At 47.1% G+C, this 72089-nt stretch overlaps 3 protein-coding genes across 3 annotated transcripts in view; 2 read left to right on the top strand and 1 right to left on the bottom strand.

Moving 5' to 3' along the window:
• The first annotated feature begins 37512 nt into the window (after nt 1-37512).
• On the top strand, nt 37513-39428 carry LOC123090927 (uncharacterized). The gene is made up of 2 exons (XM_044512282.1): nt 37513-37874; nt 39112-39428. Exons 1-2 carry the CDS (start codon nt 37620-37622, stop codon nt 39202-39204), a joined length of 348 nt encoding a protein of 115 aa, XP_044368217.1. The 5' UTR covers nt 37513-37619; the 3' UTR covers nt 39205-39428.
• A 2291-nt stretch (nt 39429-41719) lies between these two features.
• Nucleotides 41720-45951, bottom strand: LOC123090926 (hydroquinone glucosyltransferase). Its single transcript, XM_044512281.1, has 2 exons — nt 44275-45951; nt 41720-42207 (listed from the first exon to the last, which is right to left on the bottom strand). Exon 1 carries the CDS (start codon nt 45760-45762, stop codon nt 44308-44310), a length of 1455 nt encoding a protein of 484 aa, XP_044368216.1. The 5' UTR covers nt 45763-45951; the 3' UTR covers nt 41720-42207; nt 44275-44307.
• Nucleotides 45952-70872: 24921 nt separating this feature from the next.
• Nucleotides 70873-72089, top strand: part of LOC123090925 (uncharacterized) — a 2808-nt gene continuing 1591 nt past the window's right edge. Inside the window, exon 1 of the mRNA XM_044512280.1 lies at nt 70873-71059. The gene's annotated coding sequence lies outside the window, so the exon portion shown is untranslated. The remainder of the gene's footprint in view (nt 71060-72089) is intronic.

Genomic DNA, 72089 nt, shown 5'->3' with positions numbered 1-72089 from the left:
TATCTCCTGGGCTCCAAGAGTATCTTCTGACGTGAACTCCAAGTCTCCAGGATGATAATCTTCCAAAAAATCACGTTGTCGAAGGTTTCATTCCGTTTGGACTCCGTTTGATATTCCTTTTCTTCAAAATACTGAAACAGGCAATAAAACAGCAATATGGACTCCGGTTAATAGGTTAGTCCCAAAAGTAATATAAAAGTGTATAATAAAGCCCATAATCATTCAAAACAAGTAATATAATAGCATGGAACAATTAAAAATTATAGATACGTTGGAGACGTATCAGTCTACTACGCAACCTTTCTTCTTGTAGACTCGTGTTGGGCCTCCAAGCGTAGAGTTTTGTAGGACAATATCAAATTTCCCTCAAGTGGATGACCTAAGGTTTATCAATCTGTGGGAGGCGTATGATGAAGATGGTCTCTCTCAAACAACCCTGCAACCAAATAACAAAGAGTCTCTTGTGTCCCCAGCACTACAAAAAAAGGACACATCCGTGACATTTTGGGCCGAACGAATTTTTTTTGTCATACATATGACACTTCTATGATGATAATTGTGACAAAACCCGGTATCATCATAGATGTGGTGGGCTCCTACTTCTATGACAAAAAATCATGACAGAAAATGGGCTTTTCGTCCTGGGCGGGCCGGAGACGCAGCTGCATGACATTCTTTGAGCCGTCCATGACGGAAAAAACCATGGTAGAAGCGAGGGGGAGGAAAATTTTGGAGAGTTGCCGGTTACGGTGGGAGGTCGGGGGCCGAGCGATGCGCGTTTCTCTCGTACACGTACGCGCGTGTGTGCGAGGCGTTGGCTCTAACTGAACTCGAGCGAGGCGTTGGGCTCTAACTGAACCCGAGCGATTGCACTGCAGGCTACGCGTCACTGAACCCGAGTGATCAATTGATGGCTGTTAACTGAACCCGATGGAGCGATTCCTTCGCTACTGCTGCTAACTGAATCCGATCGATTGGATGAATAGTGAGTGTTGCGGGGGGTTGGATGAACAGTGAGCGGTGGTGTTGCCTCTGGATGAACAGGACCCCGTGGTGTGGAGGGCTGGATGAACAGTAGACAGTGGAGGGGTGGCCATGGAGGGGTTGTTGAATAGGACCCCGTGGTGTGGAGGACTGGATGAACAGTAGACGGTGGAGGGTTGGATGAATAGTAGATGGTGGAGGGGTGATTGAACAGTAGCAGGTGGAGTAGCGCACGGTGGAGGCTGGATGAACAGGAGCCCGTGGAGGCCGGAGGAGGTCGACGGTGGAGATGAATAGTATCCCGTGGAGTCCCATTTTGTGGTATGCCACACCCCTCCCGATGAACAGGACCCCTGTTTCGACCGTAGCGCTCCAACACAAGTCCGTTTCGTCCGTTTTGCGGTACGCCACACCCCTCCCGATCAACAGGACCCCCGTTTCGACCGTAGGAGGTCCATTTCCTCCGTTTTGCGGTATGGCACACCCCTTCCGATCAACAGGACCCCATTCCGAACGTAGGAGGTCGGTTTCCTCCCTTGTGCGGTATGCCAGGCCTCGTTTCCATTGCCTGTTCCATCCAAGCCCTCCCGATGAACACGACCACGCATTCCGTTCTGACCCAGCCGGTTGGCTCCCCATGAACACGACGACAACGTTGTTTCTTCATTCCGACCCAGCCATGTACACGAGCCCTCGCCGTACGTATGTGCGAGTAGTCATTCGAGACCCCGCCCGTATGTACACATACGTGGCCGTATTTTCTTTCTTGCACCCTGGCCGTTGTACGTATGTGTACATGCTACGTGCGCACCTCTACTACGACACGTGCGCGCCTCTACAACAACCAGCATGTACGTACACGTTCGTGACCAGAATGACAATGCTACGTACGCTTCAACCAGGTGGGTCCCGAATGTCAGGCACTTCCTTGCGAGCGAAAATGTAGCTGGTGGGTCCCAGCAGTCAGAGGGGCGAATCATTTTTTTTGCCCGGACGCACTTCCTTGCGTGCAAAGATGTAGCTGGTGGGTCCTAGCAGTCAGGGGGCGGATCGTTTTTTTTTTGCCCGGACGCACTTCCTTGTGTGCGAAGATGTAGCTGGTGGGTCCCAACAGTCAGGGGGAAACGTTTTTTTCGTGAAATACGGTGGCTCGTCCGGTGGGTCCCCGATATCAGGTGCAGGAATAATTATTTTGCACGTAATAAGGAGGCACTTCCTTGCTGCGGCCATGGACCCAGCTGTCAGTCTCTCCACGTACAGTCCACGTCTAATGGAAGCCGTTCCTTGACCATGTTGACCACGCCGCGCTGAGAGCACTTGGGCGGTGGACAACGGCGAGGCCTCGGAATGGGACAACACGGAGCTGGGGAAGACGCGGCAGTGGATGCCCATGCGTAGAGGAGTACGAGGGTTCACTGGTTCGCTGTGGTGTGAGGCTGCCATCACCGCAGAATAACAAGGGGTGTGGGTGAGTAGAGGGATGGCCTGGCCAGCGGTGGGAGTAGTAGGGGGTGGTGACGCCTCCACTGCATCGCATACGGCCATGGGAGGCAGGAGCACGAGGCACAACCGACGCTGGTTTGGGCGGCTGGAGCAAGAAGACCAGAGGTTGAAGAAGCACTACGGCCGTTGGATGGACATCGTACGGTCACTGGAGCTAGAATCGTGCATATTGACTAAGTTGACAAAGCCCTCCGTCCCCGTCAACTTAGTAGGCCCAAAAGTCAGCTTGCCACTATACTGGGTCCCAGCTAACAGGCGGAGTATTCATTTTTTGTGCGTAATAAGGAGGCACTTCCTTGCCTGAGAAGATATAGCAGGTGGGTCCGAGCTGTCAGTGGCGGTAACGTTTTTTTCGCGAAATACAGAGGCCCTTTCGGTGGGTCCCCGATGTCAGGTGGAGGAATCATTATTTTGCACGTAATAAGGAGGCATTTCCTTGCGTGCGGCCGTGGACCCAGCTGTCAGCCTCTCCACGTACAGTCCACTTCAGATGCGTGTCGGTTGTTGACCACGTTGACCAGGCCGCGCTGAGAGCACTAGGGCGATGGACGACGGCGAGGCCTAGGAAGGGAACGACACGGAGGCAGGGAAGACTCGGCAGTTGTTTCCCACGCGGAGGGGAGTACGACTGTACGAGGGTTTACTGGTTCGTCTGCCGTCGCCGGAGAATAACAGCAGGTGTGGGTGAGTAGAGGGATGGCTAGGCCAGCGATGGGAGTACGGTGGGGCGGTGAGGGCTGCGCGGCAGCACAGCCGGCCGCGGGGAGGAGGGAGCAGGCACTCCCGCCGGCGCTTGTTTGAGCGGCTGGAGCAGGAAGAGCAGATATTGAAGAAGCACGACGGTCGTTGGATGGACATCGTACGGTCACTGGAGCTAGAATCATTCATATTGACTAAGTTGACAAAGCCCTCTGTCCCCGTCAACTTAGTATGCCCACAAGTCAGCCTCCCACCATGGTGGGTCCTAGCTAGTAGGGGGAGTATTCATTTTTCTGTGCGTAATAAGGAGGAACTTCCGGTGGGTCCGAGCTGACACCGGGGGGAACATTTTTTCGCGAAATACGGTGGTCCGTCTGGTGGGTCCCAACAGTCAAGGACAAATGTTTTTTTCGCAAAATACGGTGGCCCATCCGGTGGGTCCCAGTAGTCAGGGGGGAACGTTTTTTCCGCGAAATACTGGTGACCCGTCCGGTGGGTCCCTACTATCAGGTGGAGGAATAATTATTTTGCGCATAATAAGGAGGCACTTCCTTGCGGCTGCTGTGGACCCAGCTGTCAGCCTCTCCACGTACAGTACTTTTCTGATGGAAGTTGGTCGTTGACCACATTGACCACGCCGCGCCGAGAGCACCACGGCGGTGGACGACGGCGAGGCCTAGGAAGGGGACGACGCGGAGCCGTGGAAGACGCGGCAGTGGATGCCCATGCGGAGAGGAGCACGAGGGTTCACTGGTTCGTCTGTGGTGTGAGGCTGTCGTCGCCGCAGAATAATAGGGGGAGTGGGTGAGTGGAGGGATGTCCTGGCCATCGGTGGGAGTAGTATGGGGACGGTGAGGCCTCTGCGGCAGCACAGCCGGCCATGGGAGGCAGGAGCATGCGGCACGACCGGCGCTGCTTTGGGCTGCTGGGGCAAGAATACCAGAGGTTGTAGAAGCACTACGGCCGTTGGATGGACATCGTTGACCATGCCGCGCCAAGAGCACCAGGGTAGTGGACGACGGCGAGGCCTATGAAGGGAACGACACGGAGCCGGGGAAGACACGGCAGTGGCTGCCCACGCAGCAGAGAGTACGAGGGTTGACTGGTTCAGCTGCCGTCGCCGGAAAATAACAGGAGGTGTGGGTGAGTAGAGGGATAGACAGGCCAAGGATGCGATTATGATGGAGCCGTGAGGCCTGCTCGGCAGCACTGCCGGCCACGGGAGGCGAGAGCAGGCGGTTCCGACGGCGCTGGTTTGGGCGGCTGGGGCAGGAAGATCAGAGACTAAAGAAGTACGATTGCCATTAGATTGACATCTAACGGTCTGATGCTGGTAGAGTCGATTGTTGACTAAGTTTCTTTTTTGCGAAACCTTGTGTATGCATGAACTTGGTAGGCCCACAAGTCAGCCTCCAAATCTGTGGCAAACAACATAAAACCCATTTGCTATTTTTTATAATTTGCAGCCCATTTGCTAATTCTTAAGTAATTTATTACAACCCATTTTTTGCCCAGGACCATGGTCAAAAAGTTCAACCTTATTTTGCATATTTCAGTGGAGTCCGAACTGTTGTAATCCCGAAATGATAAACAATTTTTTAAGAACTTATCGATTTGCCAAAAAAATCGTTTTGTTTTTGTGAGCAAATAAGACGTGGGACAATTGAGTTGGTTTAAGGGAAAACCAGTGGTAAAAAAATCAACGCTGGGTGGGAAAAAACAACAAAAATAAGGATGTAAATATGAAAAGGGAATTTCATGTGTTTTCAATATAATGATACGTGTATATGAACTAGTAAAACTATAGGTAGAGATTAGAAAACGGATGTAGGACATGCGTTTCAAGAGGAAAATAGAACTGGGTTGTGTGTTTGATTCAGTAAAAAAAACTGCATGTGGATGTTGTAAGACAAAATATAACTAATGCTGGTGGGCCAGAGGCCAGTAGATACCTGCTGGATCTTTGTGCCCCGTTGACGTCATGGGCTGGGCCTGTTAAAAACAAAACCAACCCTGGGCAGTCTGCAGCCCAGTTAAAACTTGCTCGACCTGAAAAAACAATATACGTGCTCAATAAACGAGAGAATTCGGCAAGTACAGACGGATAACTGGGACGCAGCACGGATATTTTTTTTATCGTGATGATAAGTGCATGCACTTGTTTCGAAAAAATTGGAGAACTGGGAATTCGAACGGCGGGTGCTTATGCTACCCATCAAATAAAAATCAGGTGCCTGAAAATTCGTTTCGAAACAAATGATTCAGCTTTATATCCACGCCGACCCTCGGCATGATGGTTGGAAGTAAATGCAAGTTCATACCAAAAGATCATTAATAACAATACCAACTTGCGGACGACAAGGTAGTACAACTACCAATACCTAACTAACTTATAATCTTTTTACTCTTGGCCCTAGTGTTCGTCTGGTAGAACATCTTGCAGAGGACCAGTTCCCGCTCCTTCTCTTGCTCCAGGTCCCCGAGGTGGTACTGGTGCATCACCCAGTTGGTCCTCTGCTGGTCGAACTTCTTATTGGTGTGCAGCACCAGAACCTTTTTTGTTGCCCGTCTGCCGGCCGTTGACCATCATCGGCAAGGTATTGCCGGTCTTGTGCCACATCGCGTGCATGCCGCACTCCGACTGTATCTTGTGGTGCATCCACGTGCCCCTTTTGAACGCCCTGGAATTGCGCTGGAAGAATTGCTTCCTTAGGCCACTCAGTGTGATACCTGCAGTATTGTGGAATACAGGTTTTAGTGTACGTAGTTGGCATTTTCATAACATCTTTGGAATGTTGCAGTCACTTGTTTCACTTTTTATTAACTGTCAAATTGTAATTGCTTCACCAGGTCTGCGTCTAAAAAGAAAAATAGAGCTATAAACAAAGGAATATGTTTGTGCAAGTAGACGGTCGATCGGTGTCTTACCTGGAAGTTTCTCAGGTTGGGTGTAGCATATGCTGTGCTCGCTGTCGATGGTTGGTATGAACAAATCGATGAGAGACTGAAATCTTGCACTATCAGCACTCACTTTGGCCTCAAGGTGCTCGATCAGCTCCTGATCCGTGGGATCGAACTTGACGCCAGCCGGCAGCACCGGCCAATCCTTCTTCGACTTGCATCGGTAATTCTAGTTATATGGTACTCAATGTATGATCAATCGACTGTTTTAAGTGAATGATCAAAGATTTCGACAGATAAGTGGTACTCCAAATCTGAAGTCTAGAATACCCAAACACGTCGCCGGGATTCTTGTGTCACCTCACGCGCAGCGTGTTGTCACGTCAATTCAATGTGTGGACATGATGAATAATTTGACCGAGGTATACTAGTACTGCTACTGTACTACTTAGTAGTCATATTTAGTGTCACAATTTATACATAGGTTTAACTAACAAGTACGCACTTGAAGCCTAACTGATATATATATATATATGGCTTCTGCACAGCATCTCCATCATCATTATCGGTACATCCTACACAGGTGAGTTAGGATGCACTTGATCCCAGGAAGGTATCTATCCTTCAAACCAGAGGAGTGGTTCAAACTAACAACAGTACATAATATCTAACAAAAGAGGGTCGTGCTACAGCAGTAGAATACATGGCTCAGTCTAGATATCAGCATGAATCAAGTTGTGCATATTTGCTGTTGGCATGAACCACATCGCCGCATGTCGGGTTTGCAAAAGCCATCCATCACATGGAAGCTTGATGCCTTTCACACACTGAAGATTACCTGGCAACAAGTTGTGTCGACGAATCTCTGGATATGGTGATTCATGAAACCCATGGTATGATGTGTAAACACAGCCCCCCCCCCTCGCGAATGGAAGTTGCATAGCACAGTAATCATCATCGGTGATATGATCGATGATTGGTTGGATGATCGGATAATTGAGCCCGAGGAACAAGGAGTGGTTGCCGAGGCTGTAAACCCGCCTCCAGTTGAATTCGCCTGGCCCAACAGAGCTGGGATCTTTCTCAAACACGAAGCAGCCATAGCCATCAATGTCATGAACGCCCCACGCATTGTACTGCATGTGGTTTGATGTAATGGTTTGGTCAATTTGGTACGTGCGAATGAGCATCAAATGACTGTCGTCAGCTGAACGAGCGATAAACCACCACCCATCGGCTGGTATGATTCCAGGTCCTGGAATCATGAAGGCCAGCGCATTTGCGTCTGCTGCAACAATTCACATTGTAGACCAAAAGGACAAAAATAAACAATCATGTTCAGAGTATGTGTGGAATTAAGATTATTATAACAGTGACACATATCATAGACAGAGAATTGCAATGCCGTGGTCATAATCATACCCCAAGTTAAAAAAATAAGCCAATGGCTTTCATATTCTAGCAACATGTCATGGTTCAAACATCATGTAACAATGAGAGGAAAATAGCTATGACAGCGCCTACTCATATTCTACCATAGCACTTACTACTACTGTTCTCATATCAACTCTAAGCAATAACATGCGTTGTTATAAAAATCTTGTAAACGAGAGTAACATATATCATGATGTTATGCTCATAATATGTATTCTAACAATCATTAGATGCCAATTGTTCTCATATCAACTCTAACAATAACATGTGTGGTCATAAAAATCTAGGAAATGAGAGGAACACATAGCAATGATGTGGTTCTAGACATGCTATGCATTCTAAATTTGTAACAAATGAACAGGCAGTCATATTCATAAGGTAAAGATGAGATGAGATGGAACAATTACAGGACGATAGATTCCACCAGTATAGGCAGCCAATCTGTGCGTCGATTGCATAAAGATGCCATCGTGCACTATAGCATCAGACAGAAATGTTGCCTCAACAGGATTGATGATGAGACATAACCATGTATGGCGATCGGATTCCAGATAGACTAATCCCATGTCGAACAAGGCAATGAGCTTGTAATCCATGTAGTCTTCTGATGGTGTGGGCACTTCGCAGATTACAACTTTCTGCAAACAGAGGTCGAGCCAAAAGTTTGACGCGTCTCGTGTGTAGTAGGCAGGAGTGTCCGGCGGGCCGCGAGGCTCGATGTCGGCGGTATCCAATGATGGAAGGGTGATCTCTCGCTAGGTGTAGATATCCACGAGACGCCATGGACTACCGGTGTGGTGGATGAGGATGATCCAGTTGGCCTTCATGCCCACCCAGTAGTGGCCGCGCATGAAGGACAGGTGGACGGGTAGTGGTAGCATGTCAAGGGGCACCATGGCAACCTCCGTAGGATCGTCAAGTCGGTGTCTGGGCCACCTGCGAGGATCAGGCATCAGCAAGCAGGGTGTCTTGAAAAGAGCCGGCCGGTTGCAGACGAGTAGACGGTACAAAGACACCGAGCATGCGGCCAGACGGACAATGCTGAGTAGGTCCATACGACTACAGATCTGCTCCAAGAGAACATCAGGGAGGGAAATCCAATCACGGCTCTGTGTGTCAGTCAGTTCTGCCATTGGGGTTTTCGGTGCCTGCGAGCCAGCGGGGAAGTGGATTCGGGCGGGCGAGCGAAGAAGCTTCCCCTCATGTGGCCGAGCGGTGAGCGGGGGGATATGGTACGCGCGAGCTACCAAGGAAGATGGCGCGGGCGGGCGAGCAGTGAGCGGGGGTAAATGGTGTGCGGCCGATGATGAGGAAGAGAGGAGGAAGAAGAAGAGAGAAGGAAGAAGAGTGGAAGACGGGGAAGAAAGTGCATTAAATCTCAATTCTACTAGTACTACTACCAGGATATACCGTCCTTCAGAGTGTAAATAGTTACACCGATGACATGTGGGTCTACCACAAGAGGGCCCATATGTCAGTTAATGGAGGACAGAGGTGCGTAGGCGTATTTGCGGAAGCGTGCTCTACTGGCAAACATGATGGCAGTACTAGGTAAGGCTGATTTAGTAATAACAACACGCTGGTTCAGCTTATTAATTACGCATCCCATCTGCTGCAGCGTGTATTGTCACTTCACTGTGAAGACTAGTTGAATAGTTCTCTCTGACCGAGATGGTGAATAATGGATCGCGAGGACTTCCTTTCTACAGTATCCCTATGCCTCTACGCTCACTTCACTCATTTTGCTCCGTACCTAGTCACTTGTTGAAATCTGTAGAAAGACAAATACTCTGTATTTGGGAACAGAGGGAGGCTTTTACTCCATACTATTTGGGAACAGAGAGAGTATCACCATATGGAGGGAACAGAGGAAGCTTGAAAAATGAACATGTCAATGGCAGGGAGTAAGCCCCATGCATGCATGCATGCATGCATGCAACATGCAACACTCACACGTACACATGGACGCACGCCACACTCACGCACCCATGCGGCACACAGCACACGACGCAACACATACAGCTCATGCTCAAGTGCTCAACCTACTCCCTATGTCCGTGAAAGACTGTACATTTAGAGATTTACACATTGACCAGGGCATAATTAACGCCCAAAAGTAGCAGACTTATGTGTGCATGCGACCATTGAAATAAGAAGATTAAATGAAGGCCGTTCCATGTTGTAATTAAGGATAGACATGTAGCCTATACCTACAACACAAGTTGGTGCATTAGTCAATCAATATCGATTTAGATTAAAGGCTAAATGCATTGGAAGTGTAGATGTACATTATGTACCACACTCTTTGTTTTGTAGCCGATGTACACTCTTTGTTGGAAGACCGAGGGAGGACATGTGTATGCACTCACATACACAGCCAGGGCGGTTCGCGCGCAAGGGTTGGACTCGTGTCGCGCCTGCGTAAAGTTTTGTTTAACTAATTTCTTTGCTCTGCCAACTGACAAGTGGGACCCAGAAACCAGGTGACAATTTAACCAGTCAACAAAGTGCCACGTCGACTATGTGGCCGGTCAGTAGGGTGCAATACGGTGCTCTACGATGAGCTAGTGATCGTATAATCGCCGCAAAACTATATATAGTGACCGTAAAGAGCGTATTGTTACATACGTTGACCGCCAGTGTATTTTTCTCATTTCAAATTAAGCCATATTAATCGGGAAGGACGTATCATGGACTACTACTAGTACTAGTACTCCTTTGATGTGTCCCGTCAACTTGCCGAACGAGGAGAAGCTTGCTTACTACGCCTCTCCCTCGCCCACGTGCGTGGTGGTTCGCAAGACGAGGAGAGGGTTTTGACTACAGTGCCCTCTCCCTCTCCCTCCCTCTCCCTCTCCCTCGCCCTCGCCCTCGCCCTAGCGGTGGACGTGCAGCAGTTCAATCGGTGTCAGATTGCCAGAAGTATATTGTACTGTAGTATCATCATTGTTGGACCTTCCGAAGAGGCGAAGAGCCAAGTGCAAGGTTCACATGAGTACGAACTGTTGAACCCCCCCAAAGAGGCAAAGAGCCAAGCGCAAGCTTTTATAGGAGTTGTCGTCCTAGTAGGAGTGTACTACAACTATAGCGAACGATGCTACTGTATGATGCCGCCACGTCACGTATATCCAAAGTTGTGCCACCTTTTTTTCTCAAAGAGCATGTTGGAGCCCGTGCAACAACCACACAAGTTGCACGTACACATAACACATTTACTAGTAATAAATTCTAAAGGACAAATGCCAGTATGCCACACAAGTTCATCTCCAATTCATGTGATAAATTTGTGCACGACTAGTCTACATATATTCACAGCGCTACCGTTCACAATTACCGTACTCCACTTACACGTTATAGATGGGATACATGCATGTCCTCCTCCAGGTTCCAGTCCCAGGTGTTCTTCATGGATGGCATGATCCATAGCGGTGGGCAACGAGAATCATTGTCGCAGCTTTCTAGTCCAGTTCCACACGATGGAGACTCATCCAAGCTGAAGCGGCATAAATCAGGGATAGCGTGTCCCAGCATGTCATTCATCCGGCGGTGCGCAATGAAGACACAACCATGCTTCATGAACGGCAGGCCTTCCGTGTCGTGCACGGAAGGTGGCATCCGCTTCACAATGGGGTAGATGTCCCTGATGAAAAGCGAGTACTCTCCAAGAGTGTTCCTCGGCACCCACGTAGCATCACGGGGGTCGAACTCGGCGCCGTTCATCTGGTACATGCGGCATCCCAGATCTGGACACATGGTGACGTACATAGTCAAGGTCCGTGCATAATAATGTTGTGCTCAAATATGGCAGTCAGTAATACTGTGCAGCAAATAGTACTACTCCGGTATAGAGGAAGTAAAATAACGGGCTTATTATATATAGCCACTCTTGGCTACATGGATGAGATAGTAAGACATGGAAAAACAAAAATGGTGGCAGCTAGTGGGTTCAAGTCTTCAAGGGCCTAGCTAGCTATATGCGTCCTCCAAGGTAAAAAGTACTCCTACTAGTACTACTAAGTATATTACTAGTACAACAATGAAAGAGAAGGCGAGAGGGTTAAAAAATGGAATACCTGGGTAGATGGTGACGGTCCGATCGTGGTAGATTGTGTGACCATGTTGCACATCAGTGGTACCATGGGTAACAACTGCTAAGATAGTCGATCCCAATATGCCAAAGTCAGCTACAAGGTTCCAGGTTAGACCGAATCACGGATGAAAATGCACATCCAGGATCGGCGATCTTATTTTGATCGGGGGATGACTGGTCCCTGCAAAATAATGGAGTACCGTTAGGGATGCAAATGATGGTTTGTGCATTCCGTTTGTAATCTCCCGTACCGTACGATGGCAACCATATGAAACAAGTCCCCTGGCTTGTCACCGTGAAGATGCGGTCTAGATGGCGCACGGCGTCTTCGAACATGTAGGGGTACAAATCTGCCGTCGCCAACATGCGCCAGCCTCTGCGGTTACTGCGTCTTGCATTGATGGCAATCCTTATGTCGAACACCGCAATGAGATAGTAATCGTCGTAGCCGTGTCGCTTTGTCAGCAGGTCCGCAATTGCTATCTTCTTCAATCTCATGTAGGCATCATCATACGTATTCAAGCCCAGCCAATCCGGAAGGCCGATCCCAATGGTGGAGAAGGGGTCTACCGGAACGGCCGCACTGCTGTGGATGTTGTGCAAAATGATGGTGGTATCCGGCCGGAGGTATTCAAGCCAATCTTCGTTGGCACCGACCCAGACCTATATATAAGACGGTGGGCAGCGGAGAAATTACGGGATGGAAATGGAATAACTAAGTACTACATGATCAAACTCCATTACTGACCTGCTCATCGGACAAAAACCGACTACCTCTCAACGTCGGCAACTCTAGTGGAGTCAATGTGCAACAATGGCCAGGGAGCAGTGGACTATTCGAAGGATTGTCCCATAGAAGAACCTTCTCCTCGAGGACGCATGGAAGACCAACAAGCATGGCCTTTTCCCAAGCCTGTTTAAGCAGCGTCTTGAAAAAGTTGGTGCAGGAAGCACCGAGTCTTGCGGCGGTGAGGACGTCGGAGCGGTGTGCGATTTCTCCCACAGGATCGTCATCCAAGGTCTCCCAGCCCCGACGAGGAGGAGAACCGCCTGGCGAATCCATGGGAGCAGCGAGGAACTGCCTTCTCTTCGGGGGGAGGGGAACTGGCGAGGAGGAGATAAGAGTGTAGTAACCGCAGGGCCTCGTCCCTTCCAACTGTAGATCGTTCCTCAGCGAAGGGGTGAGGCTATTATTTACTACTAGTACTAGCATTATGGAACGTTACGGGATTGCATTATACTGTAAATAATAGCACTGGTAAGAAATTTTTGGCACTAGGTAGTAGTTTTTGGTGTGGATTAAGAAATTTTGGGTGTGTTTTTGCCATTTTTTGTACACGCCAACTAGTGTCAAAAACGTCTTACATTATGTGACGGATGAGTACGTACTCGTACTGTAGCAGTACCAGTACTACTTTTCTCAACTAGTAGTGCGATGTACTGTACTTCTAGTCTAGTCTAGTATAGTGCACCAGTTTTGAACTCTTGAATCTCAGGGCCAAGGAGCTACAGTTGGAAGTGGAGGGTACTACTATTATCTGAACCATCACTGTACTATCAATGCAGGGGAAGTACACCTGCGTAGTGGCCTAGTGGGTACTCTCGGTGCTATATTCAGCCGCTCCTCTCATGTAGGAGTAGCTAGCCTACTCAGCCGCTCCTCTCACGCGCACACTAGCAGCCTGTTTATCAGCGACGGTTACTGCAGGGGCAGAAAATTTGAGTTATTTGATACAGTGAGACTAGGCTTTTCGCTTCTATTTGTGGAGGTGTAATGGATCTCGTCAAACTTTGTTAGTAGTTCCTTCTTTATGAATAAGATGAAGCAAAGCTTTTGCCTCCGTTTAAAAAAACACGTCAAGAGGAATTTCTTTTATAGTAGAGCCGATAATGGAGTGAAGTCCATGCGTGCAACGCCACAAGCTACAGAGTAGTAGTAGAGCACTTTACGTACAGAGCCATATTGCACAGTTCCCAATGCCCCGCCAGGCTTTTCCGGCTCCTCGGGCTTAATTGGGAGGCGCTAGTTTAAATATGCTACTAGCTGAGGAAGCTGCAAGCGAGGTACGGCTAGGGCGAGCATGCAAGCCACGGGATGCTGGGAAGGAAAACTCGTTCACGTGGCCAGGCTGTCCAGTGCACCCAGATTGTGGGGCCGCACGTCCGTTCGACTTCAAAACTCAAACTACCCATGTAAAATATGGCTCGCAGCTAAGTGTAGTAGTACTATTTTTTTAAAGGCGGCCATGCGTTCGGCCCGATCGAACCCACAAAACGAGGTATGCACTCCCGCAACCAATAGTAGTACTCGTTGGAGTACAACGCAACCTAGAATCGCCTTTTGTCGCTAGTAGTACGTACATTGTTCCTTCCAAGAAACCCCTAATAATGCAAGAAAGCACTAAAATGCCAAGAAACTACTACCACTTGCATACGTGGCAGACTTAAGATAAGACTACCTTATCAACCATTGTACATGCTCTTACCAACAAAAATCCTCGAGTGACCTCCTACCTCCGGCCCGTCCACCTAGTCATCCTCGGCCATGGGACGCAGCTACCGCCACCGGCAGAAGGCGAGGTCAAAACCGCCGGCGATGCGGAGCCCATGTTGCGGCAACCCAGATGCCAGCTCTGTCCGGCGCTCACGGCCGCTAGCTAGCCAAGATAGCTCTGTCCAGCTGCTTGTCTGCAAGGTTTGCTAGCTAGATTTGCACGGCAGCGCGGCGGCTTGCTCACGCGCGCCGCGCTCAGGCCAGCCATCTGGCTCGAGCGAAGGCCAGCGCCGCGGCTTGCTTGCTCGTGAGTCACGCTCGGGCCAGCATGCCAACCCGTGCAGAGGCCAGCACGGCGTCCGGCCCGTCCGGCGGAGCGGCGGCCAACTCGCTCATCACCGGCGCCACCGACGAACACGCATCAATACTATTTGAAGTAATGTTCAGGAAAAATAATGATTTGATGGGGAATAATAGGATAGAAGGTTAGATGTGGGTCCCTCGTGTCAACGGCCAAACAAAATGTGTTGGTTTAAGCTACCTCGTCAGCACGGACGTGTGGGCCAACCCTGTCACAAATGGGTTTAAACGAACCTAATTTGTAGGAGTACTAAGTAGTAGTTTTTGGCGTGGATTAAGAAATTTTGGGTATGTTTTTGCTATTTTTTGTACAATATATTCTTCCTAGGGCTGGTTGAAAGTGGTAGTTTTTTGTTAAATACTCTACATATTGTAAGTAGGAGTGAAAGTTAAGCTTTGGAAGCCAATAAGCAAGGCTAGTTACATAGTGCATATGTGTACATGATTGAAAGTAAATATCAACCATGAGTGACTAATATCTTGATGGAAAACTCGAAACCATGGAATACTAGGAAAAAAATGCATGGTTGGAAATACTAGCAATGTTCATGTCCGTTGCAACGAATCATAATTAGAATAATACTTATTCACAAACTTGGTACAAAACACTCTAATTTTGATATACATATGTTTCAATTAGAATATATTCCTTGGGCTGCTTTGGTGAGGTTAGGGAGGGATGTGGTTGGTTTTAAGATACTAATTATGGGTTTTTCTGCAAATTGGTAGACAAGTGGGATGTTGGTGAGAAAAGGCAACAACTTACCTCACAATCGTTAGATGTACATCTAATGGTCAGAAATGACGGATGGCAGACACACCAGCATCACCAACTTAGTCTTGTGTAGGAGTACTAGCAAGATTCGTGCATTGCACGAAACATCAAGATGCATTTTTTTTATAAAACACTTGTTGTGATTGACCCTTGCGGGAGTAATCCCATGTGTTAAAACTAATGATATCTCAAGAAATATGAGATAAGGTGAAGAGGAGTGGGGTGTGGTGGTGGTTGGTGGTCGGACTGAGCGGAGGCGTGGGGATTGACGACGCCGGCAGCGGCCACCAGGCCAGTTTGTTCCATAGGCTTCCTTTCTTAATTTCTCAACAATGAGGTTTGTTGAAGATAGGGATGAACGAGGGAAGGCCTTGTCTGCAAATGTGGAGAGGAGTGCGGGTATCTTTTAGTTTAATTTCCATCCATCAGATATAGATCGGACGGTCTATATTGCAAGATGGCACACGTGCCATCATCACCGCCTCGGTTTTTTATAAGAGAAAAAATATAAGTATGGATATACAAACGTATTATCGATACTTGCTTCTGTAAACTAGCATGTACATTCTATTCAATGCCTCGGCATGTGAGGCATTAGCACAATGACTTCTTGACTGTGTAAAACAAAGATTTTCCCGTCGCCGACAAGGTGGGGGTGACGGCGACGCGCTTTTTGGCTTGCTCTAGTCCTAGTAGTCATACTAGGTGGTCTAAGCACGTGTAGATTTATTCTTTTTCACGTCTCGTGTTCGCCGTACTGCCACGACTGTTGATGAATAGATGGTAAGTTATTCACGGGGAAACCCTTGATGAGCGTGTTTGCAAGAGAGAGAGAGAGAGAGAGAGAGAGACAGTGTGCGTGTGTGATATGTTAGAGAATGAGGCAATGATAACAGATTCTTTGTGTCTATGTGTGTGGAGGATAGAGAGAGACATGTACATGGGGCTTTGTGTTGTGTAACGTGGAGACACATATACATAATTAGAGAGTGAGTGTGTGAGATACACATGCGGACATGGGGAGAGATGAGGATCTAGATAAATGGGTGTTTGTGCGTGTTTGCGTGTGTTTGTGCACGCATTTGTGTGTGAGAGGGAGAGAGTTTACGTGGAGTAGAGAGACCACTGATGATGTAAACCTAGTATAAGGGAAGGGGGAATGGTGTGACATGTGTAGTAGCGGGATAGCACGGGTGCGGGCTGGGGGAGAAGACTATTTGGAAGAGACATCGAGTGTGTGTGTGGGAGAGGGGTGTCAGAGCGAGAGAAAGAGAGAGCTAGCGACAGAGAGAGAGAGAGAGAGAGAGAGAGAGAGAGGAAGAGAGGGGCGAGAGGGGTCGTTTGTGTCCATAAATGGCGTATAGATAGGGAGACAATGTTAATGTTGTCCGAAATTGGCCTATGAACAGAGACACAAGGGAAGCGAGTCATCGTGTGTGTGATAGGGACTTCATGAGAGATCTAGAATAGATGGTGTAGAGAACAATGTGCGAAATTGAGAACGATTATACATTAGGGAGCTATGCAAAGAGTCACGACATATATGTATGCAGGGAAGGAGCTGGGGCGGGTCCGCATGTGGGAGAGATAGAAAGAGCAGAGTGGTGCACAAGGAGACAAAGTGTGCTTGTTTGCAGTGGGGGTGGTGTGTGAGGTGAGTGCGCGAGAACCAGATAACTAGGGAGATAGACGTTTGGGGGCGACGTTTTGTGTGTATGGGAAATATACACTCTACATAGTGTGTGTGCTTGGGTAAGAGAGATAGCGGGAGACCTAGAGAGTGAGGGAAGAGATGTGTGCATGCCCGAGAGACAAAGTGATAGAGACCTATGTTGGGGTCCGGACTTTACAAGAGAGAGGGGTGTTAATGTGCTCGTGTGTTGGTGTTTGGGGCAGAGAACGACTTCTCTCTCTCTCTCTCTCTGTGTGTGTGTGTGTGTGTGTGTGTGGTGGCGGTGGTGGGGGGTTGAGTTCAGATAAAGAGTGAGGTGTCTATATTTGAGGGACTTTAGCGTAATTGAGATATTGTGCACTCATGGTTGATCCATTTGTTTCACAGTTTGTACTATGAGATAACGATACTTCTGAACATGCGTGATATACCTTGATGTACCAGAATTACAAACCTAAGATTGGAATTTTGGAATTCGACTCCATCATTAGCTTTTGTATTTCATTTAAACGGAGGTACATTTTTTAAGCCGGGATTTCGTGATTTCAAATTCATATATCAAACCTAGAGATATACACATACTGGCATGTTCAAACTTTATAATCATCCACTTTATTCATACACATACACATTTTTGCTCTTGTCATCATATTTAGGATAAACACATTTGGAATTTCATTTGAATTGGACCGTATGATGGTATATGCTTGTAGTAGCTCAATGATCCATATTTGAATTGAATGGACAATCTAAGTTTCGAGTTGGAGACATTGATTTTCAAAACTTGCACATTTTTTTGCGTGCAAAACAAACAAATTGTCGGCCATGATATCATAGTCGGCCGTACGAGAGCAGAATACTTATAATTTTAGGCGCCAAAAGCTTTCAAACTTCCCGCTCACATCGAAATATCACGCGCCCGAAAGTTTAGCCCTGCGATATTCCTGTTTTACCCCTGCCACATGAACGGAAAAGGGCTGCTTGGGTAACTCCATTGTTTTCCCCTCTTTGCCCCCAACATTCTTCCCCAGAGCCCCTCCCCTTCCCCTCCCTGACCCCCCCAGCCACAGCAAGCCGCCGAATCTAGTCCTCCGCCGCAGCGGTGGACCTCACACCCCGCCGGATCTACCTTCCGCACCTTGGAACCCCCAACTACCAACTCACCACTTCACCGGAGCCGCTACAGCGACTGGCTTGTCCATCGCTCCAGATCTCCTTGACCGTCATCATGGTCCACCGCACCGGATCTGCTTAACCGGCGCCCTCCACCACAGCGTAGGCCCTTCACTGACTCCCTCGTCTGCCCCTTCGCTGGCCCTTCATACAAGCCCTCGTCCGACGCAACAGATCCGCCTCACCGAAAGCACTATAAAACGCGCCCGCCGAAGCATTCGTCCACTGCACCGGACCCGCTCCACGGACGCCATATTCAACTCCACCGGCCCTGCTTTACCGACGCCACAGCCTCATTAGGTTATTTCGATTCTTACTCCTTCGGTTTTTCTCTTTATCATGCAACTGTTCACTTACCACAGATGAGCTTTCTTGTATGTCGACAGGCACCGCAACCGTAGCACCGGAGTAGCTTCAGCGACGGCGACAGCCGGCCCAAACTCAACCGCAACACGAGCACCATCGACGATCCTTAGCTATCAAGTATGACAACAATACCCATACGCCGCCGAGAATCAGGTACTATTATCCAACGGCCGGCGCCTACGTTCACTTTCCTAGCATAAGCACCGCACCTTTGAATTTCTTCAGGGCATCATTTAGTTTTTCATGAGACGCATTATTCTGCTTGCGCCTGTAGGGCCATACTTCTGGCAGTGAACATGTTACATGTGTTAAATTACATACCAGTGCACATATAGTTAATATGCTTTAGTTTTGTTTTGATGCCACCTGTTGGTTCCATCAGACTGCTTAATGTTCTCTATGCTTAATCACACATCAGCAAACTAGCATGTGGTTCCGCTGCTTTTTGTTTGTTTTACCCTACATTTTCTGATGCTAGCTATTACATCACTGCTCCGAGCCTCTGTTCATTACTTGTTTGTGTGTTCTTGATCTTCCCAATTGCATGACTAATTTGATGCTTCCATTAATTATGGAGCTGCCAACCCCATCAAGCAAAATATTTGTTCTTTTGGTGATGGCACCTCAAACAAGCATAAAAATAGAGGGAAGCAGATATATTGTCGTGTATGCACACACCCTTCTTTCATTAGTTTAGATGAACCATTGATGATCAATTCGGACCAGTGCATGCAATTAAAATTAATTTTACCTAAATAGATGGTGCAGAATAAACTACAACAACTAGATTTGCAACCACAGGATGCTGACGATATCTTCAAAGAATATTGCAACAGCAGCTAGGCTTCACAACAACATATGGTAAGCCCGTGTGTTTTAGTACATGTTAAATGTAATGCAAGTGGGATGCTTTCTTGGCTTGTGCCCTCAACGTGTAATCCTACCGAATTACAAATAGTTCAGTTGTCTGCTTTGCTGTATTGCTTGATTCGAATGCTTGTTTGTTGTTACGTTATACCTGAGTTGGCCAATATGTCAGCAGTGCCTGCTGTACTATCGTAAAGAAATGCATTCCTATTTCATTTGAGTCCTTAACTTTTCCTCTCAACTTCATCACAAGATTGTCTTCATAGTTTATATGAGGCCACACTGTTAAGTGCTTTCTTAGATTATTTCAACTGCTTAGATGCCTTGGCAACTTAAATATAGCGGTTGTACACTCCCTTTCAACTTTCATCTTACCATTTTAATTTCTTTTCGGCTGATGCTGCTTCGAACCATTTAAATATAGTTTGCCATGATCGGCAATAATTCGTCCGTTGTTTACCATGTAAGCTTACTGCCTGGATCATACGATAACTATCTCTTACTTATGTCCAGCGGAAACCTTTCAGGATGCCGTTCACACTAGGACACAATGTACAACCCCAGAATCTATTTTTGGAAGCAGTGCGCCATCCATGTTACCAGATGGTAGCAGTTCAGAGGCAACACCGCCGGAGAGCAGTCTGAGCACAGATATTATAGTGCTTGAGGCTCTACTAGAGGCAGAAAGAGATGGTGTGGCTGCCATGAATGAGGTAATCTTTATCTTGAGGCTGGAAATTATGAAATTAGCGGTACGCATTATGCAAGCAACCCAAGAATTGGAGGAAGTAAGAATGTTGCATTTGAATACGAAGGAGGTCCTGCTGTTTCTGCTATCTGAAGCCCAAGGTAATCCCGGTTCTTCTTTAGATACCAGTTGAAATTGTCATTAGATTATTGTACTTGCATGTTGTGTCATGTCTCTGAATGGATTATGTTGCAAGACCCCCTATGTTGTCCGGAATTCGATGTTGTCCATGTGTTTTAATGATCCGAATTTTTTAGGCGAGGTAATCCTCAGTACTTGTATGATTGACATAAGGTGAACTGTTTTTCGTGTGAGCATATTGTATTGGATGAAATAACTGTTTGAATCAGAGTGTATCCAACCTACTGAATTCGAAGATCACGGTATTTCTAAATCATAATCATATATAAAGGTGGAATAAATCTTTGTTGTGGTTTTGAAGAAATAAATAACAAAACGTATAATTATCTGTGGATATTAGTAATCGAATACAAACTGGATTTGAATTTAGTTTGCTAGGTCCCAGGGAAAACGTGAATGCTAATTCTCCCAAGTTTTGAACGAAGCGGCTAAACACCCACTCTAATTTGTGGGCTCCCCGAAGCAAGTGTTTGCGAGATGGAAATTACTGTCTACCCCTGACACTTGACATCCTTATCGACCGGATTTACACTGCTGTCGATAGGGGTAGACTAGTAACTTCAATCAGACGTGACACAACGGCCTCTGAGCCCATTCAGACACGGTGGGCGCCAAACGTGGGCGGCAAAACACATTTGATTCAAGCTCTTCTGAAAGACATGTGTCTCTTCCTCCATTTCCCCATTCATACACGGTGGGCAGCAAAACAAACTCTCCTCGTCCGAAATCGATGTAGGCTAATATTTTAAATAGGGGCAGATGTGTAACTTCCATCAAACGTGACACAACCGCCCTACCTGTCAGCCCTGTTCATACACTGTGGGCGCCAACCGTGGGCGGCAAAACACCCTCTCCTCGCCTGAAATAGTTACTGGCAAATATTTGGGAGATGCGAGGTTACCGTCCTATCCCCAACCGATGCGATGTCTGAAATTTTAAATGGGGGGTAAGTTCGTAAGTTTCCCCCATTTCAGAGAAGCGCGTCCCAAAGTTTGAGATCGCCCCCCCCCCCTCCATTTCCCCATTCATACACTGTCGGCGGCACGACAACCTCCACACTGCGGCCAGCCTCCTCCGTCCGCCACCCCATCCTCTACCTTGCCGGAGCCTCTACCCCTACCCCATCGTCCACTGCAAGAGATGGACGTCTCTCATCCATGGCGCTGGACCAGGATCCTTTCATCGCCTCCTCTCGCTTCATCGGCGCCATCGTCCACCTTGCCGTTGCCGCTCCTACGACCGCCTTGTCCACAGCAACAGGATATATCCCCCGACCCGGTCGTCTGCCGTCTAAAGTCTTCTTCCCCGCCGCCGACAGCCATCGCACCCGCAGAACCCTCAACGTATCAACATAGGCCTACACGGCGTCGCAAGAGAGGTGGTACTCTTCCATATGTGCTTAAGTTATTGATCTCACCCGGAAAATAGATCGTAATTTGTTTACTGTACTTTTCTTGTCCGTACCAAATCGTAGTGGCTAGTTGAAAGCAAACATTGGTTGTGAAGTAGCTTTGTCCGGTTTGCACCTTCAGATCCGCCATGGCACGGGCACTATACTCGTAAAGCTTATGGTTTCCCCCCTTTATATTCACTACCATCATCGTAGGTGCTTCGTGTCATGCTAGCACTGCTCCTCAAGACCTCAACCCAAAGCTTACGTGTTCAAATATGAATCTGATATGATGCTCATATCACTAAAACAGAGAACGTTTAATTGGTCACCTAATGTTCCTATATTCATTTCAAAAAGCATGTGCGCCACCCACTGGTCCAGCTAGTTCCACTTTCCTGATTTTTCTCTTGATGCTTAGGGTTTTCCCCCTTTTATCTACTCTACTGTGATCTCCGTAGGTGCTTTCTGTCATACTAGCATTACTCCACCCTTCAATCTAAACAATACAACACTCAGAATTCGAAAGCTTAATTGTTCAAATATGATTGTGATATGATACTGATATTAGTTAACCGACACATTTAATTGGTTAGCTAAAGGTCCCACTTGAGTTTCCAAATGCATGTCGCGACATATAGAGAGACAGCATAATTGCATTTCTTTGTCACTTGTTGACTGTACTTTCTTGTCCATACCAAATCTTAGTTGTTATTTCAAAGCAAACATCGGTTGCTAACTACCCTTTGCGCGGTTTGCAGCTTCAGATCTCCCATCCCACTGCCACGGTCAACATTGTACTAATCATGCATATGTTTTCCCCATTTTATGATGACCACAATCAGCCTATGTGGTTTGTGTCGTAATAGCACTGCTCCACCCATCGAGCTAAGCAAGCTTAGTTGTACAAATTCATATCTGATATTATTGTTGATATTAGTAAAACTGAGAGATGTTTAATTGGTTAGCTAAATGTTCCTACTTTAGTTTCGAAATGCATGTGAGCCACATATGGAGAGACCGGAAAGAATAGTATTTCTCTGTGCGCTCTGGTTCATCATGGGTGGCCAACCGACATTGTATTGAAACACTTGTAATATCTTCAATCTGCTTGCTCTTCTGCTCTTCTTTAAGATGATACTCTTCTCTTGCGGTCGACTGGTCAGGTCGAGTTGTTCTCCCTTAGTATATTTCGAATCTGTCAGGTCAGGTCGACTTGTTCTTCTTTACTATATGTTGAAGCTATCATCTGCGAAGTGTCATCACTTCTGGAGCTCTCATATTTTGAGGAGTAGGCCACATTATATTAATGCACACAACAAATTACAGCATGCATGACATCTTTTAAAAGAATTGCAGAGATAACACAAAGGGGTTTACAGGGAGGCAGTATTGGATTAGAATCACTTCTGCATTACAAAGAAAATCTCACTTGTTTTTATGTTTTCATGCATGTCAGATATTGAACATTATCAAAATGAATATGAGAATGGGAGCACGAGAGGAATATTGTGGAACGATCCACTGGCTAACAAACTTGGCATGGTGGAGGATAGCCTATCTTATTCACCCATCAAGGTGCTTGCTCTAACTTTGCAAAGTTGTATTGGTCGCACATATTTTGCATCTGACCTCTTGCATTTCTTCTACTTTGTTACACCATCTGCTTAGTTTAAGCATCATATATGAGTATATGCCATAACTATCCATTTTATGTACCTATTCCATGTGCCGTCACACTATGTTTTTCCAGTCAAATGTTGTTCTTTCGTGATAGATGTCCAAAAGGAAGAGGGTGAGTGCAGATCCTCAAGGAGTACAAACTAGGTATTTGGAAAAGGTAGTGGTACCTGTTAAATCAGATAGATCAGCAGCCACAGAAAACACAGGCCCAACTGTACCACACTTTACCCCTACTCTAGTGGCCAAACCCCTATTAGAACTGCTGGGAGCCCAGTGTCAGGTACTGTCTATGATATCAATTCAAAATTTGAACTCCTAAATTTCTGCTTGTGCCTTACCTTCTCTCTTGTATGAAAACTAATTTCATATGAATCTCCTTGCTCAAAGGATCATGCGATCTCAAAACAATAATGGGCTCTGCATTGCTCTTGTTAGTACCTCTCTCCCTTTTGCCTTGTAACGCTGTACTTAATTAATTGCTATTTGATTATGTATCATCAGTCTGCACCTGAGCTTCATTATCCTCTGTTTCTTCCAATATTATTTGATCTATATTTACTCTTTGCAAAATGTAGAATAATGGCAACGCTTATAAAGAATTTTCTTTGGGGAATTTATTGAATTATCCTTTCATCAACATGGAGAAGGGCTTTGTCCAGCCCGTGTTAACATGTAATGTAAGTTCATCCTTCTCAAGCCTTCAAACTTTGTTCTAGTATAGATTTGGATAGGCATCATTGCCTCCACTGCTGTTTACATCTGATTGGATGTTTGCAACAACTACCAGTTTCACATTGTAGTTGTAAAAAAATGTTCCTTATGCAGAACAGATCCATTTATTTGCTTATATAATTGTGAAACCTGTTACGTGTCTCCTTGTTTCTCTTTCAGAGTCGTATCTCTTACACCAGGCAGAACTTTAGGGAAGATAGTGAGCCAAACCATCTTGAGGACAATGAGATGACCCCAAGGTCATGTCTTGATGAAGACAGTGAGTTGAAGCTACTCATCAGTAGGTGTGAGACAACCTCTGTGCAGTCGCTGCCTCAATCAGTTCGACTTCTTCAGTCTCAACTTAAAGGGGGAAGGCTTGCTTCAGCTCAGCTCCGACTTGAAGTCAAAGATGCAATGAAGATGTCAGAGGACTGCCGTGCGCACCATCATGCCTTAAATCTAGTGTTGATGCATCTATCGTTGACACAACTGAGGTCTAGTCAGCTTCTTCAGCTGTTTGGGGGGGCCGACCTAGCCAGGCCTAGTGCCTTCTGAAGTGCTCTCAGTTTTGTATATTCTTTTGTCGGCGCGTTTATTTGCACTGGTGGCGAACTTTGATGTCCAATGGATGTAATATGTGTGATAGCCGTGATAGCCTAGCATAAGTTGCTTGCTTATTTATTTCCTTGTTGTCTTGTTTATTTGTTTGCTTGTAGTCATTGCAGTTCTTTTTCCGCGGTTTGCTAGTGGCTGCAATAACCTATTTTTTAAAACTAGGCCACAATAACCATGGGCTAATATTTACTGTAGTGACACTGGGCCTCCTACGGGACGTAGAAACAGTGGGCCTTCTATGGGTCGTAGAAACAATGGGCCTTCTATGGGCCGTACAAACAATGGGCCTTCTACGGGTCATATCATCAATGGGCCTTATACGGGCAGTATGATCGATTGGCCAAACATGGGCCAATAACAGGCCGCATTATGGTCGTAGACGGGCTAGAGTTGGAATCGTCCGTTCATGGGCCAACCATAACGGGCCATCATTAATAGGCCGTATTTCATGACGCTATGAAAATGGCCCAACGTGTTAACGGACCACAAACGGGCCGACTGTAACCACGGGCTGAATTTGGCCCATAAGCAGAAAATGACAGTAACGGGCCGTAAGTAAAGGAATGCTGGAAATGAGCCCAAGAATAAATGGGCTTTGAGAAGGCCGAAAGATAACATGGGCTAGAAACGGCCCAACGGAATAACGGGCCCTTAATGGGTATAAAGTGATACACTGTTCATTATGGCCCAGTTTCACCACGGGCCATTAATGGGTGTAAAGTAATACACTGTTCATTACGGGTCAGTTTCACCACGGGCTGTTAATAGGCCAAGAGTTACATAGGGCCTCATATGGGCCAAAAGACGTCATGGGACATACATGGGCCAGAAGTGAAAACGGGCTGGAATCATATTGGGTGGCCCAGATGACGCTACTAGGCCTAATTCGGATAGGGCGTAACGGGCCTTGGTTTAGCGGGCTGTAAATGAGCTATATGCGAACAGGCCGTTAACAGGCTTTACATGGGCCGGCCCGCCACCTTTTGACCAAGTCAAACGGGCCGGCCTTTTCACAGGAATGGGCCTCTGTTGGACTGTGCCACGTGTCGACGTATCATAGGTGCCTTTTGTCCAATGAGTGGATGACATCTGTCCCAACGGTGAGCCGACACGTGTTTCCTCCAGCCAATGATGATTTTACACGTGGAAAATCCCCATTGGTCGGGGCTGTTAATGGGTTATCGGATCCAAAATCCGACCCGATAGCTTAACGGCGTTCCGTTATGGTGGATGCCACATGTCGGTCACCCTTGACGAAAGCACTTCTGTGACACGCGATTTATCGTCATGGAAGTGGACACTTCCGTGATGATAATTTTGGTAATGTCATGGAACACTTCTACGACAGCACATGTATGACTATCTTGATTCTGTCATAAATTTGTCATGGATGTACATGCATGACAAAAAATGTGACCTACTATGACAAACACGTATCATCACGGAAGTGTATTTTTTTTGTAGTGCAACACGCCCAATACAATGGTAAATCGTATAGGTGCACTAGTTTGGCGAACAGATGGTGATACAAGTGTAATATGGATAGTAGATATATGTTTTTTGTAATCTGTAGATATAAAAATAGCAAGCTAACTAGTAACAAAAGTGAGCAAAAACGGTATTGCAATGCTTGAAAACAAGGCCTAGGGTTCATACTTTCACTAGCGCAAAATCTCTTAACAATGATAAAATAATTAAATCATATGGCAATCCCTCAACGTGCGACAAAGAGTCACTCCAAAGTTCCTATCGCGGAGAACATAATATGAAATTGCTTGTAGGGTACGAAACCACCTCAACGTTATTCTTTTTGATCAATCTTTTGAGCTATTCCTATAAGTTTCAAAAACAGCCCTAGAGTTCGTACTAACATAACACCATATGATACACATCAATCAACCCTAATGTCACCTAGATACTCCAATGTCACCACAAGTATCCGTGAGTTAATTATACGATATGCATCAAACAACTTCAGATTCATAATATCCAATCCAACACAAAGAACCTCAAAGAGTGCCCAAGATTTCTACCTGAGAAACAAGGATGAAAATGTGCATCAACCCCTATGCATATATTACCCCAATGTCACCTTGAGAATCCGTGAGTTGAGTGCCAAAAAATTCATCAAGTGAATCAATAGAACATCCTATTGTCACCACGGATATCCCATCCCGAGACATACATCAGGTGTTCTCAAAGCCAACAAAGTGTTCAATATGATAATGGTGAAACCTCAAAGGTAAAAACTCGATTCATCACAACAAGATAGAGAGGGGGAAAACACCATACAATCCAACTATATTAACAAAGCTCGCAATACATCAAGATCGTGCCAAATCAAGAACATGAGAGAGAGGGATCAAACACATAGCTACTGGTACATACCCTTATCCCCGAGGGTGAACTACTCCCTCCTCATCATGGTGGCCGTAGGGATGATGAAGATGGCCTCTGTTGATGATTTCCCACTCCGGTAGGGTGCTGGGCCCTGGTATTTCTGGCTACAGAGGCTTGCGGCGGCGGAACTTATGCTCTATGGTTTTTGGGGAGTTTTGGTATTTATAAGAATTTTGGGCGTCGATCTCACGTCAAGGGGGTGCCCGAGGGGCCCACAAGCTCAGAGGGCGCGCCCTAGGGGGGTGGGTGCACCCCCAGGCTTGTGGTTGCCTCGGCCACTTCCTGGCCCAGCTCCGATGCTTCGGGGGTCTCTTTTGGTTCATAAAAAATCACCGTAAATTTTCAGCCCATTTCGAGAACTTTTATTTCTGCACAAAAAATGACACCAGGGTAGTTCTCCTCAAAACAGTGTTAGTCCGGGTTAGTTCTAGTCAAATCATACCAAAACCATATAGTTTTTTTGCAAACATGGCATGAATACTTCATAAGCTATAGATATGTTGGAGACGTATCAGTAGCATCCTGTAGTAGTGTATGATGGCGGCACCAGTGAGCACATCTTCAACCCTAACAACCCCAATCACCACCACCAACGCGGCGGATATAGCAGTTGTCGGGCTCGTAGCCCCACATCTTTCGACCTTCGGGCCACCGGCCGCTACGACATCACCACCACTAGCGCCACTCATCACTCTGAAGCAGCAGAATGTCATTGATACCATCAGATCCGGATCACTGGGCTTCTTCACCCCTGGGGCCACCACCTCGGGGCTCAATGGTGTCACAATGACACGGCCAATCATTACGACGGAGGCCATGAGGATCCTCACCACGCCCATACATGAAAACAACCCGACATCTGGGCTACGGAGGCCCTCTGTGTATCGACACTAAGTGCAGAATTGCAACTGAACATCGCACTTTGGAGGCCACGGCACAAGAAACGTGGTGACAACAAACAATGAACAACAGCGGCTATGCCGACCTCGTCGTCGGCCGGGAGCTGCCATCAAAGACCTCACAGCCCGTGGACGGCAGGTGAGCATAGACTTTACAGAGCCCGTGAATGCCGTGCCTCATCCAACACCAGCTCGTGGCCTCCAAGCAGCCGCAGCGTTGGTAGACAAGCTACAAGCAACTCTCGGAGACCCAAACCTCCTAGAAGTACAAAGCAACTAGGTTTTCTTTAATTCCTGTCGACATCGCTAGCGGTCCACCTCATCTCTGGTTGTCTTAGGGCCATGGAGGCACGATGGACCCCGGCTGTTGTCCGCGGGAAGGATACTGCTCTATTTTAGTAATTATTTTTTTAATTCAATTAGGGTTTGTGTTCTACTCATGGAGGCGAGACGGTGGTGGCTCCTTGCAGATGAAATAAAGTCCTTCCCGCCTAGCCCCCTCTTTGATGGTGCGTATTGCACCATTCATGGGCATGTGGAGATGCGTCTTCGATGGATCTTGCGGGCTTCAGTCGGTTTTTTTCTTAGGAGAATCTGTTTGGATCCATCATTCTTTTGGGTGTTTACAGGTTGGATCCTTCTGTGTTAGCGGAAGCAGGTACTTTTTGCCTGGCCAACATCGTTAGGGAGTAGTCCGCATGTGTTAGTTTGTATCCCCCCTTCTTTCTCTTTCAGCACTCCATTTCCTTGAGTGTCGGAGACTCTGTTACTTATACGACTCTTCTATCAATGAAAGATACACAAACTTTGTGTATTCGCGAAAAAAAGGTTGGTCCTTCTGATCTAAAATTTCCCTTCATTGATGACGGTTGTTGTTCGGATGTGATGGTTCTGTGGGTCTTAGCACGATGGCTTCCCGACTGTCTACTATAACAAGTTTTGCCCGGCTCCAGCGAGGAAGGGACGATGATAGCAGCGCTTCGGCTCATTTCAGTGTGTGTAGTCGTCGCTAGGTGGTCTTCAAACTTGGATGCAATCCTTATTATTTCTAAAAAAAATGAGGGAATCCTTATTGTTATTTTTTAGAGAAAAGGGGGTTTTGAGCCCCCCGGCCCCATTTTATAGATGAGACCAGGAAAGTAACACCATTACAGTCATGGCAAGCATGTTCAGGAACGAGCTAGAATGAAAAGAAAAAACTACAAAGACAGCTAATCAGCTGAAAGACAGCAGATCAGCTCTACAATAAAGGTCTAAACAGAGTTTTCATCTTATTATAAATTTGTGCACAAATCTGTAATAACCAACACCTCTCCCCCTCCCTTTTCCTGGAGACCAGATTTCTTCCACTTTTTCAGTTAGCGCATCGCATTATGCAGTCCCCAGCAATACCATTTCCTTTGCCACGTCTGTCACGGGCACCACCTTGAGCTTCTTCCATGGCTTAGCCGGTGATCCACCCAGCTCCAGAGGGGTGACGGGGCTGAGCAGCGTCGCCTTATAGGTGCTTTCGCGAGGGCTTCTTGGTGGAGAGATTTGGTATGCTGGCCCCTTTGTGATTGGAGCTTCATCGGTCTTCGAGCGAGAGAGGAGAAGCGAGTGATTGAAGCCACCTTCAGTGTCTTTCACCTCGACAGTTAACCTGCCAGAATCTGGAGGGGGGCATCTAGGATGCAGGAGATTTTCTGAACGAACGCCTCTAGTTTTGTCAAGGCAGGTCCTCTGAACAAGATCAGCCATCTCCTGAATTGTCCTAGCACTCTCCTCCATATCTGTTTCACATCAGTCCATATAGCATTGTTAAAGACATGTGAATTTCTATTTTTCCACATAGCCCATAGAACACATGCACAGACTGAATTTAAAGCAATATGCTTCTTGTTAGCTGGCCAAAATCTAGCAATTGATAAGTAGTTAGTTCCTAATTCTACATCAAAAAACTCTGATATTTCTGCCCAGATTTGCTTGGCCACCACACATTCAAAGAATAAGTGTGTAATGGACTCTTTTTCAGAGCAGTATACACATTTCGGGGCTTTTTCTATGCCTCTCTTGGCCAGGTTGTCTTTCGTCATCAGCTTGTTGTGGGAGAGTAGCCACAAAAACACCTGGACTCTGGGTGGGGTTTTTATTGACCACACCGCTGGTATATACACAGGCTGGACCCCCTAAAGTTGATGATACTATAAAGGGAACTAGTGGTGTATTCCCCCTTGGCTTCATATTGCCAAATGAGTGAGTCACCCTCCTCTCGAAGTAGGGTACTCCTAATGATTTGCTCTAGGGCATACCAATGCTCCCTCATAGCAGGTGTGAAAACCCTCCTAAAGGTGAGTTTAATCTCATAGTTGTCCCAGATCTCAGCTATGGTAGAGCATTGTTGGTGGCAGATGGTGTAAAGTGGCCAGAATTGGACTGAGAGGGGAGATGTACCAAACCAGATGTCTTCCCAGAATCTGATCTTCTGTCCATCTCCAACCACCCATTTATATCCAAATTTCAAAGCCTTAGCAGCCCACATGACCCCTTGCCAAAATATGGAAGGATTTTGGGTTTTACTAGCAAAGATGTTAGGGGAGTTGTGGATGTATTTCTTGTCCACTATTTGTTTCCAAAGCTTGCCTTCATCTTTGATGTATCTATTTACCCAGCTCCCAGGGGGACAAAGGTTAACATCTTTGATGTTAGGTACCCCTAAACCCCCATGTTTCTTCCCCATACAAACTAGGTGCCAATTGGCCAGGTGAATTTTTCTATTTCCTTCAAAGTCATTCCACAAACAATTGGCCATCTGACTATTGATCATATCTAAAGCCCATTTTGGAAATTTGAAAAAAGAAAGGAGGTATATAGGAATGCTAGCCAGGCAGGTCTTAATCAAAGTCAGCCTAGCAGCATAGGAGAGGAGTTTGCCTCTCCAGCCAGACATCCTTTTGAGGATTTTGTCTATCAGGGGTTGTATATCCTCCCTCCTAAGTTTATCATAGTGTAAAGGAATTCCCAAGTACTTTATTGGGAAAGCCCCTATTCTACATCCTAATATATCTGCAAAGGATTGAGTTTCTTTAGAAGAAAGCTCTATTGGGATGATCTCACTCTTTGAGTAGTCGATTCTCATGCCTGAAACTTGTTCAAAGCAAGTGAGGACCATCTTCATGTTCTTAGTTTTTGTTTCATTCTTCTCCATGAAAAGGATGGTGTCGTCTGCATACTGTAAGCAGATGACCCCATTGGGAATTAGCTCAGAACACAGACCACTAATCAGCTTATCAGAAGCTGCCTTGGAGAGCATCTTGCTCAGAACATCTACTACCAAGTTAAAGAGCAGGGGGACAAGGGGTCTCCCTGTCTCAGGCCTTTTCCTGTAAGCAAGTAGTTGCCTTCTATTCCATTAATTTTCACTCCAACCGATCCCATGTGTGTGACTTGTTTGATCCAAGTCACCCAAAGGGGATTGAAGTTTCTTTTTTCTAGGATTTCAATAAGAAAGTCTAGGTTAACTTTGTCAAAAGCTTTCTCATAGTCTAGTTTTAATACTAGACCTGGGTTGCCAGATTTAGCAGTGGAGTGCAGCACCTCATGTGCTGTGACTACACTCTCTAGGATAAATCTCCCTTTTATGAAAGCTGATTGGTTACTAGATGTAAGCCTATTCATTAGCATAGCTAATCTATTTGTAAGTACCTTGGTAAACACCTTAAAGATACAATTGATCAAACTAATGGGCCTAAATTTTTTCATGCTGGTAGCCTCTTTCTCTTTTGGGATAAGGGTCAACACAGCAAAGTTTAACCTATAGATGTCCAATTCCCCTTTATGGAAATCATCAAATATGGCTATCACATCTTTTTTAATCACTTCCCAAAATTTTTGGAGGAATATAAAGGATAGACCATCTGGACCAGGGGCTCCATCAGAGTATGAACCAAAGATGGCCTCCTTAATTTCTTCTTCAGAGAAAGTTTTTGTAGGGATTGGTTTTCTAAGTCATTGACCTTTTCTTCAGCAGCAAAGAAATTATTATTGATTCTAAAACCTGTTCTATCTTCTTTCTTAAAGAGGTCTTTATAGTAGTCTGTGGCTATACCCAACATGTCTTTGACATCTGTGGTAGTGCCAGTAGGACCTTCCAGCTTGTTAATAAGTGTTTTCCTCCTCCTTTGGTTTGCTATAGCCTAAAAATACCTAGTGTTTCTATCCCCTTCAAGGATATCCCTATCACTGGATCTTTGTCTAGCTTTAACTTCTTCTACAATCCAAAGGTTATGGAGTCTGGAGAGGAGTTCTTTCATTCTTAAATTTTCTACCTCAGAAAGCCGCACAGTTTCTGATTTAATATCAAGTTTATCATACTCTTCTTCTAACTCCTGCTTAGTTTTCCTAATCTCAGCATCTACATTTCTACTCCATCCTCTACTAAACTTCCTAAATCTTCTCACTTTTTCCTGCCAAATGTCCATGGGGGTGGTACATTTGACAGGAGCAGACCAATTTTTTCTCCACAAGCTCCTTAAATTCAACTCTTAGTAGCCACCATTTCTCAAACTGATAGCTTGAGTTTTTTGGGGTACCATCCACACCAGAATCCCACAGAATATGAGTGTGATCACTACCAGTTCTAGGGAGATCTTGAGAACTACTTAAAGGAAACATTGCATCTAGTTAAGTGGTACAAAAAACCCTATCTATGGTACTCATAACCAAGTTATCTTGATTATTTTCCCAGGTGAATTGTCTCCCAGACATCTTAATTTCTAGCAAACTCCAAATTTCTATCCAAGCATTGAATTTGTCACTCCAACTATGGTTAATCCTCCCATTGTTCTTATCTTTCTGATATCTAACTAAATTGAAGTCCCCCCCCTATAATAGTGGGTGGGTGGTCATCAATGAACATATTATGGAGTTCAGAGATGAATTCATCCTTGCCCTCCTCATATGGTGATCCATAGACTGCTCTGAACCTAAAGGTTTTTTCACTTGTCTTATGCACTAGATTGCATGAGTACCAACACACCACTGAAGTGCCTTCAGCAGGTAGGTGATGCCAACTATAAGGTTTATCACCACTAATAGATTTTAAAAAGGAAGAGAGAGTTTTTGTTTCTTTGTTTCCTAAAAAGCTACTATACTAGGTTTATGTTTACCTAGAGTTTCAATAATGCAAGGTTTTTTTCCTAGGGTTGTTATCCCCCTAATATTCCAAAACAAAGCATTCATTGAAACATGTGTTTCTTAGGGTGCTCGCCCCATCATTTTTTGGAGACCAGGCTCCACAAAGCACTTTGGTCCAAGTGCTCAGATGGGATCACATTGAACTCTGAAGGGGTACTAGGGGAACCACCATAATCTATGAGTTCTTTTTGGGTAGGGAGCCCTCCAGGCTCCTTTGCCCAGGGTTTTTTTGTGAGTCTAGGGTAATCAATTAGACTACTAATATCTGGGGGCCCTTCAGGCTTCTCTACTAATTGGTTCACATTATAAAATACATCCATCTTAATTTTTTGCTTATCAACAGCACTACTATTCAATCCAGCATTAAATTTCTCAAATTCCCCTGCATTTTGTCCTTCAGACAAAGGCAGAGAGCTGGAAGAACTGGCTTCTAAAGTGGAATTGTAACTAGTATCTATCTCTATTCCTATCTTCTTAGCTACTTCTAGGAAATTAGGGTTACTAAAAAACTCAAATGAGTTTTTAACAATGGTACCTTTGGTGTCTTTCTTTGTGGCTTCCAAGTTATGCACCTTCTTAGTGTTGATTGCAATCTCCAGCATGGATCTGCCTCCCACCTCAACCCTGTTGCTTTTCCTGAATGCTTGAACTGGGCCCCATTTGTTTTTCCCCTCTTTGTGCACATGCTGAATTACTGTCTCATCAGTAGGAGGCTGAGGGTTGGGGCCATTTTCTGGTTTGAGCTGGGGGATGAAAATCACCTCTTCTCCATATCTACCTATTGCATTCCCATCTTCAGTTAGTAGATCTTCCATCTCATCCTCATCCTCTTCAAGTTCCATTCCTTGCAGGATGTTGTAGCTCTGCTCCATGCTAATTGGGTCTTGTAGTTGCTTCAGATAGTCAACTACTTTCTGTTTTGAGTTCTGGCTTGAGGCATTGTTGGCAGATTTGTTACTTTGGAGGGAGGGAGTGGATCCTCCTCCAATGTTTCCTTTTTCTCTATTGGTACTCTCTTCCTCCTTGTTGTCCTTCTCTAACTTGTTGCCATTAGCATTGTCAGCTAGTTCATCTTCTAACAGATCATCCAGCTCTGGGTCATCTTCTGGTGGTTCTACAGTAATCCCAATCCTGAACAGCTTGTCACCTATGCCAAACAGCCTTTCAGGGGGTATTTGGTGTGATCTTTACATTTGATCTTGATCCTGATCACCTCAAAGAATGACTTGAAATTCCCTTCCCAATCAACATCAATCAGGGTTCCAAACATAGATGCAAATTGCTTCAGTATTGCCCATTCAGCCTAGGCTGGTGCAACCCCATCCAGCTGAAGCCATACCTTTTGCAGTTCACTATGGTGTTCTAGCATCCCTTTCCACACTTCTACATTCACTGTGACTCCTTCTATCTCAGGCAAACCAAAAGGAGGATATCTGGCTACACTCTCAACTGGGATGTGAGGTGGGAATTTGACCAGAAAATTCCAATCATCAAGTACCCTTATCTGCCATGGCCAATTGGTCTTGTAAATCAGTGAGAAGTTGTGGGCTGGTTCCTTCTTTGTGACCTGTCCCGACTCCACATAGACAACTCCTATATTCCTCTTAACTCCAATGTGTTGTTCATTCACATCAAGGACATCAATTTGGTGATATCCAAGTCCAGGGGCCCCACTGCCAACAAATTTTGCTGGGTTTCTTGGCTTCTTTCTTACTGGACAGTCCTCCACCTTATGTGTCACCACTTTGCATATGAAACAAGCAGGTGGTTTTGGGCAGTTGGTCTTGTGGTGTCCAGGTTCTCCACAACTATAGCAGATGACATCTGCATACTCTGTAGCATTTAGATCATCAAACTTGTTGAGGGGTTGCTTTGCTTTGGTCATGTTCCTCCCTTTCTTCTGCTGGTTGCCACTCACAAAGGAACAGAAACCTTGCTCCTGGACAGATTTTTGCTGCTTCTGATCAAAGCTTGAATTGCCTTGCTTTCCAGGATTCTGCCCTTGTTGCCCTTTCTGTTGCTGATTGCTAAACTGCTTGTCAGAGGGGCCTGAATCTTGGTTCTGTCCACCACCCCAGACGCCAGGGGGGCCTCTCCACTGGTTCATCTGTGGGGGAGGGAAGAATCCTCCCTGATACCAAGGGGGTGGGATCTGGGGTCCTCCAGGGAAGCCAAAGCCGAATTGGAATTGGGGGGAGGAGGGCCATATTGGGGATCAAACTGGGGCCAATTACCTGGGGGTGGAGCTCCAAGATCCCTTGATGTTTGGCCCCCCTGTTTGTTGCTTCTAGGGTTCCCTCCTCTTCCCCGCCCGCGCCCTCTCCCCTGCGCTTCAGCCATGGCTCTGATTTCTTCACACAGCTTTGGATCAATTCCCCTGATGGTGGTGTATGGGAGGGTGGCGGAATCGTTCTCCGACGCTGGGTGGCAGTCGGCAGCGGCGAACGAGCAGGGTAGGGTTTGGTCTCTCCGGATCCAGATTAGGAGAGGGTGGGGATCGGGGTTAATATCATGTTCCCACAACTTCCCGTATTGCTCGCGTGAGGCCAGGTCGTCTTCCACGCCCCTCCCCCTTTCCATGTCAGCAAGCTTTTCCACCCCCCCCCCCACTGATAATGCTTTGTGGGCCTTGATTGTCATTCTCCGTAGCAGGATTAGGAGCAGAAATTCCTTCTTCAATTGCGCTCGATTTCAGAGAATGACGCTTTCGGACCATGATTGCACGATCAGGAGGGTCAATTTTTGCAACGAAGTTGAGGCAGCGCCGAGTTGTGTTTTGTTCTCCAGCCCATCGAAGCGGGGTGGCGAATTCAAACCTCTGATTCTCCAAATTTGACGAGGCAGAAATCCTCCGCTCCAATAGTGGGGTGGAGCCATGGCTTCTCGCTGACGAGATCAGCTCTGCAGCGACCAGAACGCTCGCCACTTCGCCCTTTGCTCTGGGATGTGCGAGTGCATCTCTGCCCTTGCCCAGGAAATCACCTCTTCCGGTGAGGAGGAATCCATGGGGATCATCCTGGCCATCTCTTCCTCTGTCGCCTCGACGCAGATCCGCGTCACCAACTTCTTCGGGGTGTCTCCACGCCCTGGCCTTCGCATCGTTCTCTCCATCCGCACGCGGTGGCTCTCCTCCATCTCCTTCTCCTCTGCTGAGATCCTCCCATCGCACGCGAGGACGCTCAGATCTGAGAATCTGAGGCGTCTCTTCATTCGCGGCTTTGCGGGGAGATGTCACTGGGGATATGGGGGCGGCGGCAGGCGTGCGTGCCGCGGTGGTGAGGAGCAGCGGTAGGCGTGTGCGTGGCGGCGGTGGCAGGTGCGGGGGTGCCCGGCGGCAGCGGTGGTGACGGTGGTAGGTGGATGTGGCCGTGGCGAGTGGAATCGCCAGAGCAGGCATGGCGAGTGGTTAACCGTTCAGTTGTGCAGTTTCCCTTCTTTCCTCAATCCTTATTATTTCTATTATTCTTGCCATCACATACGATGAATGGATTGAAAGTTTGTTTTGAAGTACTTACGTATATAGAAGGATGGAGGTAAGTAGGTAGCAATGTGCCATCACGTTTCCGGTGAGGAAGATAGATGAGATAGAGATGCCCGTCACGTTTGCCGATTCAAATTTCAAAAACGCGATCGCCGAATCCGGAGCGCAAACCAGAGCATCTTCTACCCAGAAAGATTGCCGTGCTGCTCCTCAAAACCGAGTCGCTAGAAACTTCCGTTCGATCCGAGCGCTCGGCGCAAGATCGGACGCTCCAAACCGCGCCGCGCACGGCAGGGCAGGCGGTACGTACAACCCTGCGCTGCGCTGCGCTGCCACCCTGTTCGCAGCTGCAGCCTTTAGCTGGCCCACACATCTTGACCCCTACGACCGGGTCACGCGATCACATCTCCCTCCCTTCTCCGCCTGCTACTACCCCTGTGTGTTACTCTTACTCCACGAGTTCGTACGCTGGGCCCGCCCTGTCATCGGCTCAGTAGCAGCCTTCCTCGCGTGAACCCTGTCGCAAACTCTGCTCGTCGATCACGAGCGCTGCACTGCCCGCCCGGGCCCACCCGCAACCGCCTCAGCAGGAGCCTGCAAAAGCCAGCATCCCGGGCCCACGCGTCAGCGAGGCCTTTCCGAGATTCTCTTGCCCAAGGAAATGAAACGCTCGTCTTCTCGGCTTCTCGCGCAAGAAGCAACGGGAAAACCCTGACAAAACCCCGAAGGCGCCGGCGCTGGCCCACCCGTCAGCCTAACGCGCGACGGCGCGAGGGCGCGCGGCCGCCGAAACGGGAAACCATGGGCCCCGCACGTCAGTGAGAGAGGGAGGGCGGCGGGCCCGCCTGTCAGAGAAGCTGCGCCGTGCCGTCCCTCCGCGGCTTTCTTTCGTGAATGCCAAGCCAGCGTCCGGCTGAGCTATAAAGCGAGCCCAGCGCCACCATTGCCCGGAGCACGAAAAGCTTTCTCCTCTCTCGGCTGGCTGGGTTGGTTGGTTGGTTGGTTCGTAGTGTAGTAGGTAGGCGAGGCGAGGCGAGGGGGTTCGGCCGTCGGTGATGGAGAGTAAGGAGAGCGGGGAGAGGATGGAGAAGGTGGAGGTGGGCGACGGCGGGAAGAAGCCGGAGGAGGGGACCAAGCAGGCGGCGGCGCCGGTGTGCTTCAAGAAGCCGGCGGGCGAGGACACCGGCATCCTGGAGACCACCAAGGACTACTTCAAGCAGCTCAAGGACACCAGCGCCGACACGCACTGGGACTGCATCAAGAACCGGTTCCGCGCCGCCGGCGACTACATCTCCAACAAGACCAGCTCGGTAACGCCTCCTCCTTCCCCTCCCCCTCCTCCCCGTTCTGTACGCACGCGCTCCTGCTTTGCCTTGTTCTGCTTCCATGTTTGCTTGCTGCTGTTCGATCTTGGCCCGTACGTGTCCTGTGCCTTTGCTCGCTAGATCGTGCGTCTTGCGGATTTCGTCACATGTGTAGTTCCTAGCCGTTTAATTTCGGAATTATTCGTCGCGTGCTGTTACGAAATGTTGCCACTTCGTTTCCCCCTTTTGTTCCTCGGATCGGAATGCATGTTCTTGTAGGAATCGTCCTGTTTTCTTTTCCTTTTGTTGTTGTTTGTTGTTGTTGTAGCAGCGATTTTCGCGAGATCTTTTTTGCACCTCTTGTCCTGCACGGAGAAGCATCTGGATAAATGTTTTAGGTAGGTGTGCTTCCGCTCGCCTGATTTTGAGGCTGTGTGGTGAAAACAACCATGTGAATGTGATGATAGTGCAGTGTGGATGAAGTGGCGATTCGTAGATCCTTGGACACTTACTTTTTCCCTCACGCATTTGGAGATTTCTTTTCCTAAGATTGTTATGCTTACGGACAATTCATTGTGCGATATATATATATAGGTGGCGATTAACCTGTACAGGCATCCGGATTTCCTGATTCTTGCTGTCAAAGTTGGGGTAACCTTGCCAGTTGCTGCCTCTGTAAGCATTAGTCAGTCTCTGTCCATGTAGATTTATTTTCAGTTTTGCTGGAGATTATCTTTTGCAACATTTCGTCCTGTGTTCAGAAATTTATTCTTGGAATCCTCTGCCCTTTTTGCCGTCAAATGCTTGTGATCTCTTGAGCTTGCTGTACTACTTGTTACAGTAACCGACATTTCGTGCTCTGATGCTATGTGTTGTATTAGTAATCTTGTTCTAAATGATAAGGATCCGTTCAGACTTCAGTCATTTGTTGTTGGATTCTGTTCTTATAGCGGCTCTGCTGCTGCATATGATTTGCTCTGGTTACTAATCATGCCACCCATTGTAGTTTCTTGCTGTGCTTCTGTATTTGTTCTGTTAATTCAGAATTCAGATAGGCTTCAGTTATGGATTCTGTTCTAAATTTCCCAATTCCAATAGCCTATCTGCTGCTATGTACTGATGCATCTGAATAGTAGTAGTATTATGATGGAATCTGAAATCTGATGGCCAATCTGCTACTGTTCGCTGATGCGTCTGGTTGAATCCGAGGGCTAACCCGTGGCTGCTTTGTGATGCGTGGCAGGTGTTTGGCAGGCAGAAGGTGGAGCCTGAGGCCAAGGAGGAGACCCCGGGGGCGAAGCCAGAAGGGGCACCGGCGGCAGCTGAGACTCAGTGAAGGCTTGTCCTGAGCTCGTGATCGTCTTCCATGAACCAACCTGAAGCTTCATTCACTGAGAGTTGCGAGGTCTTATCAGCCTGGAGTTTTTCTTTTCGCTTTGTCCTTGTGTTCGACTAGTTGGGGCATGGTTTGCCTGAGCGATTTCGCATTGTAAAAGACCCGTTCTGGCTGTGGATCTTAATCCGGTTGGCGCCGCCGTCATTTGCGGTGCGTTTTGGTGACATCTGTTTTGCCATCATCTGTGTTTCTCGAATGGAATGCAAGATCACTTGGTCATCAAGTTCTCTGTGCAATGCGATCTGGTCTTGTTCTGGTTCTTCTTGATGCTACCTACTTCCTGTTGATCTTCCGTGTTGCTCTATTTCAGCACTTCAGTGGCTGCGTGTTGTGAAGCCTTGGACGCAAAGATTTACTGTACACCGTTTTGAGGAAGCAAATGATTTGGTAGCCATTCATCACACTCTCCTTCTATGTTTCAAATTAACTTGAGCAGTTAAGCGTTGTGGTATAGAAGTGCCTCCGCCCAATAAGCAAGTCCAGAATATTGTCTGAAAAAGTTTTAAAATGACATGGCGACTGTTCCGTTCTCTCATTTTGGCAAATACTTTGGCGGGCAGCAGTGTCGTTTTAGGCAACTGTAGTGCTATGGACGAAATTACCTTTCCAAAGTTTTCAATGGAAGCACACTCCACTTTTTACTACTCCCTCCATATCAAAAAATAAGATGTTTTTTGCAGTTTAAATTGAACTGCAAAAACGTCTTAGTAGTACTGTATTAGAGAAGGAAATGTGAGAGGAGTTGAGTTCTATGACTACTGACTAATCCACTTTTCATGTGTCAGCTCATCTCCAAATGTCCGAGCGCCTTCATCAAGTACAGACGCATTCATGAGGATCTATATATTGGGAATTTGGCAAGAAAACTGCAACCCACTAGAACTCTGGCTCTTTTATTCCAACTTGACATTTGAAAAGCTTTCGATTCATTGAGATTGGGGTATTTGCTCAAGTTATTGTGAAGTTTTTGTCCACAAATCAACAGATCTTCATGACAACAATCTTGCCGTCATTCTTCATGGATTTGGGGAGCTCATTGCCTTGTCGCGCAACACCCTTCAAGTTATTGTGAAGTTGTTGGGAACTTTTCTTTCGGCGGGGACGAAACAAAGTGCTTGTCAAGCAACATAAGATTAACTTGGAGCTCTTGTGTCGTCCCACACGCCTTGCAGGATTGGGTATGCTCCGTCTTGAGAAATTTTTGACGGCTTCGCGTCTTAGATGGTCATGGTTAGAATGGAAAGACAAGCAAGCGCTTGGATACATACCCCCTAACCATTTTGCTATCTCTAAGGAGACAAATGATAATGTTAAGAGGGTGCCATATGGACAATTTTTTTATTAGCAGCATTAACACTTGTATGGGAATCAACATGGTTTGCCTGGTGTAATTCTTCTCCCTTTGGATGATGCTTCACGGCCGCCGGGGGGGGGGGGGGGGGGGGGGGGGGGGGGGGGGGGGGGCGAACAACACAAATAGTCAACGACATCAGTTGCAAGCTCACTTTGGACTCGTGTTATCATGCACAATTTGAAGGGAATGTTTCCACGGTCATGAAACCCCTCCCCCTCCCCCTCAACAGATTTTTTTTCTATGACTCAACTTCGATTACAGAGTTTTGGACCAGCGGTCGCATTAAAAGAAATGGTTGGCGAAATTATGGCATTTGTCAGCTCTATAGGAGTGGTAGAAACAACCACTCATCTACTTTTCAAATGTCTACAAATTAGTCGACAACATCACTTGAATCTCAGCAAGCGGACACTACTCCACAACCTCATCTAATCGTGGAGCAACTGCCCCCTCCCCTACAGTATCGTCACCACAGTAGAGTTTAACCACCAAATTCGGGATGTATTGGCGTGGTTCCTCTACGCTTAGGACAACAGACCCACAAGAAGTGTTTTTTTTCTGACTCCACTTCGATGCAGAGTTTGGACCACCGATCGCCTTCAAGGAAAGGGTTGGCCAAAATGTGGCCTTTGTCAGCTTTATAAGAGAGTCGGAAACAGCCACTCATCTTCTTTTGAAATGTCGTGTCTCAGCGTGCCTTTGGGGTTTGCTCAGAGACCGAGTTGGCCCAATTCACATGGACATTGAGTTTTAGCACATTTTTCTCTCGACACGCATTATTCATGCCTATGTGTTGGCAGTTATGGAACGAAAGAAATCTACGGGTTATCAGGAATCATTCATCCTTGGCAGTTATGGAATATAAGAAATATGCAATTTCCTAGGAAAGGAACACCACACTACAGCAGCAGCAACTCCTACTGTATTCTCTTAATTCTATCTGCAAAATTTCCACTCATATAGTCTCTGTAGTTGGGCTAATATTTGGCCCCTTTGTTATGCGATTCTCTGTCAGGATGTATTTCCCTTACTTCTTCGTATTTTTCTCAGGTGATCAAAGGATAGGATTGTGGCATTGCAAGCCGGTATGACCGCGACGCCTGAACCGAACTGAACTGAATTCAGCTTGTAACACTATCAAACAGTCAGTCAGTCGCAAACTGGTACAATGTCTGTCTCTTTCTCCTGGTGAACGGACGCGGGAGAAAGGGAGAGGCAGCCTCCGTCCTGCCCAATTCCATACAGTTCTCGGATAGTTATACAAGCAGCTCATTTTCTGCATTCTTCGGCGGAACACAGTATAGTCACTACAGTAGAGTTAAAAAAAAGTTTGGTTATGCAACAAGCATACACGACCGATGCCATGTAATTTAACGACCAAAATAAAATCAAGTTTGGTTCAAAGGTACCAGGTATTTGCACAGAGACGACATGGAGATGCTGCAAAGGAACCAATGTCTGCACAAAGAGGCAGGGCATGAACGGGTGCGAGTGTGCTGTGTATGGACCGGCCCTGAAGGTCGTTGCTAAACGGGAAGGATCGTAGCTCGTCAGGCCCGCAGGTGCAGGATTATTATTGGTTGCTAATAGTAATAACCTAAAATCTAAAAAGCGGCCGGCCACCAACTAACAGAAACGGGCGGCTGATTCCTGCCCGCACGATCGCGCCCAATCGCCCCGCGCGTGCGTCAGGTGCCACCTTGTCGGGGCCCTCACCTCCTTGTCCTCCTCTTCCCCACCTCGCCCGACTACATCGGCATCTCCGCTGTCGCGCCCAACCTCGCTTCGTCCTGCCGCTGCTCGTTCTCCCCAAATCTCTGTGGAGATGTGGGGCCTGTCCCACGCTCCGCCTCGGCCTCCCGGGATCAGAGGCCCCCGCCCCGACCGCGACAGCTCCATTGACGTGGCCCCGGTGCTCACAGTCAGACCCGTCTCCCACGAGGTTATCTCCAGGCGCGCCTCCCCCGCCGCGGTTGTTCCGCTGCCGCAGCCACTCCCTCTCATCAGGCAGCAGCAACAGCAACAGCTCAGGGAATAACACAGGTAAGGGGAGGAACGGGACGAACAAGGGGAAACTGGGGTTGGTCAATGACTAGAAAGCAAATTCAGATTCTCTTCTCGCTCCTTTTCTTCCTGCAACCACATCCTCTTTCTCACTCCATTTTCTTTCTCTGTAGCAGTACAAATATAGAGCACTACAGCAAGAATTCAAGAGCTGGCAGTGTAGGGAGAGAGAGGGGTCAAGAGCTATGCAAGCTGTAAGAAAACGGCAGCCATGAGAGAGAAAAGGGAGATGAACGGGAGAAGAAGGCTGAGCAAATGACCAAACCAAACACGAGGACGTATCCCATTTGATTGAGAAGGAACCTACAAGATCTAGGTACAAACTAGGCTGCTGCCACACCACCACCACAGGGACGGCCGTGCACCACCACCACCACCTCCCCCCCTACACTCCGGCAACATGGAGAAGGTGCAGGTGCTCCCTGCGGTGTCTCCTCTCTCTCTCCATAGTTGCCATGGATGCCTGGAAAGAATTTAAGAACAGGTACGAGCTAGCCAAGGGATTAACAGAGTCCAGCACCTAACCACCTGACCAGTCTTGTGATGCATCTTTGTGCCTTTCTATGTTCGGGTGACAAAGAGAAGTACGTCGTCGTTGCATACACATTGATATTTAGTTGGCTTGTAATGTAGTTTAGTTGCACACATATTAATGTTTAATTGGCATGAAGACCAGTTGCATACACATTGATGTTTAGTTAGCTTGTAATGTAGTCTAGTTGCACACATATTCATGTTTAGTTGGCAGGAAGACTAGTTGCACACACATATGCTCAGTTGGCTTGTAATTTAGTCTAGTTGCACACACATTAATGTTTAGTTGGCAGGACACTAGTTGCAGACACATATATGCAGTTGACGCGTCAATGTAGTCTAGTTGCACACACATTGATATTTAGTTGGCAGGACTAGTTACACACATATATGCTCAGTTGGCATGACAATGTAGTCTAGTTGCACACACATTGATGTTTAGTTGACAGGACTATTGGCACACATATATACCCAGTTAGCACGGTAATGTAGTCTAGTTGCACACACATTAATGGTTAGTTGGCACGACTATTTTTGGCACACATATGCTCAGTTGGCGCGGCAATATAGTCTAGTTGCACACGCATTGATGTTTAATTGGCAGGACTATCCGCACATACATATGCTTAGTTGGCGCGGCAATATAGTCTAGTTGCACACATATTGATGTTTAGTTGGCAGGAAGACTAGTTCGTCAAAATATCCCTATGCGGGATCTACTTTTGAAGAGCACGTCGCAAGTGTTTCAATGATGAAAACGGATCTGATTTTCGACACGCGGTTTAGATAATATGTTTTTTACAATTTTGAAAACCGAAAATTAATGCACAAGGGATGAACATGAGAAACATTAATACATCGGCATGCAGACATTCATTACATGATAAAAGAGCATATAAAATGATTAATTAACAGTGTCTTTTTAGCACTTTTGCACTACAGTATTTTTTTCCTTTTTAGTATGCGATAGAGACTAGACTTTCGGACAGGGGCAGTCGGGACCAGGGCCGGCCGCTCGCGAGCGCTAACCAGCCTCCGGCCGCCAGCTAGACGAGTCCTAGTAATAATAGTAATAAAAGACTGTACCTGCGTTACCTCCCCCCGCCAAGCGCCGCCTTCCACTTGGCGGCGACATCCTCCAGCGCCCGGCGCGACGAACCATCCGGCGACCACGCGCGTGCCGCCGCTCGCTGCAGGTCCTCGGCCCGGCGCCTCACGGCGCGCCCACTCTCCCCCTCCATGAGCTCGTTCACGGCGGCCGCAACTTCCTCGCGCGCCACGACGCCGCCGTCCTCTCGCGCTCTCGGTCGCAGCGCCACCCCGAGGGTCCCTTCCAGTAGAGCGGCGTTCATCCTCTGCTCCGCGTAAAGCGGCCACGCGACCATCGGCACGCCGGACGCCGCGCTCTCCAGCGCCGAGTTCCACCCGCAGTGCGACACGAAGATCGCCGTCGCCGGGTGGGACAGGACGCGCACCTGTGGCGCCCAGGCCGGCACGGCGAGCCCCCTGCCCCTGGTCCTCTCCAGGAAGCCCTCGGGAAGCCACGCCAATGGGTCGTCATCGTCGCGGGCCCCGAAGGCACACGTCCGGCCGTCCAGGCTCGGCATCCGCACCACCCAGAGGAACCTCTGTCTGCTTGCCTCTAGCCCGGCGGCGAGCTCGACCGTCTGCTCCGCAGACAGCGCTCCGCCGCTTCCGAACGCGACGTACACCACCGACCTTGTCGGCTGGCTGTCAAGCCACTCTAGGATGGCCGACGCGCCGGTTTCCTCGTCGGAGTTTGACCGGACGAACGGCCCCACGGGGAACGCCGGCGGGAACGCGCCTTGCTCCGCCGCCTGCCTGAACTCTTCCGCCATGGCAGGTTCCATCTCGTAGAAGGTGTTCGTCAAAAAACCGTCGGCACGGCGGTATCGCCGGCCTCCCCGGAGCAGTTGCGCGTAAGCCGGCCCGTTACAGTCGCGATACGGGACCGGAAGGTCTGCGCGGCGCAGCGACAAGACCCCGGGGATCTCGAGAGGCTCCGGGAGGTCGCGGTACTCGCCAGGGGCCGCGTCGTCGTGGAGCTCCACGACGCGGCGCATCAGGTAGATCATGGTGAGGCTACTGGGGATGAACACGTAGCACGGGACGCCTAGCTCGACCGCGAGGGGCAGCGCCGCGGAGCATAAGAAGTCCGGAACCAGCGCGGCGAGCGGAGTGGTCGAGCCGATGGAGCGGAGAAAGGTGCTGAGGCTGGGGAGGGAGCGATGGATGAGCTCCACGAGCACGCTGCCACGGAGGGCGTCGGCGGGGAGGTCGTCGATCTTGACGGCCGGGAGCGCGACGGTGGAGACGGAGGTAGGGATGCCGCTGGGGAGGGCTTCTGAGTCGGAGAGGCCGCTGAAGGTGACGATCGTGGCCGCGAAGCCGTGGTGCTCCACGAGCCGCCGCGCAAGCTCGGCCAGCGGTATGAGGTGGCCGGCGCCGGGGCTGGCCAGCAGCACGACGTGCGGCCTCGCCGCGGATGGGGCTGGCGCGGAGCCTGCGTTCATGAACGACTCCATTGTCAGTGGCACCGGTTGCAAGATGTGGGCGACCGGTTGCTAATTACAGCACACAAGCATCTTGTGAGCTAGCTAGCTGGCTGGAGGGGTCCGGCCGAATATGTCGCCGGGAGGACGCCCGGTGGTGCAGGGTGGTGGAGTGGGTCCATCTCGCAGGGTGGTGGAGTGGGCTCCCTGGTGGGTGGTCTGCGGCAGTGTGCACTGTGCATCTCGCATGGTGTGGTGTAGGCGGTGCCGCCGGTGTTTCGGGGCCCATCGATCGCTAGCCTAGCTGCGCTGCTCTAATGGCACCGTGGGCGTGGCCGGTTGTTGTACCCTTGTACGTACAACGTCTCGTCACTTCAGCGTCCGATCAACCCGTCTATGTCTTTCCAGTTTCCCAGCAAATTCAGCTGCTCAAACGACAAATATTATGTGATACAGAGGGAGTACTATAGTAGATAAAACGTCATTGCTAAAGTACTTGTGGAAATAATCTCGGACGGGGATGGTGGAGACGTGCGCGACGGCGAGCACCGGAGTTTTTTTGTTTTTTGAGGAAGGCTTTTATGGCTATTTTATTAACTCATAATAAACTTACATTGTTTGCTAAAGCATTGGGAATGAAAACAAGAGGTGTATCCCACCACGCTAGTCAGTGGATTACCCCTCCCAAAACTAGCTAGCTCATGTGCAACCATGTTCGATTCTCTATTACAATGGTCGATAATGACCTTCCCGAAATCTTTAAGCAAGTTACGGCAATCATCAAGAATTGGCGCTGCCACCAAACCATACCCTTCATTTATCCTCAAAGCATCCACGACGATCAAGCTGTCAGACTGGACCAAAATGCTATCACACCCGGGACCGCGTATGAGCATGATACCTTGGTGTATCGTCTCGCCTCGGCTACCGCTACAGCAGCCACATGCGACATTTGAGTTACTGCAGCAGTTATAAATCCACCGTTATGGTCCCATACCACCATTCAACAGGAGCCAGAATGATCTTCTTCAGAGAATGAAGCATCCACGTTTAACACTTGCATCCCTGACAATGGTTCCTTCCAAGCATTTTGATGAGGCATTGGGTTTGTTTTCCCGGCCGCTCGGACAAAATTTAACGATAGGGCCTGGATGGCCATAGCTGTGCGGACCGGGTCTTGAACTTGCTCTCCTCTGACTAGCCTCCTTCGCTGCCACCAAAGATACCAGCTAGTAGAAGCTATGACTTCAGTTATATCAACAATATCCATGTACTGACGCTGAAAGATGTCATCGCACAGAAGAGATTCCATCACCCTCGCACCTGATCAGTCAACTGGCAGCGCCTCATCTATGACTTTTTGCAAGCCCAGCTCAGACCATATCAACTTAGCACGGGAACAAGTGAAGAGCGCATGCTTGGTATCTTCCGCCCCCTGCTGACATATAGGGCACTGTCTGCTAGTAGAAATATGTCTGTTTGCGAGTGTACATTTAAATGGGATGGTGTTATGCAGGCATCTCCATACGGAGATTTTAATTTTACCTGGTAGTTTTAATTTCCACAGCCTCTTCCAAACCGGGTGATCCGGTGTACTCGCCTGTCCAACCTCACAACCAATTTTTGGACCATACTGATCTTCCCATACTCTATAAGAACCAGAACGAACACTGTATACTCCATTCTTTGTGTAGTGCCATGCAACAACGTCTTCCACATTATGATGGGATAAAGGGATTTGCAATATATGGTCCACATCTATTCTCCAAAAATTATCTCTGATGATCTGCTCGTCGCAGTCATCTGATATAGGATCTATCAAGTTACTCACATATGATAATAGACAGTTACCTCGTTGGACGGTCGACAGTAGACTAGTCAAGGGTATCCATGTTGTCGGAATGAATATCCGCTGAAGTGAGCCGCCCTTTGCGCTGAAGCGTATACTTCCAGGGCTCATGATTGCCGGACAAGGGGACGACAATGGAGATCCGCCGCGGCCGGCAGTAGACTAGTTAAGAGTATCCATGTCGTCGGAATGGATATCCGTCGCGCCGTCCGTAGACTAGTTTTATCTTAGTTCGGTATCATTTGCAGTTAAAATATGTTCAAAATATAAATGTTTTCGTTCGATTTGTATAAAATCCGTCATGTTTATATGAAATTTGTCGTGTTTATATGGAATCCGGCTGTGTTTACATGAATTTTATTCGATTTATTAAAAAAAAGAGTTTGAAATGCATGCACGAAGCGATGGACAGTTATCCATGTTCACGGACTGATCCTTTCTGTACGCGGACAAATGCAAAAGAAAATTTGGAGATTGCTGCCGTTGGAGATGCCGCAATTGCGTGCCCGACGGCGCCGATGATCTGCACCTGCATTCGACCCGTGTTAGACTCTGTATATACTGGGCCCCACTTGTAATTATGTTGTACATGTCTATACAATGAAAAGGTCACCCCACGTTGGAGGTGTGCCACAAACCCTAAAACCCTTGTCTAATATGGTATCAGACCTAACGATCTAATGTCTTTCGCTACGCCTCCGCCACCAGCCGCCGTCGCCGCCTCAAGCGCCGCCGGCACCGCGGTTTCCTCCCCCGCCCTCCTGCCGCCGGCCCCCGTCCACATGGATCACTCGTTCCTCCCGCCGTCTCTCGCGCGTCTCCTCAACGTCGGGACTGCGCCCTACACGGTGGATGGCTCGCTCGGGCCCCTGCAGACTCAATCGGCGGGGTCTCTCTTCGCCGGCCCGGTGTCTTCCCTGTACGCCGGCGTCTCCTCTTCATCGCCTGCTGCTTTGGCCCGGTCCCAGCAACCGTCGCCGCCGCCGGCCGCCGTGCACTCCATTGTGCCCACGCCGCCGCCCCCTACCGCGTCGCACCAGATGCGTGCGATCGCGCCTGCTCCGGCTGCCGCCATCTACACCGCAGCTGGCCCTACTGTTGCCGATACCGCCCATGCCAATCACGGCGGCTACCCACTGTACGCGGCGCCGTACGGCCAGTTGCCACACACGCGTCCCTCCTACGGGGCGTATCCTGGCCAGGGCGCGTACCCGGCTCCGCCGCCCTATGGGGCGCCCTACCCGTACGGCCCCTCGCACCTGTACGCACCGGCTGCGGCGCCATCTGCACCACCAGTGATCTCCCCGACGCCATACGTGGATGCCGAAGCTGATCTGGCCGCGATTTCCTCGCCGTCGTTTTTGTTCTCGCACCTCCTACCGATGAAGCTTAAACCGGACAACTATCTATATTGGCGTGCTCAGGTGCTTCCTCTCCTTCGCAGCCATTACTTGGAAGGGTTCGTCAACGGTACACTGTCGTGTCCACCGCCACATCATCCGATGTTCCGTGCGTGGATCGCTCAGGACCAAGCCATCCTCTCAGCTATCCAGTCCTCCCTTGGTGAGGGTGTGGCCGGGCTAGTCCTCTTTGCTTCGTCCTCTCATGAGGTGTGGGACATCCTGGAGTCGAGTTTCTCGTCTCAGTCTACTGCTCAATCCATGGCCATCCGTGCCAAGCTTGGTGAAACTCGCAAGGACAATGGTACGGTGACCACCTTGTACAACAAGATCAAGCAGTTGGCTGACACTCTTGCTCCCATTGGAGAGCCCCTTCGCGACAGCGAGTTCACATCCTTCATCCTAGCCGGCCTCGACAGCGACTACGACTCGCTTGCCGAGGTGATTAACGAACGTAAGGAGCCTCTTCGTCCTCAGGAACTCTACAGCCGTCTCCTGGACACGGAGCAACGGCTCAACGCGCGCCGCCCCGACGTCTCCACCGACTCCTCCGTCAACGCCGTGTACCGCGGCAAAGGCGGTGGCCGTGGCCCCTCTGCATCTTCCTCGGGAGGAGGGGGCAAGTCCGGTGGTGGTGGTGCGCCCTTGACACAACAGCAGCAGGCCCCGCGCTCTGGCGCCCCGGTGGTTGTCGTTGATGGCCGTGCCTGTGCCTGCTGTACCACCTGTGGTGCGGCTCAGCCATGCCAGCTCTGTGGTCTGCCTCGCCATGTTGCCTCTCGCTGTCATCGCCGGTTCAAGACGGACTTCCTTGGCCTCGGCAATAATGGCAAGGGCAACGAGCATCAAGTCAACATGGCACAACAGGGTCACACCCCTTCTTATCCTATCGATCCTTCTTGGTACATGGATACTAGAGCAACCACGCACGTCACGAATGAGCTGGGCAAGCTAACTGTCCAGCAACCTTACCGCGGGCATGACAAGGTTCACACAGCTAACGGGGCAGGTATGCGCATTTCACATGTTGGTCAGGCATCACTTCTCACAAACACCTCTAGGACATTGCATCTTAGAAATGTTCTTCGTGTTCCCACAGTTGCACGTAATTTACTCTCTGTTCCTAAACTTACACAGGATAATAATGTTTTCTGTGAATTTCACCCGTTTCATCTCTTTGTTAAGGATTGTGCTACGAGGAACATTCTTCTTAGAGGTCGCTACCGCCATGGTCTATATGCTCTTGATGCCCCACCGACGTTCCCGCTCCTGCTGCTGCGTTCCAAGTCTTCAGTGGCGTCCGTGTGTCTCCCTCACTATGGCACTCCTCGTCTTGGTCAGCCAGCATCTCCCATTGTTCGCCATGTCCTCCATTGTCATGAGCTACCGTCCGAGTCTAGTAATAAAGATGCCGCTGTCTGTGATGCTTGCCAGTAGGGCAAGAGTCATCAGTTACCTTTTTCTGTTTCTACACATATAGTCAAAACTCCTCTTGAGCTTGTGTTTTCAGATGTATGGGGTCCTGCCCAGCTGTCCGTTAGTGGGCACGAATATTATGTCAGTTTCATTGATGCTTATAGTCGCTTTACCTGGATTTATCTTCTTAAGCATAAGTCTGATGTGTTTAATGTGTTTTTACAATTTCAAGCACATGTTGAGAGACTCCTAGATCATAAAATCATTCATGTACAGTCAGACTGGGGGGGGGGTGAATACCGCAACCTCAGTACCTTCTTTGAAAAACTAGGAATTGCTCATCGTGTTTCTTGCCCACATACACATCAGCAGAATGGTTCAGCTGAACGTAAGCACCGTCATATTGTTGAAACTGGTTTAACCTTGCTTGCTCATGCATCTGTCCCGTTTCGTTTTTGGAGCGATGCTTTTACTACAGCCTGTTTTCTTATAAATAGGCTTCCTTCGCGGCTCCTTCATATGAAAACTCCACTTGAACTCTTGCTTGGTCAGACTCCTGATTACACGTTTCTTAAAGTGTTCGGTTGTGCGTGTTGGCCGCATCTCCGTCCGTATAATAATCGCAAGCTTGAGTTCCGGTCAAAGAAGTGTGTCTTCCTGGGGTATAGTTCTGTTCACAAAGGGTATAAGTGCCTTCATGTCCCGTCTAATCGTGTGTATATCTCCCGAGATGTTGTTTTTGATGAGCATGTTTTTCCCTTTGCTGCTCTTCCCTCATCTGACACAAGCTCCACACCGCCAGTGCACCCATCCACTATATTGCCTGATCAATTTGTAGATGCTGCACATTCGCCCTCTTTGTTGTCTAACCATGGTGCAGGTATTGGGAGATGTGCGCGGCTTCAGCTCCTGGATGAGGTTGACGCTCCGGCTCCCTCGTCCCCGACGGCCACGTCATCACCGCCCACTCACATCGATCGGCTGGCGTCGTGCATGCCCCATGCAACGCGCCCGCCTGTGCCCGTGACCGCGGTTGCTGCACCGCGCGTCACCACTCCGGCCCAGTCACCGCCTATGCTGACTGGTGCGTCGGCCCAGCGGGCCGTCTCATCAGCGCCGACGTCCTCGCCATCGACGCCTGGGCGGTCACCTGCATCGCCGCATGGGCCGTCCCCGCCTGGGAGCCCCCCGCCATCGCCGCCTGGGCCATCGACGCCTGGGCCATCGACGCCTGGGAGTTCCGTGTCATTATCGTCGCATGTGCGACACTTGTCCTGCTCGCCTGTATCGGCGTCGCCCTCGAGTGGGTCGACGTCTCCTGCTGTGTCTTCGTCGTCACCGCCACCGACTGCGTCAGCCTCTGCCATGACGGATGATGCGTCCCCTTCATCATCCTCACCGTCGGTTTCGCCACCCGCTCCGCCCCCGGTGCTGCGTCCTCACACACGCAGCAAAAGTGGAGTGTTTCGTCCCAAGGAACGCACGGATGGCACGGTGGCCTGGCTTGCGACTTGCATGGCGCAGGCCCAGTCCGATCCTACTGCTGAGCCTCGGCATTTCCAGGCTGCCCTGAGTATCCCACACTGGCGTACTGCAATGGAACAAGAATATCACGCTCTTCTTAAGAATGAAACGTGGCGACTGGTTCCTCCCAAGGCTGGTGTCAACATCATTGATTCAAAGTGGGTTTTCAAGGTAAAGAAACATGCTGATGGTTCCATCGAGAGATACAAGGCTCGACTGGTTGCTAAAGGATTCAAGCAACGCCATGGCCTTGATTATGAGGACACCTTCAGTCCAGTGGTCAAACCGACCACGATTCGGCTTCTGCTCTCACTGGCAATTACCCGTGGATGGTCTCTTCGTCAGCTTGATGTTCAGAATGCTTTCCTTCATGGTGTTCTTGAGGAGGAGGTTTACATGCGTCAGCCTCCCGGTTTTGTTGATCCAGCTCGTCCGCAGCATCTATGTCGTCTTGTTAAGGCACTCTATGGTCTGAAGCAGGCTCCGCGTGCTTGGCATGCGCGTCTTGGCACCACTCTTCGGGCTCATGGATTTGTTCCCTCTCTGGCCGATACCTCGTTATTTCTTCTTCAGCGACCTACAGTTACTATGTACCTACTGGTCTATGTTGACGATATCATCTTGGTCAGTTCCTCGGACTATGCTGCGGATCGCCTTGGTTTCTGCTTTGAGTGCTGACTTTGCTGTTAAGGATCTTGGGCAGCTTCACTATTTCCTTGGCCTTGAAGTTTTGTCCTCTGGTTCTGGCTTGACTCTCACTCAGCAGAAGTATTCTCTCGATATTCTTCGGAGGTCTGGTATGCTCCAGTGCAAGCCAGCTACTACACCTATGTCCTCCACTGACCGACTGTCTGCTCTGATGGTTCTCTCCTCCTGCTGATGAGGCTACTGAGTATCGCAGCATTGTTGGTGGCTTGCAGTACTTGACTATCACTCGTCCTGATATCTCCTATGCGGTCAACCGGGTCTGCCAGTTTCTTCATGCTCCTCGAGACTCTCACTGGGCTGCAGTTAAGCGCATCTTGCGTTACATCCGGTCCACTTCTTCTTATGGCTTGCATCTGCAACCGGCCCCCTCTCGTGTTCTCTCTGCATTCTCTGATGCAGACTGGGCTGGGAGTCCGGACGACAGACGATCAACGGGGGGATATGCAGTGTTCCTTGGTTCAAACTTGATCACCTGGAGTGCTCGTAAACAGGCAACGGTGTCCCGCAGTAGCACTGAAGCTGAGTACAAAGCAGTTGCAAATGCCACAGCAGAGCTTATTTGGATACAGTTCTTGCTCAGAGAGTTGAAGATTCCTCAGAAGCAGCCGCCGGTGCTTTGGTGTGATAACATTGGGGCGACGTATTTGTCTTCAAATCCAGTCTTTCATGCTCGCACCAAACACATCGAAGTTGATTACCATTTTGTCAGGGAACGTGTTGCCCAGAAACTGCTTCTTATCAAGTTCATCTCCTTGAAAGATCAACTTGCTGACATCTTCACGAAGCCATTGCCTCTTCCTCAGTTTGAAGGGTGTAGGCGCAATCTCAACCTAGTGAATTCGCTTGAGCATGGTTAAGATTGAGGGAGGGTGTTAGACTCTGTATATACTGGGCCCCACTTGTAATTATGTTGTACATGTCTATATAATGAAAAGGTCACCCCACGTTGGAGGTGTGCCACAAACCCTAAAACCCTTGTCTAATAACCCGTCAACCCTCCTCATGTCAATATGAATGCGATAAAGAAATCAATCCGTCAATGTCTTTTTAACTTTTACACGTAGATAGATTGAAGAAACGGAAGAAATGCCTGCGCATGGTTATCACGACTCGGAGTGGAAGACCACTTTACGCGGAAAAGTCATTCTTCGTTTCACTGTCACATCAGCGGCCGAGCGAATCCTTAACCTGTGGCTATGAACGACCTGCAGTACGATGTGAGGCGCGGAGACGGCACCGTTCAACGACCCAATCGATCGCTTAGCCAAGCTGCGCTGCTCCAATGGCACCATAGGCGCGGCCGGTTGTTGTACGGCATCTCGTCACTTCAGCATCCGATCAGATCAGCCCGTCAATGTCTTTCTTTCTAGTTTTCCAAAAAAGTATAGTAGATAAAACGTCATTGTTAAAGTACTTGTAGAAATAATTTCGGGTGGGGATGGTGGAGACGTGCGCGGTGAGCACCGGAGGCTTGTCTTGAAGCACTTTTCGGCTTTTCCCCCACCCTGCGTCCTCGAGGAGGTCTTGCCCGGTGGCACGAGAGGCCGAGGTGCCGATGAGCCACCCTCTTCGTGGGTGTCTTTGTCGTCACTCGTCAAGGTTGTCCTCGCCATCGTCGTTAAGGTAGATCTTGAGGTCGGCACCTCGACCGCGCTTGGTGGTCTTCGAGGTGTCCTCAGACCAGAGCGGCACCCGCCCTGCGGGCTGGGGATCTTCCAGCCGTGAGGCCGGACAATTGAGGCCGGCTGCCCAGGCCCTCCATGGCTGCCACGATGAGCAAACTCTCGATGACATAGAAGCAAGTATCATCATTAGATGAAAGAAAGGCCCCACCCCTACCCCTCACATACAAAAAGATCATTAAAAAGTGCTTACCCCTGCATTGGCGCGATGCTTGAAAATCCGGCATCATGCGGCTTGTTCGTGAAGTTGGCGACCTTGCCCTTGACATCAACAAGAGCATTTCCCTTAGGGGTTTGCTCCCGAAATAGCCACCTTGGGTGGTCTGAGTGGAGTCGTTCGCGTCATCGTACTACCACATCGATAAACCCTATCTTGGAGCAGCTTAGAGCCATGAGCGTGACATCCACCAACCTCGTACTTTCGTCGGATAGCCTGGCTGTAAGCATGGCAGACTCCTGCAGAGCGCAGCTCTTTGGCTTCCATGAGTGCTCCTGTTCCGGGAGTAGGACTATGGGAGGGGAGAGGGTGACGATGCCGGCCCAGGGTGGATCTTCAAGTCCTACATCTGGTATTATAAACATTCCTCCTGCTGGGTTTTGTAAATCTTGATGAAGTCCCTTCCAAGTGCTAAACCCGATGATTTTGCCGATGTTGGCGCCACCGCATTCGCACGTCTTGTTGACGTTGGTCTGTGGCTTGACGCAAAAACAATTGCGCCACAAACCGAGGTGCAGCAAGCAGCAAAGAAAAGCCTCACCTAGCTTGATGAAGTCTTGCCCTTTATTTCATCAACAACCACCTCCTTGTCCTTGGAGGTCCCCGAAGCAGCCTGGTTGATCTGCATTATGAACAATATGAATGAAGGTCAATTAAAGGACAAATGCGACATACATATGAGCAAGATCAATGAGGAATGGAGAATTGTTTGACCACAATTACCATAGATGTTGATCAAAGATCAACATTCACTAATCCCACCCACCTACTCCAAAGTCCCTATTTATCCACCACCATACTCCACTACCTCTTCCAACCATCTCTCTCTCTCTCTCTCTCTCTCTCTCTCTCTCTTGTACTATTTCATCTTCCACGACTCCGTCTCTCTGTCTCACCACCTTTTCATTGCCATGAACTCCAGTCTCGGCACCTTCCCCAATGACATTGGATGTTGGCCATTCCTCCTTGGGTGCTTGCTCGGTGACTGCACCAAGTTTGCTAATACCATGGAGGTGTGCACTCAGTTCAACAACATTGACGACATGCATAAAGAGGCAGACATTACGGTGTTGAAGGCCACGGTGGAGGAGTTAAGATGCTCATACATGACCCAACCAAAGGCGTTATTCCAGTGGGCATACTGCGCTAGGAGAGGGATCATGCCGAGTGGGATGATCCTGGTCAAAGATCCAGATGGGCTAAGTGCGGATTTGTTAGGGCTCTTCATGACCAACCGGCCATTGTGGTGGCATTGACCACCATCATACTAGAGGACAATGAGTAGGAGGAGATGGTGGATGTTGCGGTCGAGCCAGAGGATGTTGGCAATACCGAAGCGATGGAGTAGGTGGTCTGGTCAAGTTGCTGGAGCCAGGTGGCCGTACACTACCCATGGAGGTGGATGACTATAAGCCTCAAGGCTACCACCGCTCTAGGCGCCTCCAGGCTCACCACGACTATGATGTAGTGCTTGCAAGCTTGATTTACCCCTCCCCTTGTACTCAATCTGGTTCAAACCCCTAAAATCCATTGAATATGTGTAAATCAAGATGGTGGTCAATCCCGTTTGAATCCCCGAGAGCTGGATTGGATGCGTGTTGCGTGAATCGTAAATCGAAAGCAGGCGTGGTCATAATCGAATGCGATCCAATTGAGTGCGAGAACAAAAGGCTTACCGCCATTGCCGAACGCCTGCCGATGAGGTGGTCAAGCTAGTGATCGATGCCAGTGCTCGCCGTCCAGTTTTCACTTTAATGCTCATCGCCGCTGCTTGTCATCCTGATTTTGCTCTCTCCACCGCTGGTGTGAGACTAGAGAGAAGGGAAAGATAGAGTGGTAAGGGTAGTTATGGCGGCACTTCGAAAAACAACTTGACGTCTCGAGCATGGCTCCTCACGTGCGACCTCTGATAGCCATGTGTTGTGAGTTGCATTGCCATGCCCGGAGGTGCTTTAAACATTGTGTGAGCCAAGATTTTGGTGTGAGACAGGACACCAAACCTGCGAAAGTTGCACCGCGCGGTCCTTGTTGGACCTAATGAGGCTACCAAAGACACCAAATATGCATCGCTTCTAGTGAGAAAGAAGGGCCGCTGCCTCACGTGCCTGCGTACATGGTGACGAAGTTGATTCCGGCAGATCTCGGGTAGGGGGTCCGAGCTAGTAGCCTTGATGTGATGGTAACACAGACAATGGATTTTACCTTGGTTCGGGCTCTCTGAGGAGCTAAAGCACTACGTCTTGTTTGTGTTGTATTAATTTGGGATGGCCTACAAAGTGTAGGTTGATCTACCATGAGATCGTTATATGTCGTCTACAAGCCCTACCCTCCGGTTTATATATATAGGGGGGGGGGGTCTGGTTACAATGAGGTCAACTATGTATAAGATAATCATGTTGTAGACGACCTCTAAGTTCTATAGTATGCCCCAAGTCTTTGAGAATATTCCTCCTACGTGCCATGGGCCTCCTCGATGTGGCCCATTGGTGAACCGACATGAGGGTGCAGTCCGGCCCACCTGGGCAGGAGACGACGTGTTGAGTGATTCCTAATTCAAGACACCATCACATGGGACTAACCCAGCATGCCCAGCCTACACATGTCTGTAAGTCCGCCAGCAAACCCGACTTTCTTTCCTTTTGTTTCTGCCATTTTTCATTTGGTTTAGCTTTTATTTTAATATGAAAAATATTCACAAATTTGAAATTTAAAATGTTCATTGGTGTGAAAAAAATCAGAAATTTGAAAAAAAAATCATGATGTGTTTAAATAATGTTCACCGTGTGTTTAAAAAATTCACTATATATTTAAACACATTTGCCGTGTATTTGAAAATATTTCAAAAAATGCTCATCATGTTTTTGGAAAAGATTCACAATGTCTTAAAAAATATTCACATGATATTCTTGTAATTTTTAAGTTTATTTGGAAAAGACTCAACATGTGTTTAAAACAAGAAAAACACAAAAACAAAAAATGGAAATAAAAACAAAAGTAAACCAGAAAATATGTAAAAAAAAATACAGCACAAACCTTCCCAAAATTGGGCGCCGAGCTCAAAAGCCAAGGAGGAAACTTCCCCTGAATGCTTCCCTACTCGCCGGCCCATGACAAGCACGCGAGTTAGCGAGTGCTATCACAAGTACGATACTCCCTCCGTTCCAAAATAATTGTCGTAGTTTTGAACTAGGGTTAGTTAAAAAATGTGATACTTATTTTTCATCGGAGGTAGTAGAGTTTATGATTTTGTCCACCCATTAGGGACCTTCCAATTTAGCACATAAGCCGCATAATACTACTATTATTTTTAGGAAACTCACACCCCTCCCCAGTTTTGTGAAGCACCAATTCGTGAACTTTTTAAAGTTCATGAACATTTTGATCTTTGGTAAGGGGGTCGTGCCATGTAGGCAGCTTTGACCGGTTTTGTGAAGCTTCCTACCTTTTCTGGTTTACTAGTTTCTTTTCGTGTTTTTAATGTGTGTTTTGATTTTCCTTTTTAATTCTTGAGTATTTTTAATTTTTAAACATTTTACAATTCTATAAAAAATGATCATTTTATCAATTCTGAACTTTTTAAGATTCATGAACATTTTGATTTTTTAAATATTTGAAAAATTCTTTTAAAAAATCATCATCTTCATGATTTAAGAAAACTATGGACAAATTTTAGAATATGTACAAAATTTTATTTCACCAACCTTTTCAACGCAATTTTTTTTCTGATGTTTGGTTTTCTCCTTAGCATGCAGGAGAGGAACCAAGTGTGAGAGAAAAGGAGCAATCGAGATATTGCGAGCAAACTAGCGAAGATCGCGCATAATGCGTGCTTTAGGGGCAACTTGAAGAACTCCATGAGCTGCTCAATGCGGCAAAAAGCCGGTGCTTTGCACAGGCGAGCAGCAAGCAAACCGCAGATGGGCTGGCCAAATTAGCTAGGATCCTATTCTTTTCATGATGGTATTTCCTGTTTTTTCTTCCTCTTCGTCATTTCTTCACTGTTTTTCTTTCCTTTATCTTTTTTGGTTTTTTCAATCCATTTTTTCTGATTTTATTCCTTTTTATGTTACTTTTTTCATAAAATTCATATTTTTCAAAAAAAATCAGAATTTCAACAATTGTTGGTTTTCCAAAAAATATTAGTGTTTTTTAAAACAACGTTTTTTAATTATCTAGACATTAAAAATGTCTACATTTCCAAAAAATGTCTGCACCTTCAAAAATAATCTTTTTAAAATAAATTATTCGCTTTCTTCATAAAAAATATTTGAATTTTTGTTGTTGATTTTTTTAGCGGTAAACCAAGCTTTATTAATCAAGTGTAAGGTTTAGACTTTAGAGGAATGATAAAAGGGTCGGTTATCTGAAACAACTAGTTTGCAGTCACATCTCATAACAAATCTATCCACCGAAAGATCAAGTGCAAGTGCTAGGGTGTCTTCGCAGGAGAGAGCTTCAAGTGTAGCCAGATCATTTATGTCATAGAAGACCATTGTATAAGAGCCCAAAAACTTTTCAGTATGGTCTCGGCAAACCGTAGAAGAAGCTTCCCTACTGCCATTCCTTTGATAGTCCTCCATCAACATGGATCTTCGCCAGCCACGTGTTGGGGCCTTCCACACGTGCAGGTGACCCGCCCCCGTGGTGTTTTATGTGGCTACACGTATCACCAGTGTCCTTGAGGGAGCTGAATTGTAGAGAGCTCGGCTATGAAGCTATCAACAAAGGAATGGGTTAAATTGTGGAAATTGTAGTATGACTAATATTATATTGTTGTTGTATTGATCTGACTCAGGTGTGAGATATATATAGAATACTATATGTGAGAGAGACTTGGAGTAGGGGACAAGTCATACATGGTTTAAACCAATCATATTTCTAACTCCTAATCTCTAACTTAAACATAATTATACTTCTAACATTCCCCCTCAGTCGTAGCGGGAGTGAAGCGGACGATGACGACTGAATTTGAACTCTTGTGCTTTCGTCATCTTCTCTGCTGCGCCGTCATCTGATGGGTCGGCACCTAGGACGGTGACTGCGTCCCCTTCTGGTGCCTCCCTTGTCTCTCCCTATTCCCTCCCGCAGTCACAGCGGGCGTGTCGTGGACGCAAGTGACGAGGCAGACGCTGTTGACTGGAGTTGTTGCCGATGTGTTGTTGTAGACCAAGCCACTAATGTCGATGTCAAGGTAGCCGATCATGGTGATGTAGTCGTGGTCGATGGTGTGGTCGTTGTGGATGATGAAACCACACAAAGCCGGAGGCGCAAAAAAATGCACTATGACGGAGCTGCAGACGTGGACGATGCACCTTGCGGATGTCAGAGGGTGCCGTCGGCGATGAGTCCACCGGTTTTGCTGAGACCGGAGCAAGCCCATCGAGCACACATCGGTTTTGCCAGAACCGTGCGGCCGTGTAGGGTCGTCACTGTAGTGACGCCACGTGGATGCAGTCGTGCCGTCGTGGATGACGCGGTCGATGCCGTCGTCGTGACGCGGTCATTGCCGTCGTCGTGGTCGCGTCTTGCAGAAAAGTCTGTCAGAGGACGCTAGGTGTCCATCTTGTGGACAAGGCAGTGGCGGTGTGTTGACGAAGATGTTGATGAAGACCACGTTGATGAAGACCTTGGCGATGAAGTGTCGGCGTTGGCGTAGCAGCAGCGTGTCGACGATGATGCGTCGCTTGAAGGCGTCCCTCCGCGGCGACGAAGTGTCGATGCCGTGTCTTGCCGGAGAAGTCAAGAAGGATTGCATCTCTCTCCACACTGGCCTGGCATGTGGATGATGCAAGTCGTGATCGCTTCTCGTAGATGCACTCGACGAAGAATTTTTTGTTGGGCGCGATGTACCCGTAGATGTACAGCTAGCTTGGTGTCGCGGCGGCATGAGGTTTGGTGCAGATCGCTTGACGAAAGATAGCTTGGTGCAGCGGTTTGTGGACGTGGCTCGAAGATTGCGTGGGCGACAGTGCAGTCGGTGCAGGTCAGCCGGCTCGATGCAGAAGTAGCGGGTCAATGTCGATGTAGACGAGTTCGGCCGGTGCGTCGTAGTCACGTACACGTACAAGACGGCTGCTGTGTGCCGTAGTCGCGTAGACGGAAAACTGAATGGAAGTGCATCATCAATCGTGGAGTCCGTGTGTAGTCCGTGACGAGGTTGGTGAACCTGCATGGAGACTTGAATATGGACGATCGTTAATTGTATTTGCACTTGGCTCGTCTTTGCTCACGTACTGCCAACACGCATGGACGGCATGTTCCTCTTGTTTTGGGTGGATCGGGAAGCCGCCGCCCTCCCGGTGCCGGTGCATGGTCCTTCCTGATGCCCGGAGACAGCCCGTGAAGTACATCGGGCGCCGTCGGCGTGGAGATCCCCTGCATGAGCAACGCGCTGATCGGATTGTACGTGTGGCGGCTGGGCAGTTTAGCGATGTAGAGCCCGAGCCTGCCGCGCCGCATGAGTGTGCCGCTTCCTGGTTTATCAGCGACGGCTTGATCAGATCGACGAAGAAGTCCATGCAGATGCAGCCGTCGGGAGATCCGCGTATGCGATACGGATGGATGCCTACGCCGGACGTATTGCATCTAGGGATCGCCGGATTCTTTTTGTGGCTAATGGAAAAACTAATATAATGAGAATTTCTAAACCTGAAATTGATCTATTGATGAAGAACTTGAAAATTGGATCTAAACTACGAGACCGATCTAATCTTTGATTGATCGGGTGCCGCGCCCCCGAGGAGAAGAGATTAATCTCCCCGAGGGCGGCGCGCTGCGGAAGTGGTGAGAAGTCCTAGGATCAGCGTCGTGAGACTAACCGCTCTAATATCATGTGGAAATTATAGTATGACTAATATTATGTTGTTGTTGTATTAATCTGACTCAGGTGTGGGATATATATAGAATACAATATGTGAGAGAGACTTGGAGTGGGGGACAAGTCGTACATGGTTTAAACCAATCATATCTCTAACTCCTAATCTTTAACTTAAACATAATTATACTTCTAACATAAATGTGGGCTCTGGAGTACTCCTTCATGAATTTCATTCTATCAAGGCGTCCAGACCGCCCAAAGTGTAACCACTAGCTTGATCAAACTTGCATATGGTAATGTTTCATTCATTGCAAAAATTCACCGTGTTAGCACTTGACTTCCTTGTTGCTTGAAGATGTTATGCAAGTTTCTCTTGCACCAAAGCCCAAACGCATCGCTTCATAGAGCATTGCAGGAGAGAATGTCGCCAGGAATCCTATGCACCACACAGCTGACAGTTCTCATCAACAGACACATCCCTCCTATGATGTACATCTTATGTGGGGATAGAATGCTTTGTGCCTTGCGAGCCTCCATAAGAAGTAAAGATTCTTTTTCCCCACACATCAACAGTATGTCTGTTGCTAATAGTTCTTATGTTTCCATGTGGCCTATTAGACACACAGCTCATCAACTCCAATGGTTAGCAGGAGGTCATGTGTTCGATGGCGCTTCCTATTCAGCGCGTAGGGTGCCACCGAGCACCCACCTAATGAGCTGGGTGTCGTATGGGCCGGCCCATTTTACATTTTTAAACTTTTGTTTGGTTTCTTGTTTTTTCTTTTCTTTTTCTTTTTTCTTTCCTATTTTTTTCTTCCTTACTTCTTCACCTTTTGTTTGTGAATTTTCTTTTCAAGTTCACAAACATGTTTTGTTCATCGAATTCAAAAATGTTCATCAATGTAAAAAATGTTGACCAATTCAAAAAATACTTATCAAATTCAATTTTGTTCATCGGGATTTAGAAAATGTTCATCAAAGTTCAAATTTTGTGCATCGAACTAAAAAATGTTCATCAAAGTTCAAATTTTGTGCATCGAACTAAAAAATGTTCATCACATTCGAAATGTGTTCACCATTTTTTAAAAATGTTCACAAAATATGAAATTTGTTCATCCATTTCAGAAAAAAATGTTCTTGAATACAAATTATGTTCATCAACTTCAAAAAACTGGCATAGAATTCAAAATTTATTCATCAAGTACCAAAAAATGTTCATCAAAATTTAAATTTTTCCCTTTCATTTGAAATCTTGCACATCTTTTGAATTCGAGAACTCTTTTCGAATTTGGTGAACAATTTTTCGAATCCGCAAACGTTTTTGAAAGTCTTATTGTTTTCAAAATCTCAAAAAAAAATAGGAGGGAACCTCGCGCCCCACATGGAGCGTGTGGGTGTGCTCGCGCCAATACCTGGCGTGTGCACGGCGCCAAAAAGGCACATCGACTATTTCTCGCTTTAAGCGAGGTGGTAGAGAAGTCTCGTTGAAGGTTCTAAGTATTTGGGCCAGCCCCTTCGTTCGCACATTAATGCAAGTACCAGAGATCTGCAGAGAGATGAGTTGCGCTGCTAGCCACTCCGCCACGTCCCATTCATTGTAAATACTAGGGGGCGCGACCTACTTGAGGCCATTTGAGACGGGTTTTTTTCGTTTTCTTTTCCGTTTTCATTCTTTTTGCATTTTGTTTCTCCTTTTTTTTCTTTTCTTTTTCTTATGTTGTTTTTGTTTTCACTCCACATTTTTGTATATGTCAAAAAAATGTTTTTAATAAGTGATCAACATTTTGTGTATACACGTTTAACATTGTACGAACACTTATTTAATATTTTTTAAATGCTTGATCAACATTTTAATAATTATTTCAACATTTTTTAAATACTCGTTCAACATTTTTCATATACATGTTCAAATTTTTTATATAGGTGATCATTTTTTCTGAAATACTCGTTCAACATTTTTCAAATACATGTTCAACATTTTTATATAGATGATCAATTTTTTTGAAATACTTGTTGAATTTTTTTCAAATACTTTTCGCAACATTTTTCAGATACTTGTTGAACATTTTTTAAATAGTCGTTCAACATTTTCTCAAATACTTATTCAACACTTGTATATACATGATCAACATTTTTCAAATATTTGTTCAACATGTTTTTTCAAATACTTGTTCAATATTTTTCAAATACTTGTTCAACATTTTTTAAATACGTGTTCAACATGTTTGAACTAGTTGTTCAACATCTTTCAAATGTTTTTTGAAGAGTGTTTTTTTTAATATATATATATATATATATATATATATATATATATATATATATATATAGTGTTTTAAACTATAAAAAATAAAAAAATAAAGCAAAAAACAAAAACCAAAAAGTATGAAAAAACGAAACAGAAAATAGGTTGGTGTTTCCCGCCTGCATGGTCGCTCCTGTCTCGCTTAATGCGAGAAATATGGGTGGGGTGCTCCGTGAAAGAAAAAGATTAAGGGAGAAGTGGGAAACGAACCTGCGCCGCATGCTAACTAAAATCAGCGGGATTTTTTTGCACGGAATTTAGAGCTTTATTCAACCATCATGGGCAACCACACAATCAGCCATCAGGCTTGTCATGAGGAAGCTGGGCGGGGAGTCCATCCAGCAACTCGAGACGTCAAGTGTGCTTGCATGTTTTGCACACAAGCGGGCCGAGAAGGTTGAGTTTCTCGATACATGTTGAATACAAAAAGAAGTAAACGATGAGGCTAGCCCTTCAATCTCATCAAGAATAGGCGCTATCAGAGAGCGCGAAAACAAGCGTGAGTCCAACAGGTGTACCACCTCTAAACAACCAACTTCCAAAACTACTCGTGAATAGCCTCGGAGTTTTGCAAAGATGACCCCATCGCGAAGAGCAAGAGCCTCTGCGACTAGTGGGCCCGTGATTCCTGGATACGACTTACTCCAAGCAACGAGAAAGGTGTTTGGGGATCTTGCCACTCCATCAACTCCGCCCTTATTTGAATAAGTGGATATACATGCATCTATGTTTATTTTTACCCAGTCTTCCTCTGACGGTCTCCACCCATAGCCAGGCATGATCTTTGCATGCTCCAAAGATATTTCCAGCACGACAAGATCATCCTTAATCCTCTTGATTGAGAAAATTGGATCATTTGACCCTCAGTCGTGTGTAATGTTATTTCTAGACGTCCAAATAGCCCACATGACAGTTATGATTTTTGCACGATCCAGCTCCGAGAAGCCCTGGTCACAAAGTATATCCTTTGACCACGTATTTGGATGAAGTTCTCGGAGTTTGACATGTAACCACTCCATAGCTTTAGTCCAGAATCTTTTTGCGTGGGAGCACTTCAGAAGTGCATGAATCAGGTCCTCGTCTACACTAAGGCAGACTTTACAACTTGCCAAAGTAGTGATATGTTGATATTTGAGAATGCTCTCAACTGGAAGGATTCCACAGAGGGCTCTCCAGAACACCCTCACTTTTGCCATCACTTCCAGCTTCCAAAGTCGAGACCATAACTGCTTTTCTCTCTCTGAGGTTCCCGTGATCGTCCCTTCCTCTAGAATTGACTGCTCGTTGCGAGTCATAAGAGCGTGATATGATGACTTGGCAGTATAGGTACCCGACTTATCCCAGTTCCATGCCCAGAAATCTTCACCCCCACCTCGCCTCAACGGTATATTGAGAATGCATCGGCGTCCGGTGCTGTGAAATTGTTTCTGACAACATCCGATTTCCAGGTCAAGCTTTCACTATCAATAAGATCAGACACTACTAAAGATTTGCATTTCCAGTTTGAGGTGCTGGTATCATTGACAGCTTACCTGGAATCCATCTGTCTGACCAGATTGATACTAACGTACCATCGCCAATCCGGCGGATCAAGCCCACCTCCAGAGCCTCCCGACCTCCTACAATCGCCTGCGAGGTAGTTGAAGAACCTCTTGGAACGGTAGCATGCAAGAAATCCGAGGATGGGAAGTATCGTCCTTTTAATACTCGAGCACATAGAGACCCCGGGCTTGTGATCATCATCCAACCGTTTTTACCCAACATGGCCAAGTTAAAAGTTTCAAGGTTCCGAAAGCCCATTCCTCCATGCATTTTGGGGGATGCAAGTGATTTCCAATCGATCCAATGCAGTGAACGCCGATCGATGGAACTACTCCACCAGTAACGTGCCATGCTTGAAGAGATCCCCTTATTGACTTTTTTGGTCAGTTGGAAGCAACTCATAGAAAAGGTGGGGATAGCATGTGCAACTGACTTGAGGCCGATTTCCCTTCCAGCACAAGATACAAGTTTTTCTGAACCAGCACCAAGTTTTCCTCTGATTCTTTCTCCAATGTGGTCAAAAGACCCACTAGTAATGCGACCCACAGCTGTCGATAAACCGAGATATCTTTCATTAAAAGTTTCTACTATGATGCCCAATAAATTTTTGAGAATATGCCTGGTTGGAGCTGAAGTGTTCGGACTGAAGAAAATAGAACTCTTTTCCTTGTTCACACTCTGGCCCGAGCACTCATCATAGATTCTCAAAATATCATTCAGCCTGACGGCACTTTGCTCTTTTGCCTGCATAAAAATTAAGCTATCATCGGCAAAGAGCAAATGGTTGATCCAGGGGGCATGAGGACCCAACCTGATCCCTCTGTCGACATACGCACCACCATAAGAATTGAGCAAAGTCGTGAATCCTTCTGCGCATATGAGGAAAATATAAGGTGAAAATCAGCGGGAAAATGACCACTACACCTGAAGCACTTGGTTGTCTACATTCCGCAAACAAACGTATTGAATACTTCTTTTAGTAAAACATTAAAATAATTTATGTACCTCTATAAATCATTGCAAAAATAAAAACATAAAATTAGAAAAAATAATTTTGCAACAAAAAAGTTTAAAGTTTGAAAATCTTCATGGAATTCGAAAAAAATTGATCACATTTTGTAAAATGTTCACAGGTTTTTGAAAAAAGTTCACAAACTTAAAAGAAATTCATGAATTTTAAAAAAGGTTTATCAAATTTGAAATAAAGTTCAAAAACTTTAAAAAAATCATTAGGTTTAAAAGAGTTCTTGGAATTTGGAAAAAAATAATAATCTTTAAAAAAAGTTCATCAATTTTAAAAAGTTCATTCAAAATGGAATATGTACATTTTTTATAGAATTCAGAAAAAGTGCACGCATTTTAGAAAAAGAAAAAAAATCTGTATACAAACTTCTCACAACCAATGAAACGCGAACAGTAGAAAGTATAAAAAGAAGTAAAGAGGAAAGTAGTGACACTCTTTTTTTTTTGAGAAATTGTTCATTCAAATCACGAATCAGTACAGAGTAGGTGATCCTTACAAGCACACTAAAACGCAAAAACAAAGGACCATGAACACCTAGAGTACCCTAAGGCAACCATAACACAAGAAGATCTCCGGAATCATGTGTCATCATCCCTGAATCTTGAGAGAAGACCCCTGCAGCAGAAGGATCTGCAACCAGTCGCAAACAGGTCATCATCTTCGACCACGGTACAATTTCCGCCACGCTGCTTCCTCCTTTCTTGACACCAGCGCTGAGAGGGCATGGACATTAATCCAACACACCTGCAACAACCGTCACCATCTTTGGCTTTGAGTACCGCGAAAAGTGTCCCTTCCGGAAGGAAGAGAACTCGAGTCATCCGACCGGTCCAGCACCGCGGCCGGGCATCCGCCCGGGCAAAGCAGGATCTCCCATCAGCATCAACACAGAGGAAGGAGAAGAACAGCAGCAACAAATAGTACCAACAAGGAAGAAGAAAGGTCTTCGTCTCCCTACCTCCATCGCCCATCTGAGGATCCAAACGGCCAGTGCCAATGGACCTCCAACCACCATAGCCCGCGACCTCGACGAGATCCGGAGATCCCCAACACCGCTGGCTCCTAGACGAAGGCAAAAGCCTCGACCGCGAACGGAGCCCGGAGAAACTTATTTCGACGCGACACCACCGCAACGGCCTCGGCAGCGTCTCCCTCAACCCTAACCCTACCACACACCCACCTAGTGAACAGATCCGAGGTTCCCCCTCCCTCCCGCCGCCGGAGCGGCCGACGGAGAGAGAGGGAACCGGCGGCGTCACCGCCGGCACGCAAGGGACCCCTAGTCGCCTCCTTGATCGCCTCGAGCGATCCAACTTTTCCGGGCGTGCGGTTGGCTTTTTTCTTCTGCTACTGTGTTGTAGTGACACTCATTGAGGTATCGTAGTGGTTACACCGTTTTGAACTGAAGATGAGGAAAGAGAAAAAAAATAGAGAACGATGGGCCGAGCCAAGCTAACGCGGCAGCACGTACCGGTTTGCAGAAATGGCAATAGCCGGCGCCAAATATGGATTGCCAAAGGGGTTTTTGGGGCTCCCATGTTCGATCCTGAGAGCAACTAGTTAACGAGCACTTCTTTGGGAGCCTCGCAATGATCAGTGCCACTTGGCGTGCTCTCAGCCTTTCGTCACGTGTCGCGTTCTGGATGCTTCCTTTGAATTTTTCTTTATATTTTCGCACGCGTTTTCGGCTTTTTAGCGATTTTTTGTTTTTTTTCGATATTTTGGTTTTCCACCGGTCTTTCTTAGCTTTTCGACAAAAAAATAATAATTATTTTTTGCGAGAAAACCATGTATTTTTTCATTTTGCGAGAGTCACGATTTTGCTTCCGCGAAGGCACGGTTTTGCTTTTGCGAGAGTCATGGCGTGCCTCTCGAAAACGAAAAAAAACTGTTTTTTTTTCTTTCACGAAAGTCACGGTTTTGCTTCCGCGAGAGTCACAATTGTGCTTTTGCGAGAGTCGCGGCCGTGCCTCTCAGAAACGAAAAAGAACTCATTTTTTGTTTTTTCTTTCTTTCGCGAGAGTTACGATTTTGCTTCCGCGAGAGGTACAGTTGTGCTTTTGCGAGAGTCACGACCGTGCCTCCGGAAACAAAAAAAAACACATTTTCTGTTTGTTTTTTTCCTTTCGCGAGAGTCACGGTTTTACTTCCGCGAGAGGCACGGTTGTGCTTTTGGCCAGAGTCACGGCCGTGCCTCTCGGAAACGAAAAAACCACGTTTTATGTTTCTTTTTCTGTCACGAGAGTCACGGTTTTGCTTTCGCGAGAGTCATGGCCGTGCCTCCTTGAAAACGAAAAAAATGTGTTTTCTCTTTTTTTTCTTCCGCGAGGGTCATGGTTTTGCTTCCGCGTGCCCCTTTCGAGAAGGGAAAAAACCGTGCTCCCGGTTCGGTTTTTCATCCATTTTTTTTCGTGAAAAAAGTTTGTCAAAATCTATCAACATGGGATCTAGTTTTGAAGATCTTGACGTGAGGAATTCAACGGTGAAAAGCGGTTCGAGATTTGAACGCACGGTTTAAGAGATAAAATATTTTTAATAAACGAATCTATGAAAAAAAGAAAACTCACAGGTTGCGACAAGTACTCCTCAACTAGTGATTTCTTTGGATCCCTCTCATCCGCGGGCATTTTTTTTAGGAATTTTCACTGCTTATATCTCGCTGCTGGGCTGGCCCAGTCGAGGGGCAGAGGGGCTCCCCTTATGGGGATGTCCTATGGGACGCACTTTGCGTCTACTAGTCGGGCATTCGCACAGGTTAACGCACGACTGGGCCGGCCCACCAACCCGCTCTTTGTTTAGCTTCCTTTCACGCGCGACAAAAAATCGGACACCATTTTTTTTAGGAATTTTCACTGCTTATATCTCGCTGCTGGGCTGGCCCAGTCGAGGGGCAGAGGGGCTCCCCTTATGGGGATGTCCTATGGGACGCACTTTGCGTCTACTAGTCGGGCATTCGCACAGGTTAACGCACGACTGGGCCGGCCCACCAACCCGCTCTTTGTTTAGCTTCCTTTCACGCGCGACAAAAAATCGGACACCATTTTTTTTAGGAATTTTCACTGCTTATATCTCGCTGCTGGGCTGGCCCAGTCGAGGGGCAGAGGGGCTCCCCTTATGGGGATGTCCTATGGGACGCACTTTGCGTCTACTAGTCGGGCATTCGCACAGGTTAACGCACGACTGGGCCGGCCCACCAACCCGCTCTTTGTTTAGCTTCCTTTCACGCGCGACAAAAAATCGGACACTAGACTGCGTTTACCAGGAATCGATCCCACAACCACACACTAAAACCGAGAGCCATTGGCCACTACACAACACACCATGAAGTGCACATAAAGGTGCAGATATATATAAGAACAGACAGCAGCATTGATATTTGGAAAACATTTTGAAACCATTTCGAAAATTGTGAGCAGTTTCCAAATGCCGCATTTTTTTGGAAAAGTGAAGTTGTTTTGTAATTCTGATTTAAAAACGAAACGCGAACAAAATAATATTTTAAAAGTGAAATATTTTTGAAAATCGGGAACATTTTTTTTGTAATGGGAACATTTTCTGAAATTCTAAGACAAAATTTGAAAACACGAACATATTTTGGAAACATGCATATTTTTGAATTTTGTGAACAATTTTCTAAAACGGGTATATGTTTTCAACAGGCCGGATATTTTTTGAAAATTATGATTTTTTTCTGAAACAGAACAATTTCGAAACTCCTGAAAAAAACCAAAATGTGCACATTTTTTAAATTTGCGAACTATTTTTCAAAACGGGAACATGTTTTGAACCACCTGAACATTTTTTGAAATTTGTGAACAAAAAATTGAATCTGAATAATTTCAAAACTCAAAAATGAAACTGTGCACATTTTTTGAAATTTGTAAACAATTTATTTAAAAGGGGAACATGCTTTGAACCGCCTGAATATTTTTTCAAATTTGTGAACAAAAATATTGAAAACAGGAATAATTTTTGAAACTCCATACAAAATTCAAATGCACGAACATTTTTCGGATCTATGAACAAAATTTGAATACGGGAACATTTTTTGAAATTATGAACAAAATTTGAAAAACTGATCATTTTTTAAACTCCTGAACGAAATTTCAAAACACGAACAATTTTTTAAAAAGTGAACATTTTTTTAATATGTGATTTTTTTTCTTGAAATCGGAAACATTTTTTGAAACAATGGACCAAAAATTGAAAACACAAACAATTTTCTGAAACTCCGGAACAAAATTTGAAAACACGAACAAAATTTTGAAAGTCGAACATTTTTTGAAAATATGAACATTTTTTGAAAAAGAGAACATATTTGAAAAAGAAAAAGGAACAATAAACAAAAAAAGAAAGGAAAAATGAAACAGAAAATGAAAAAGAAAAAGAAATGAAAATAAAAAACGGTTCAGGAACCTTCTAGAAGGTTCCCAAAACCAGAAAAAACCGACTGGGAACCCTCAGAAGGTTCCCAAACCGGTACGTGAAAGATTGATCTGATGGGCTGGCCCAAATCGCTAGCTCGGGTCGCTACTAAGTGCGTTCGCTCGACAGTTTGACGCAGAGAGCGTCACATAGGTAATTCCCCCCTTATGGTCCAGAAGGTCTTAATCCTTCGGGAATCCTGTGGGCATCCGTACCGTCTTTTCCCGTGTGCGCCCCCTTTCCTTTCCGGTTCTCCAAGAAAGAAAAGAAAAGAAGGCCAGGGAGGATAGGTTTTCCTTCCCCCTCCTCCAAGAAAAAAACGAAAGCCAAATCTCCGCAATTTCCTCCTCCTCTCCCCCTCTCCGTCGGTCTCCGGCAGCCGCGCCTCCGCCCTTCCGCCGACGATCCTCGGAGCTCAACCAAGGTAACAATCAATACTTGATCCATTCCTATCTGTGACAAAGTCCGCTGTCAGACGGGATGCGAGTCAGTAGTCTGTCTATACGGTACCACGGTGCGTCGGGCCGTAGACGCAATCGCAGTAGCAGACCTTTCTTGTGGTTGTGGGCACCCTGCGGCCTGCGGAACTGCTTGGCTCTCTTGGTGTAAACGCAAGAGCGGAGTTCTCTCGCCGGTCTATACCGAAAACGCGAGGAGGGAGAGTGCCCGCGAGTTGTTCGTCGAAATGCCCGTGTGATGCTGCTTCGTGCGTTACGGAACATTTTATTTGAGATTCTTGTAGTACTTCCGTTACGGCATTAATTGCGTCTCGATTGTGTTGACCCCGAATTGTACTATCGAAATCTCTGAATCTGTAGAGTTCTGCTTGTGCATTTTTATTCAGCCAGGTGCTTAGCAGGCATGATGATGCAGTATTTTCATGTAATTGGTGATCTGTTGTTTTCTGTTCTTCCACCTTGAATTTTGTTTGTTTTCATCCTTGACAATGCTCGTTTGCCCCCTCTCTTTCTCTTCAGAGCAATTTAAAGTGACTACTGATGTCAAATTATTAGTTATCTCGTTCATGGATCTGGAATCAATACACAGTGCATTACTTTGTCATTTGTTCTGGGATATTGCTCGGCTCCCTGCTTGGTTTATCGTTTACACGATCTAGCTAAAGCATTGTAGTACTTAACCTCCTGTTCACCTGGAACTGGAAAACCATTGTACTCCATTAACACCATTTTAACATCATGTTTCTCCAAATGTACAGTGATAGGCGCAATACTTTCTATTTGATGCATCTTTAGATGCCAGCAATTTTTCTGTACAGAACGGGATATTGCGGTGGCATTACTTATATTTTACTCATTGTTTTAGTTCTTAAACCTTAACTATGCTATAATTTTTTTACCTTCAATCTTCTTATGTAGTAGGAGTACTTACCCCTGGTTTCATATATCAGTCTTGCGTTACAGATTTGTCCCTGTTCCGTATGAATCCCACCTCAA

The sequence above is a fragment of the Triticum aestivum genome, chromosome 4B (genome assembly GCF_018294505.1).
Source record: "Triticum aestivum cultivar Chinese Spring chromosome 4B, IWGSC CS RefSeq v2.1, whole genome shotgun sequence".
In the NCBI taxonomy this organism is placed as follows: domain Eukaryota; kingdom Viridiplantae; phylum Streptophyta; class Magnoliopsida; order Poales; family Poaceae; genus Triticum; species Triticum aestivum.
This window is presented reverse-complemented; position numbering and strand designations above follow the sequence as displayed.

Coding starts and splice junctions, on each gene's coding strand:
- LOC123090927 (XM_044512282.1), top strand. CDS start 37,620: ATGGAGAGTAAGGAGAGCGGGGAGAGGATGGAGAAGGTGGAGGTGGGC. Junction 37,875..39,111: donor TCTCCAACAAGACCAGCTCG/GTAACGCCTCCT, acceptor GATGCGTGGCAG/GTGTTTGGCAGGCAGAAGGT.
- LOC123090926 (XM_044512281.1), bottom strand. CDS start 45,762: ATGGAGTCGTTCATGAACGCAGGCTCCGCGCCAGCCCCATCCGCGGCG.